We start from the raw sequence: 71,214 nt of genomic DNA, 5'->3' as shown, positions 1-71,214 counted from the left end.
CTCCTTCAGGCGACTATGTAGAGCAAGGGGTATCCTTCTCGGTGGGCAAACCACTGGGGTTGCTGCTGGGTCAAGGTGAATAGTGCATTCACCTGGGAATCGTCTGATTACTTTGAAAACGTCAGCAAACTCCTCCATGACTGTCTGCTTCTCAACTGGTGCTGTCAATGATAGCACTAGCTTGACGAGGTCCATGTCTAAACATGCCTTTAGACCTAGCACTGGCGGTGCTCAAGTGTCAACAATGTAAAAGTTCAACATCATGTCGCTTTCTTTGTACTTGCATTTCATCACGCATGTGCCTTTTACAATGAGCTGCTCACCCCCACAGCCGGTCAGTCTGCGTGAGTTGGGCTGTAGCTCACACTCATCCTTCAAGCTGTGATACTCACTCAGAGGAATTACATTAACCTGAGATCCAGTGTCTAGTTTAAACTTAAGCTCTTTGCCCTGTTTTCCTATCTCAATATCGGCAAAAGCTTGCTCAGTCTCTGAAATCTGTTTTTTCTGTGACACAGAATCAATAAACAGTTCCTCCGCATTTGGCTCTCTATCTGGCATTTGGCTGTCACTCACTGTGTGTACTGCGTTTCCGAAAACAGTCTTGCAAACTTTAGCAAAGTGGTTCCGTTTACCGCATTTACTACATTGCCTTCCTTTGGCAGGGCAGTACTCCTTTTCTCCATGCCAGTTGTTCCCACAATATCCACAGTTTTTGAAGCGTTTTATGTCTGTGTCGCCCATTTTTAGAACTCTCGCTGTTCTTTCTGTTCTGAAACACGCTCTCTAGGCCGTGTTCTTTGGTGTGTATCTATTAACTGCGTGCACTGTCTATTCACTCGAGCTGCTCGTGGCGCCGGTTATGGTTTTCAACTGTGTTTGGGCTATCTCATGCGATCTAGCTATGCCCATAGCTTTGTCCAGCGTTAGCCCGGACCCAACATTCAAAAGTTTTTCTCTCACTTTAGCTGAATGTATTCCACACGATGCGGTCTCTGACCATCTCATCTTTATCTGCATATACACAGTCTTTTACCAACAGTTTTAACTCAGTCACGAACTGTTCAAACGACTCACTAGCTCCTTGTACTTTCTCCTGAAACTTGTACCTAGCGAATATCGTATTTGTCTTGGGCATCACATATGCTTCAAAACGGTCAAAATAACTTTTCAGTACCTTTGCTTCATCCGTGGTGAGAGACCATGTGTTAAAAATTTCTCTCCCCTTTTCTCCAATCCACAGGAGTAGATAGCTGCATCTTTCTTCCTCCCCTGTGCTTTTCAGTGGATCCGAGAACATCAATTCCACATGTTGCTTGAACTTGCACCATTCTCTATATAAGTTCAAGGAGTCCCAATTCATTCGAAGTAAGGGAGCTCCAACGATATCCATTTCAAATCCCTGTTCTGACACCATGTCTTGTTTTGCACACTTTGTACAAAAATTATAAATTGCAGGACAATGGAGTATTAGGCCTAGAAATTCAGTGCCCTTAGCACCGATTTTGCGGCGCTAGAGGGCCTAGCGCTGCAATTGGCGCCGGTTCCTAAATTGCCTGGGGCCCTTCCGCGGCGGTAGACCGGTAGCGCTGCGCCGGCACCGATGACGTCATCGGTGTGCGCAGCGTCCCGGTTGCCGTGGTAACCCGGCCCCAAGCCGAAATTCAGTTGCGGCCGCCTCACCAGTGGCAGCCGCAACTAAGACTCCGGCAAACAAGTGCTGCCGGAGTCTGCGCCGGCGCTTTAAGGAGGCGCGGCGGCCGGCCGCTTTCCCGCCGGCCGCCTGCCCGCAGCTCCCTCCCCGGACTTCTCCCCCCCCCCCCCCGCGGAACAGATGCAAGCCCGGCACTTGTCCGAGGTGCCGGGCTCATTTTTGAGGACATTTGCGCGGGCCGCGGCCGGGTGCAGGCAGCTCCTCCTTAACGGAAGGAGGAGGCCTGCACTTCCCGAGCCTGCCGCACCGCAGCGGGCGCCGCAGCGCCGGAATAGCGCCGCAATGCGGCGCGTTGCGCCAGTTTTCAGGCGCTAAAACCCTTCAGTAGCGCCGGCAGCCGTTTGGGCGCGGCGCTACTGAATTTTTGGCGCACGCAAAGGGACTTAGCGCCGGCGCTAACTTCCGGCGCTAAAGCCCTGGCGCAGCGCAAACTCAATTTCTAGGCCTTACAGTTTAAACTCTTTTAATGAAGCATCAGGTCTGTAAGCTTTCTCACAGCAGTACAGCACCGTGTGGACAAGATGGAGTTGGGACCCCCTGGGTCTTCTAAACAATAGCAGTCCTTACAGATGCCTGCGGGCCAATGATAAATCAATATGCAAATGTTAAAGATGTCAGGCTAACTGTTCCCTGTTTTCTCTCTCCCTCCTTTCTTGAATAGCAGGGTTACATTTGCTACCTTCTAATCCGCTGGGACCATTCCTGAATCTGGGGAATTTTGGAAGATTACAAGCAATGCATCCAATATCTCTGCAGCCACCTCCATTAGAACCCTAGGAAGTAGGCCACCAGGTCCAGGGGATTTGTCAGCTTTTAGTCCCATTAGTTTCTGATGTACTTTTTCTCTATTGATATTAATTACTTTAAGTTCCTCGCTCTCAATAGCCCCTTGATTCCCCACTATTTTTGGTATACTTTTTGTGTCTTCTACTGTGAAGAAAGGTACAAAATATTTGTTTAAAGTCTCTGCCATTTCCTTGTTCCCCAATATAATTTCTCCTGTCTCACCCTCAAAAGGACCAATGCTTACTTTTGCTACACTCTTCCTTTTTACATACTTGTAGAAGCTCTTGCAATCTCTTTTTATATTTCTTGCTAATTTAATCTCATATTCTATTTTCTCCCTTTTTATCAATTTTTTGGTCATCCTTTGCTGGTTTCTGAAACTCTCCCAATTCTCAGGCTTACTAATAATCTTTGCAACATTATAAGCCTCTTCTTTTAATTTAATACTCTCCTAACTTCTTTAGATAGTCACAGATGGCTCACTTTTCCCATGGAGTTTGTATTTCTCAACGGAATGTATCATCCTTGGGAATTTTGGAATATTACTTTAAATGATTGCCACTGCTTATCTACTGTCATACCTTTTAATCTAATTTCCCAATCTACCTTAGCCAACTCGCTGTTCATGCCTACGTAATTGGCTTTGTTTAAGTTTAAGACTCGTGTTGGATTTAAGAATGTCACTTTCAAACTCAAAGTGAAATTCTATCATATTATGATCAGTCTTCCCTGGAGGATCCTTTACTATAAGACTGCTTATTAACCCTGTCTCATTACACAAAACAAGATCTTAAATAACCAGTTCCCTGGTTAGTTCCATGACGTATTTTTATAGGAAACTGTCTCAAATACATTCCATGAACTCATCCTCCACACTACCTTTGCCAATCTGATTTGCCCAATCTATATAATCTTCATGTTTCGGATCCACTCAGGATAACAGATATTCAATGTTCCTTAAACCACAGCTCTCACCACATAATGAGATCCACAGTTAATGCCATGTGCCACCACATGCACGCTCTCAACCTCTCTCTTCAGCAGCACTAGCTCCTTTTACCTGAAAGCTGTCCTGGTCCGCAGTTCCATTTCATCCATCGCCTCATCTGATGCTTTAACAAAAATCTTTTTTTCTTCCTTTCAGATGTCAAGGATCGCAAGCTTCAACTCTTGGACACCAACGCCCCTCCGGAACCTTCTTCCCCATCACTTTCCTCTGAGCCCATCCCTTCTTCCAATCTCACCCCCTGCCGTGTTTTCACTATCCCTCTCTGACCCCAAATGATCAGTCCTCAGTAAAGGCCTGAGCTTCATCCCCTTATGACCCCACCTCAATGAATTTCAAGCTCGGCATGACACTGAGCTCTTTTTCGTCACCTTCATCTCCATGCCCACTTCTTTGACCAGGAGTCCTCCCCCCTTTCTCCCATTTTCAGAATTCTCATTATACCTGGACCCCTCCCTCTGGCCTCTTACCCTCTCTAGATCTTTTCATTGCTAACTGATGGTGTGACATGGGTCATCTCAATTTCTCTGCTCCATAAACTCACTCCAACCTACCTCCCTCTGATCTTGCAGCACTCCGTTCTCTCAGATCCACCCCAACATTGTCATTAAAGCTGCTGATGAGGGTGGCACTGTTGCTGTTTGGTGATCCAACCTCTACCTTGTGGAGGCTGAATGGCAACTCTCTGACATCTCCTTCTACCTCCCCCTGGACCATAACCCCACTACTGAACATCAAGCCATCAGATCCAAGACTGTTACCTCATCTCCTCTGAAAAGCTTCCCTCCACGGCTGCCAACCTCATAGTCCCCCATTCCCACACAGCCTGCTTCTACCTCCTTCCCAAGATCCACAAACCGGACTGCCCTGGTAGACCCATTGTTTCAGCCTGTTCTTGCCCCACAGAACTGATTTCTTCCTATCTTGACTCTATTTTTCTCCTCTTGTCCAGTCTCTTCCCTCCTACATCTACAATTCTTCTGATGCCCAACTCCGCTTTAAAAGGTTCCAGTTTCCTGACCCCAACCATCTTCTTTTCACTATGGACTTCCAATCCCTCTACACCTCCATCCCCCAGCAGGACGGCCTAAGGGCGCTCCGCTTCTTCCTTGAACAGAGGCCCAACCAGTCCGCATCCACCACTACCCTCCTCCTATACTGTATTCACTGCTCATGATGTGGTCTCCTCTACATTAGGGAGACCAGACGCAGACTCGGTGATCGCTTTGTGGAACACCTGCATGACCCCAAGCTTCCAGTCACATGTCACTTTACTTCACCGCTCCACACCCATTCTGACCTCTCTGTCCTTGGCCTCTTACACTGTTCCAATGAAGCTCAACGTAAGCTCGAGGAACTGCACCTCATCGTTCGATTAGGCACTTTACAGCCTTCTGGACTCAACATCGAGTTCAACAATTTCAGACCATAACCTCTGCCCCTATTTTTTCATGTGGCAGCTGTTGATGATTCTGCCATTCATATTTTCACCTATTCTAGAACCATCTTTTCTTTCTTTACTTGTTCCATTACCATCTCCTTTTGTCTTGTATAATCATATCATTTAATCACTCCTGCCTTCCAGCCTATCACAGACTTTCCCTTTTGTTCTTTCCTCCCCTCCCCCATTTCCCTGCTTTACTTGCTTAAAATCTGTTACATCTCTAACTTTTTTGAGTTCTGACGAAAGGTCATCGACCTGAAACTTTAACTCTGTTTCTCTCTCCACTGATGCTGCCTGACCTGCTGAGTATTTCCAGCATTTTTTGTTTTTATTTATAATACATCCCATAATGTTCCTCCGGAGTAAATGCAAACGTTATCTTTGGTTTGGTTAGACGGATGGGTTACACTACAGGATGGCAGCAATTGAATGTGAAATTTCAGAAACTGAGTGAACACACCACATTATAAAAGTGATTACATTCCTCGTCCATTATAAGAGCCTGAGATCATCCTGTAAATCGTGCTCGCTTCGGCAGCACATATACTAAAATTGGAACGATACAGAGAAGATTAGCATGGCCCCTGCGCAAGGATGACACGCAAATTTGTGAAGTGTTCCATATTTTACACTTTTAAAACATTTCACCTTCTGCAAAGCTTTCATATTTACTCCTACTTTCAACACAAGTCATGACACAAACTCAACTTCTTCATTCACCTCCTCCTCTCTAGTTCACTCATTTCAACCTTCTTCAGAGGGCAGGGACAGAGAGAGAGTGGGGCAGAGAGAGAGCATGGGGCAGAGAGAGAGAGTGGGGCAGAGAGAGTGGGGCAGTGACCCAACACAATCGTCACTAAGCAAAAGGAAAAATATCTGTCATATTGGGCAGAAACAACAAAAACCCAAAACAAACTCAATTGCTACTTGGCCCTAAACAGACAATACAACATGGCTGATTACCTGACCATGGTAAAGGATAGCAAACTGAGAAAAACCTTGACAATGTACAGACTTAGTGAACATAGCCTGGCGATCGAAAAAGGTAGACACAGGCAGACCCGGCTACCAAGAGAGGACAGGATATGCTCTCACTGCAGTCAGGGAGTGGTGGAGACAGAGATGCACTTCCTCACAGCTTGTAGAAAATATCAGGGCATAAGGGAGAATTTCTACCCAAAATTCACAAAAATATGCCCGGAATTCAGAAATTTGAATGACGACCAAAAACTCCCATACCTACTAGGGGAAGAGAGAAATTGTGTAACCTTAGCGGCACACTATGTTACAGCTTGCCATAAACAGAGGGACAACCACTAAATATAAGAAAAGAGTATATACAAATTATATGAATGTATATTTATACACTCAGGGATATATCTGTTTATACACTGTATGGATAGATCTGTATTTTTGTGTTCAACCATGAATGTTTTTCGATGCTTTGGCAACATAAGATGTACCTTGTCATGCCAATAAAGCGATTTGAATTGAATTGAAAATTGAGAGAGAGAGAGTGGGGCAGAGAGAGTGGGGCAGTGAGAGAGAGAGAGTGGGGCAGAGAGAGAGGGCAGGGACAAAGAGTGGGGTAGAGAGAGAGCGTGGGGCAGAGAGAGAGTGGGGCAGATAGAGAGAAAGTGGGGCAGAGAGAGTGGGGCAGAGAGAGAGAGATTGGGGCAGAGAGAGGGGCAGAGAGAGATTGGGGCAGAGAGAGAGAGTGGGGCAGGGGGAGGAACTTGGGCAGGGGGAGAAGGTCAGGAAGCCGGGGTGGGAGGGAGTTGGTCAGGAACTTGTCCGGGGGGTGGGGGGAGTAGGTCAGAAACAGTGGTGGGGCGGAAGAGGTCAGAAATTTGGGTGAGGGGAGGTTAGGAACTTAGGCCTGGTGGGGTCAGGGGAAGATCAGGCACTTGGGTGGGGAGACATAGAAACATAGAGGATAGGAGCAGGAGTAGGCCATTCGGCCCCTCGAGCCTGCTCCGCCATTCAATGAGATCATGGCTGATCATCCAAACTCAGTACCCTGTCCCTGCCTTCTCCCCATATCCCTTGATCCCTTTAGCCTTAAGAAATATATCTAACTCCTTCTTGAATATATTTAATGAATTGGCCTCAACTGCCTTCTGTGGTAGAGAATTCCACAGGTTCACCACTCTGGGTGAAGAAATTCCTCCTCATCTCTGTCCTAAATGGCTTACCCCTTATCTTTAGACTGTGGCCCCTAGTTCTGGACTCCCCCGCCATCAGGAACATCCTTCCTGCATCTAGTCTGTCTAGTCCTGTCAGAATTTTATAAGTTTCAATGAGATCCCCTCTCATTCTTCTGAACTCCAGCGAGTATAAGACCAATTGACCCAATCTCCTCATACGTCATTCCTGCCATCCCAGGTATCAGTCTGGTGAATCTTCGCTGCACTCCCTCCATGGCAAGCACATCCTTCCTCAGATAAGGTGACCAAAACTGCACACAATACTCAAGGTGTGGTCTCACCAAGGCCCTGTACAACTGCAGCAAGACATCCTTGCTCCTGTACTCGAATCCTCTCGCTATGAAGGCCAACATTAGAAATAAAAGGGGGGCTTTTGGCAGTTACAAAAGACTAAAGACGGAAGAAGCCCTAGAGGAGTATAAAAAGTGCAGGGGCATACTTAAAAAATAAATTAGGAGGGCGAGGAGGGGCCATGAAATAACACTGGCGAGCAAAATAAAGGAAAATCCTAAGATGTTTTATAAGTATATTAAGGGCAAGAGGATAACCAGGGAAAGGGTAGGGCCCATTAGGGACCAAAGTGGCAATCTGTGTGTAGAGCCAGATGATGTAGGCGGGGTTTTAAATGAATTTTTTGCATCTGTGTTCACTATGGAGAAAGACGATGCAGACATAGAAATCGGGCAAGGGGACTGTGACATACTTGAACATATTAGCATCGAGAGGGAGGAGGTGCTAGCGGTTTTAGCAGGCCAAAAAGTGGATAAATCCCCAGGCCCGGACGAGATGTATCCCAGGCTGCTGTGGGAGGCAAAGGAGGAGATTGCAGGGGCTCTGACACAAATTTTCAGAACCTCTCTGGCCACAGGGGATGTACCAGAGGACTGGAGAACAGCTAACGTAGTACCATTATACAAGAAGGGTAGCAGGGATAAACCAGGGAATTACAGGCCAGTGAGCCTAACATCTGTGGTAGGGAAATTATTGGAAAAAATTCTGAGGGACAAAATTAGTCTCCACTTGGCGAGGCAAGGATTAATCGGGGATAGTCAGCATGGCTTTGTCAAGGGTAAATCATGTCTGACAAATCTGATTGAATTTTTCGAGGGGGTGACTAGGGGGGTGGATGAGGGAAATGCTGTGGATGTGGTTTACATGGACTTCAGTAAAGCCTTTGACAAAGTCCCGCATAGGAGACTGGTCAAGAAGGTAAGAGCCCATGGGATCCAGGGTGCCTTGGCGCGTTGGATCCTAAACTGGCTGAGTGGCAGGAGGCAGAGGGTGATGGTCGAAGGTTGCTTTTGTGACTGGAAGCCTGTGTCCAGTGGGGTACCTCAGGGATCGGTGCTGGGTCCCTTGTTGTTTGTGATCTACATAAATGATTTGGATGAGAATGTAAAAGGTATGATCAGCAAGTTCGCAGATGACATGAAAATTGGTGGGGTGGTCAATTGCGAGGAGGAAAGCCTCAGGCTACAGGACGATATAAACGGGTTGGTCAGATGGGCGGAAAAGTGGCAAATGGAATTTAACCCTGAAAAGTGCGAGGTGATGCATTTTGGACGGACAAATAAGACAAGGGAATACACAATGAGTGGTAGGACCCTAGGAAGTACAGAGGGTCAGAGGGACCTTGGTGTACATGTACATAGATCCCTGAAGGCAGCGGAACAGGTAGCTAAGGTGGTTAAAAAGGCATATGGGATACTTGCCTTCATTAGCCGAGGCATAGAATATAAGAGCAGGGAGGTTATGATGGAGCTGTACAAAACGCTGGTGAGGCCACAGCTGGAGTACTGTGTGCAGTTCTGGTCGCCTCACTATAGGAAGGATGTGATTGCTTTGGAGAGGGTGCAGAGAAGATTCACCAGGATGTTACCTGGGATGGAGCGCCTCAGCTATGAAGAAAGACTAAACAGGCTGGGGTTGTTTTCCTTGGAGCAAAGAAGGCTGAGGGGGGACCTGATTGAGGTATACAAAATGATGAGGGGCATAGATAGGGTAGACAAAGAGGAACTTTTCCCCTTAGTAGGGGGGTCAATAACAAGGGGGCATAGATTCAGGGTAAGGGGCAGGAGATTTAGAGGGGATTTGAGGAGGAACTTTTTCACCCAGAGGGTGGTTGGAATGTGGAACTCAATGCCCAAAAGGGTGGTAGAGGCAGGAACCCTCACAACATTCAAGAAGCATTTGGATGAGCACTTGGAATGCCATTGCATACAAGGCTATGGACCAAATGCTGGAAAATGGGATTAGACTGGACAGGGATGGATGGGCGGCGCAGACACGATGGGCCGAAGGGCCTCTTTCTGTGCTGTAAAACTCTATGACTCTATGAACATACCATTTGCCTTCTTAACCGCCTGCTGCACCTGCATGCTTACCTTCAGCGACTGGTGCACAAGGACACCCAGGTCTCGTTGCACTTCCCCTTCTCTCAATCTATTGCCGTTCAGATAATAATCTGCCTTCCTGTTTTTGCCACCGAAGTGGATAACCTCGCATTTATCCACATTATACTGCAATTGCCATGCATCTGCCCAATCACCCAACCTGTCCAAATCATACTGGACAAGGTCAGGAACTTGGCTGGTAGGAGAAGGAGGTCAGGAACTTGGGCGGGGATTGGGGGGGAATGTGAGGGACTGTGGCTGGGGTGGAGGAGGTAAGGAACTTGGGTGGGGAGGGGTGAGGAGGTCAGGAACTTGGGTGGTGGGGGCAGGAACTTGTTTGGGGGGCTGGTGGGAGGACTTAAGCCGCAAGGGTGAGCCCTGTCTGTTCGAGATGAGCTCTGTTCTGTCTGGAGTAGGCAATCAGAATGGCTCGAATTACACTTTGCAAAGTAACAGATTACGTAGGCAGGGAGGATCTAATTACACATTCCAGAGAAACTGCTGGGTGTGACTTGTACTCCAAGGGGACCAATCAGTGCTTTAGGTGTTGCAAATAAACATGTCCAATAAAGTGGCAGAAGCTGTTAACTGTTTTGGGGAAAGAGGTGAAGAGCTGGTATTGCCACTTTGGCCAACTAGAATGGAACAAGAATACCAGCTTAACTGCATTAGAAGGGGAGAACATAAGAAATAGGAGCAGGAGTAGGCCATCCGGCCCCTCGAGCCTGCTCCGCCATTCAATAAGATCATGGCTGATCTGATCTCGGTCTCAACTCCACTTTCCTGCCCGCTCCCCATAACCCTTGATTCCCCTGTTTTTCAAAAATCTGTCTATCTCCGCCTTGAATATATTCAATGACTCAGCCTCCACAGCTCATTGGGGTAGAGAATTACAAAGATTTACGATCCTCTGAGAGATGAAATTCCTCCTCATCTCTGTTTTAAATGGGCAACCCCTTATTCCGAAACTATGCCCCTAGTTCTAGATTCCCCCACGAGGGGCAACATCCTTCCTGCATTTACCCTGTCAAGCCCCCTCAGAATCTTATATGTTTCAATAAGATCACCTCACATTCTTCTAAACTCCAATGAGTATAGGCCGAACCTGCTCAACTTTTACTCCTAAGACAACCCCTTCAACTGAGTAATCCACCTAGTGAACCTTCTCTGAACTGCCTCCATTGCAAGTATATCCATCCTTAAATAAGGAGACCAAAACTGTACGCAGTGCTCTAGGTGTGGTCTCACCAACGCCCTGTACAGTTGTAGCAACACTTCACTACTTTTATACTACAACAACCTTGCAATAAAGGCCAATATTCCATTTGCCTTCTCAATTACTTGCTGTACTTGCATGCTAACTTTTTGTGTTTCATGTACGAGGACACCCAGATCCCTCTGCACCACTGCATCCTGTAGTCTCTCTCCATTTAAATAATATTTTGCTTTTTTATCCTTCCTACCAAAGTGGATAACCTCGCATTTTCCCACATTATACTCCATCTGCCAAATGTTTTCCCACTCACTTAACCTATCTATCTTTTTCTTCTTCTTAGGTACTCCCTCGGAACCGAGGATTACTTGCTTCCACACTGAAAATGAGTTGGCAGGTGACTGATGAGTCCAATGCGAGACCTACAATCTCTGTCACAGGTGGGGCAGACGGTGGTTGGAGGGGTGGGTAGGTGGGGTGCTTGGGTTGATGTGCGCTCCTTCCGCTTGGCTTCCACTTGCTCCCGGCAAAGAGACTCGAGGTGTTCGGCACCTTCCCGGATGCTTCTCCTCCACTTTGTGCAGTTTTGGGCCAGGGATTCCCAGGTGTTGGTGGTGATGTTGCACTTTTTCAAGGAGGCTTTGAGGGTGTCCTTGAAGCGTTTTCTCTGCCCACCTGGGGTTCTCTTGCCATGTCGGAGCTCTGAGTAGAGCGCTTGTTTTGGGAGTCTGGTATCGGGCATGCGGACGATGTGACCCGTCTATCGGAGCTGATCGAGCATGGTCAAAGCTTTGATGCTGGGGATGTTGGCCTGAGCGAAAACATTGACATTGATGCACCTGTCCAGCTGATGGATTTGCAGGATCTTGCGGAGGCAGCATTGATGGTACCTCTCCAGTGCTTTCAGGTGCCTGCTGTACATGGTCCATGTCTCTGAAGCATACAGGAGGGCAGGTATCATTACTGCTCTGTAGACCATGTGCTTGGTGCTGGGCTTGAGGTCCAGGTCTTCAAACACTCTCTTCCTCAGGCGACCGAAGGTAGCACTGGCACACTGAAGGCGGTGTTGGACTTTGACGTCTGCCCTTGTTGAGAGTAGGCTCCCGAGGTATGGAAAGTGGTCCACATTGTCCAAGGCCTCGTCATGGATTTTGATAATCGGGGAGCAGTACTGTGTGGCGGGGGCAGGTTGGTAGAGGACCTTTGTCTTATGGATGTTTAGTGTAAGGCCCATGCTCTTGTACGCTTCGGTGAAGGTGTTGATGATGGTTTGGATTTTGGCCTCAGAATGTGCGCAGACACAAGTGTTGTCTGCATACTGTAATTTGATGACAGAGGATGGGACGACCTTGGATCTGGACTGGAGGTGACGGAGGTTGAACAGTTTCCCGTTTGTCCTGTAGATTAGCTGCACTCCAGCGGGGAGCTTACTGAGGGTGAGATCGAGCATTGCAGCCAGGAAGATCGAGAAGAGCGTTGGTGCAATGATACAGGCTTGCTTGACCCTGGTCCGTATGTGAATTGGGTCTATGGTGGATCCATTGGTCAGGGCTTGCATGTCATCGTGAAGCAGGCGGAGGATGGTGACAAACTTTTGAGGGCATCCGAATTCGAGGAGGACACTCCATAACCCCTTATGGTTGATGGCGTTGAAGGCCTTTGTGAGGTCAAAGAAGGCCATATACAGCGATTGGTGCTGTTCTCTGCATTTCTCTTGTAGTTGAAGCGCGGTTAAGATCATCTCCATTGTGCCCCTTAATGGGCTGAATGCACATTGCGACTCTGGGAGGAGCTCGTCAGCCACTGGGAGATGGCAATTGAGGAGGATTCTTGCAGTGACTTTCCCTGTGGCAGACAGTAGGGAGACTCCTCTGTAATTACCGGAATGGGACTTGTCACCTTTCTGAGATCACCTGGTATGCTCTCCTCCTTCCAAATAAGAGAAATGAGTTCATGTATTCACACCAATAGTGCTTCTCCGCCATGCTTTTCTGCCTCAGCAGGGATTCCATCTGCTCCTGAGGCCTTGTTGTTCTTCAGTTGTTGGATGGCCTTTTCAACCTCATGCCAGGCTGGGGTTGTGCTGAGGTGGTGGCGGATAGCATGCTGTGGGATGGAGTTGAGGACACTCGCGTTGAAGACAGAGTCTTGGTTAAGCAGATCTTCGAAGTGCTCCTTCCACTGGGCACTGACTGCCTCACTGTCCTTGATGAGTACCTCTCCGTTCTTGGCCCGCAGTGGGGTAGGATTTTGGGTGCTTGGGCCGGATGTGGGCTTGACTGCGCTAAAGAATCCACGCATGTCGTGGTTGTCGGCTAGTTGCTGGATCTCCTGCGCTTTCTCCACCCAACATCTGTTCTTTAGATCGTGAGTTTTTTGTTGGACCTCGGCCTTCAGACATCTGTAGAGCTGCTTTCTTGTTCTTGAGTTCTGTTGCTGTTCTCAGATCAGGAATGCCTTGCGCTTGCGGCTTATTAGCTCCTGGATCTCCTGGTCATTCTCATAAGAACATACATAAGAACATAAGAAATAGGAGCAGGAGTAGGCCAATCAGCCCCTCGAGCCTGCTCCGCCATTCTATAAGATCATGGCTGATCTGATCCTAACCGCCAATCTACTATCACAGAACCATCTCCTGAATCTAACAGAATTAGACACATGAACTAGGAGCAGGATCAGGCTACACGGCCCCTGGGCCCGCTCCGCTACCCACAGGGCCATGACCGATCCGAACCTAGACTCATGTCCAAATTCCTGCCCGCTCCCCATAACCCTTAATTCCCTTTACTTCTAGGAAACTGTCTATTTCTGTTTTAAATTTATGTAATGATGTAGCTTCTACAGCTTTTTGGGGCAGCATATTCCATGGACCTACCACCCTCTGAGTGAAGTAGTTCCTCCTCATCTCAGTTTTGAAAGAGCAGCCCCTTATTCTAAGACTATGCCCCCTAGTTCTAGTTTCACCCATCATCGGGAACATCCTCCCCGCATCCACCCGATCCAACCCCTTCACAATCTTATATGTTTCAATAAGATCGCCTCTCATTCTTCTGAACTCCAATGAGTAGAGTCCCAATCTACTCAACCTCTCCTCATACGTCCATCCCCTCATCCCCGGGATTAACTGAGTGAACCTTCTTTGTACTGACTCGAGAGCAAGTATGTCTTTTCTTAAGTATGGACACCAAAACTGTATGCAGTATTCCAGGTGCGGTCTCACCAATACCTTGTACAACTGAAGCAATACCTCCCTATTTTTATATTCTATTCCCCTAGCAATGAAAGCCAACATTCCATTGGCCTTCTTAATCACTTGCTGCACCTGCATACTAACCTTTTGAGTTTCGTGCACCAGGACCCCCAGATCCCTTTGTACTTCAGTACTTTCCAGTTTCTTGCCATTAAGATAATAACTTGCTCTACGATTTTTCCTGCCAAAGTGCATAACCTCACACTTTCCAGTATTGTATTCCATCTGCCAAATCTCTGCCCACTTACTTAGCCTGTCTATGTCCCCTTGCAGGTTTTTTATGTCCTCCTCACTCACTACTTTCCCCCCCCCCATCTTAGTATCATCTGCAAACTTTGATATGTTACACTCGGTCCCCTCCTCCAAATCGTTAATATAGATTATAAAGAGTTGGGGACCCAGCACTGACCCCTGCGGAACACCACTAGTTACTGATTGCCAGTCTGAGAATGAACCATTTATCCCAACTCTCTGCCTTCTGTTAGATAGCCAATCCTCTATCCATGCCAGGATATTACCCCCAATCCCGTGATTTTTTATCTTAAGCAATAATCTTTTGTGTGGCACCTTGTCAAATGCCTTTTGGAAGTCTAAATACACTACGTCCACTGGTTCCCCTTTATCCACCCTATATGTTACTTCCTCAAAGAACTCCAACAAATTTGTCAAACATGACTTCCCCTTCATAAAACCATGCTGACTTTGTCCTATTAAATTATGATTATCCAAATGTCCTGTTACTGTCTCCTTAATAATGGACTCCAAAATTTTACCTACCACAGATGTTAGGCTAACCGGTCTATAGTTTCCAGTCTTCTGTCTACTGCCCTTTTTAAATAAGGGTGTTACATTAGCAGTTTTCCAGTCTGCCGGGACCTTTGCTGAGTCCAGGGAGTTTTGGAAAATTATAACCAATGCATCCACAATCCCTACCGCCACTTCCCTCAAGACCCTAGGATGTAAGCCATCAGGTCCAGGTGATTTATCCGCCTTGAGTCCCATTATTTTACCGAGTACCACTTCCTTAGTGATTTTGATCGTGTTTAGCTCCTCCCCCCCTATAGCCCCCTGTTTGTCCAGTGTTGGGATATTCTTAGTGTCCTCTACTGTAAAGACTGATACAAAATATTCATTCAGTGTTTTTGCCATCTCCATATTTCCCACCATTAATTTCCCGGTCTCATCCTCTAAGGGACCAACATTTACTTTAGCCACCCTTTTTCTTTTTATATAACTGTAAAAACTCTTACTATCTGTTTTTATATTTTTTGCTAATTTACTTTCATAATCTATCTTCCCTTTCTTAATCAATCTTTTTGTTATTTTTTGCTGTCTTTTAAAGTTTTCCCAATCCTCTATCCTCCCACTAGATTTGGCTACCTTATATGCCCTTGTTTTTAGTCGAATACTATCCTTAATTTCTTTACTTAGCCACGGATGGCTGTCTTTTCTTTTACACCCTTTTCTTCTCAGTGGAATATATATTTTTTGGAAGTTGTAAACTAACTCCTTAAATGTACACCACTGATCATGTATCGTCTTACCCTTTAATCTATTTTCCCAATCCACTCTACTCAATTCCGCTCTCATACCTTCATAGTCTCCTTTATTCAAGCTTAGCACGCTTGTTTGAGAGCCAACCTTCTCACCCTCTAATTGAATATGGAATTCAACCATGTTATGGTCACTCATTCCAAGGGGATCCTTTACTAGGACATTTTTAATTAATCCTGTCTCGTTACACAGGACCAGATCTAAGGTTGCTTGCCTCATGGTCGGTTCAGTTACATACTGCTCAAGAAACCCATCCCTAATACACTCAATGAACTCATCCTCAAGGCAGCCCTGCCCAATTTGATTTGTCCAATTAATATGATAGTTAAAATCCCCCATAATTATAGATGTTCCCTTATTACAAGCCTCAACTATTTCCTGATTGATACTCCGCCCAACAGAGTTGCAACTGTTCGGAGGCCTATAGACTACGCCCACTGGTGTTTTTTTCCCCTTATTATTCCTTACCTCCACCCAAACTGTTTCATTATCCTGATCTTTTGACCCAATATCATTTCTCTGTATTACAGTGATTCCTTCCTTTATTAACATAGCCACCCCACCTCCCCTTCCTTCCTGCCTGTACTTCCTGATCGTTAAATAACCTGGTATGTTTAATTCCCAGGCATTGTCACCCTGCAGCCATGTTTCTGTAATGGCCACAAGATCATACCCATATGTAGTTATTTGTGCCATTAACTCGTCTATTTTGTTACGAATGCTACGTGCATTCAGATAGAGAACTTTCAAATATGTTTTGTGACACTTAGTTCCTGCTTTTGCCCTTTTTATTACTTTACCTTTTACTCCATACCTTCTGCCCCTTCCTGACACGCTCTGGTTTTTAATTTCCCCACTGCTACCTAAGTCTATGACCTTCTCTGTTGTCATTTTTATTATTTGCTCTCTAGGAACCTCCCCCCCACTAGTTAGTTTAAAGCCCTCTCTACATCCCTAGTTATATGATCCACCAGGACTCTAGTCCCAGCACTGGCCAAGTGAAGCCCGTCCCAACGGAACAGCTCCCTCCTGCCCCAGTACTGGTGCCAGTGTCCCAGGAAGCAAAACCCATTTCTCCCACACCAGTCTTTGAGCCACGCATTTAGCTCTCTATTTTTATTTGTCCTAGCCAAATTCGCTCGTGGCTCAGGTAATAATCCAGAGATTATTACCCTTGGTGTTTCCTGGTCGAATGACCGAGCGTCTCTTCACAGGTGCTGATTATGGAGGCCTTGAATGCAGACCAGGCGCTGTGGACACTATGTGTCTCTGAATCACTGGGAGTCGTCAGGTTGGCTGTGAAGCGTAGGCTGAATAGGGCTTTCTTAGCAGGGTCTTTGAGTGCTCCAGCGTTGATTTTCCTGTGGCCTTGCTTCTGTTGCCGCCTCTGTTTTGGGGCTACGTTGATGGAGATGGCAGAACGGATTAGGTGGTGGACTGACCAGCAGTCGTCAGCTCCTGTCATGGCGCAGGTGATGCAGACGCCCTTGCGGTCCCTCGCTTGGACGATGACATATCCCAGCAGATGCCAGTGCTTGGAGCAAGGGTGTTGCCATGAAGACTTGTACTTGTCTCTCTGACGGAACAAGGTGTTGGTTATGACAAGGCTACATTCTAAGCATTTTCTCAGGGGTAGGGTACCGTTGGAGTTGGCTTTCCCTACCCCCTCTCTGCCGATCACACCTCCCCAGAGGTCTGTGTCCTTTCCAACTCTGGCGTTGAAGTCGCCAAGGAGGATCAGCTTGTCGCCTATTGGGACTCGGGACAGGGATTGTTTGAGGCTGGAGTAGAATCCTTCTTTGGTCTCCTCTGTGGCTTCCAGTGTTGGGGCATACACCCTGATGACTGTAGCACACTGGTTCCAGGCTAGGGCGAGCCTTAGAGTCATGGGACGTTCGTTTATTCCACAAGGGGAGTCTCTGAGACGTTCAACTAGCTCATTTTTTATGGCAAAGGTTACCCCATGGAGGCGGCATTCTTCTTCAGGTTTGCCTTTCCAGAAGAAGGTGTAACCACTGCCTGGCTCCTTAAGCTGGCCTTCCCCTGCCCACCGGGTCTCGCTTAGGGCGGTGATGTCTATGTCGAAACGTCTGAGCTCCCAGGCATCGATAGCAGTATGACGTTCCGGTCTGTCATTGTTGGGGTTGTCCAAGAGGGTCCTGACGTTCCAGGTCCCGAACTTCATTTTAAATGGTGGAAGGTGCCTGTGCTTGAATTATTTTAACATGGGGTGGCTGTTACACACCAGCTACCACACGGGCTTGACAGAGCAAGGTCTTGGTCCAATGGCAAGGGGATCCAAGATGATTGGAGACCAGGCTCTGCCTATCTATATCCCTTTGCAGACACTTTGTGTACTCCTCACAACTTGCATTTGCACCTATCTTTGTATTGTCAGCAAAGTTGGCAAGGGAGTTTCTCTGTGAAAGAGTTAGGGGGTTGGATGGGATACAGTGTTACTGTGAACTGAGCCAGAGAGTGTGGACTGACTTTGTAAATTGGTGTTGTGGGGGATCAGATGTGCTTATGTGACTGTTTGAGGGAAATTGTGGGTAAGTGATGGTCTTTTGAAATTCCAAAATGTCACTTTATTTTCCTTTTTTAAATAAAAATATATCAATTGTGAAGTATGAAAGTGCTTAACGTTAACCAGAATGTATCATGAACGTTTAGTCTTTAATGCACAAATCCAAAATTTTCCAGGGAGCATTCTCCTAGAGCCTCTTGAGAAATGGAATAACGATTTTGTACTTTGCTCCAATAGCAGTCAATGTTTCTGTGCATACCTACAGCCAAAGTTACAAAGTCCGTGTAAACCACTTGTTTTCATCTGTCAGGGATGTTCCCGAGTTGTCAACTTTTTGAAGGGCTGTGTTAGTTTTTTTTAATGCTGTTGCTTACATTTTGTTCGCTCTTTTCCATTGGTAGGAATGAATTCTCTGACATTCAGAATTCTTCGCTGATTGTTGCACCCATTTGGACGTTTCCAGAGTGGTGCTGTTCTGTTGATGAATGACATGGGACACTGCATTGTTGCTAATGGCAACGTGGGTGCAGTCAACAGCACCCGTGAGCTACCCTGGAAATGCCACATCCTTCAACAAACCTTGTTCGCCTGTTTTGCTGCATCCTCATGCTGAATGTAGTGTATTAACCATCCTGTCCTGACAGGGAATCTATGATAACAACAGAAAATGCTGGAAAAACTCAGCAGGCCAGGCAACATCAGTGGAGAGAAAATAGAGTCAACGTTTCGGGTGACTACCCTTTATCAAAACTGAAGAAGCACAGGAAATAAAATAGATTAAAAGGCCAGTGGGGGCTGGGAGAGAAAAAAGAGAAGTGAAGAGACATTAAGAGGTATTCAAAATGAGACGAGATGGTAATAGTACTAGTGGAGACAAAAGACAGCTCTAGATTAGGGAATCTGTGACCTCTGGAACCTACTGCCCATAATCCTCTGCACGGAAATCTACTTACCTTCAATATTTATGTTACGAAGTCATAAATTATGGAAGTAAAAATGGTAATTATAGTACAACATTGTTTTGTGCAATATGTTGTGGCACAAAGTTCATTCAAAATTTGACTAGAAAAAAACCCAACTCAGTGTCACCAAAATGTGTTTACCAACATTGAGGCTCCATAAGGCACAAGACCTGATTCTATATTCGTGCTCACTTCGGCAGCACATATACTAAAATTGGAACGATACAGAGAAGATTAGTCATAGCCCCTGCGCAAGGATGACACGCAAATTCGTGAAGCGTTCCATATTTTACACTTTTAAGACATTTCACCTTCTGCAAAACATCCCTATTTACTCCTGCTTTAAACCCAAAATCAACTTCTTCATTCACCTGCTCCTCTAGTTCACTCATTTCAACCTTTTAACTCCACAAATTGGCGAAGCTTCCATATTTTGCACTTTTAAAACATACAATTTTCTGTAACACTTTCATATTTACAAAAAGAAAAATACCACAGTGGCTGGAAATCTGGAACAAAAACAGAAAATGCTGCTAACACTCAGCAGGTGGATGGGTCAGATGGAGAGAACAGACAAGTCGATGTTTCGGGCACCTGGTGGAAGAGAAAAGCAGACTGACACCAAGGCTGTGGACAAATCGCCAGCATGGTGTTCCGCTGAAACATTATTTGCAAATGTATTTACTCCTGGCCATGAAAGAGAGAAATTGATGCACTTAAAGGAGAAATGGATGTTAATGGATGGTAATAAACTGCAAAGTGATTGCGCGGCGTTCTATGACACCTTCTGCGCATGCGCACCTGTTGGTACTGCTTGGATAAGGAATTGGCTTAAGGACAGAAAACAGCGAGTTGTGATAAATGGCTGTTTTTCAGACTGGAGGATGGTAGACGGTGGTGTTCCACAAGGGTCAGTGCTGGGGCCACTGCTTTTTTTGATATATATATAAATGACCTGGACATTGGAGTACTGAGGGACCTGGGAGTTAATGGGCATAGGTCCCTGAAGGTGGCAGGACGTATTGAGAGAGTGGTTAACAAAGCATATGGGGTCTTCGGCTTCATAAATAGAGACATTGAGTACAAAAGTAGAGAAGTTGTGCTGAACTTTTATAATGCGCTGGTTAGACCACAGCTGGAGTATTGCATCCAGTTCTGGTCACCACACTTTAGGAAGGATGTGAAGGCCATTGAGAAGGTGCAGAGATTTACCAGAATGGTTCCAGGGATGGGGGATCTTAGCTACAAGGACAGGTTGGAGAAGTTGGATTTGTTTTCATTAGAGCAAAGGAGATTGAGAGGTGATTTGCTAGAGGTGTACAAGATTATGATGGGTTTGGATAAGGTAGACAGAGAAAGGCTGTTCCCACTAGTTGATGGTACAAGGGCTAGGGGACACAGATTTAAGGTTTTGGGCAAGAGATACAGGGGGGATGTGAGGAAAAACTTTTTTACGCAGCGAGTGGTGAGGACCTGGAACTCTCTGCCGACAGAAGTGATGGAAGCGGAGACACTCAATGTTTTCAAGGGGAGACTGGATAGGCACCTGAGGGAAACAACTTTGCAGGGCTACGGGGATAGAGCGGGGGAATGGGACTGACTGGATTGCTCTACAGAGAGCCAGCACGGACTCGATGGGCCGAATGGCCTCCTTCTGTGCCGTTATGACTCTATGACTATGACTCTATGACTATGATATCGGTCCCAGCTCTTTTCCGGTGCAACCGTCAATCTTGAACAGGCCCTTCCTGCCACAGAACTGGTCCCAATGTCCCAGGAATGTGAAGCTCTCCCTCCTGCACCATGTCTCTAGCCACACTTTAACCTACCATAACTTTGTATTTGTATTCACACTAGCACATGGCATGGGGAATAATCCAGGGATTACCACCTTTGAGGTCCTGCTTTTTAACTTCCGCCCTAGCACTTCAAACCTCTTCCTCCCTTTGTCATTGGTTCTGACATGGACCACAGCCTCTGGCTCTTCCCCTCCCCCCCGCAGAAAGTCCTGCACCCTCTCAGTGATGTCCCTTACCCTGGCACCAGGGAGACAACATACCATACGGAGCATAAGTAACATGATCCTGACAACTTGTATTTATATAGCACCTTTAGCACAGTAAAACGTCCCAATACGCTTCAGAGGTAAGTACTCAAAGAAAATTTGACGTAAGGATATATTAGCATTGGTGACCAAAAGTTTAAAGAGATGCATTTTAAGGAGGGCTTCAATGGAAGAGAGCGAGGTGGAGGTTTAGGAACAGTGTTCCACAGCTTGGGGCCCAGCCAGCTGAAGGCACGGCGCCAATGGAGGAGCGAAGGGAGGGGAGAAGGGCCCGGGGCCGGGTGATGTGTGTGGAAAGGCGGGCACGACCCCTGAATGCTGCCGGTCCTCAGCCACACTCTCCACACGGGGACTGTAAACAGCACCGGATAAACCCCGCCCACCGGGAAACCCAGCACAGCAACAGGCCCCGCCCCGCCCCCTGAGCATCACAGGCCCCGCCCCTGAACATCCCAGGCCCCGCCCCCTGAGCATCCCAGGCCCCGCCCCCAGAGCCCCACGGTTTCAGACTCGCCCACCGGCTTCATTTACATTTGGACCCTGCCGCCCATAATGCTCTGCGCAGAAAACTATATTACCTTCAATTGTGATGTTATTAGAACATAAGTAATTAAAGGAGACGTTCTTAATTTCAGATCAGCTACATCTTGTGTTGTGGGAAAATTCTAATTCAAAATATAACAAAAAATAAAGAACCATCAGCTAAAGGTGTTTAATATGTCCATGCTTTATATAGCAGTCCGCTTCATTTTACATTCGTGCTCGCTTCGGCAGCACATATACTAAAATTGGAACGATACAGAGAAGATTAGCATGGCCCCTGCGCAAGGATGACACGCAAATTCGTGAAGCGTTCCATATTTTACACTTTTAAAACATTTCACCTTCTGCAAAACTTCCATATTTACTCCTGCTTTAGACACAAAATCAACTTCTTCATTCACCTGCTCCTCTAGTTCACTCATTTCAACTTTCTTTTCACTCCACAAATTGGTGAAGCTTCCATATTTTGCACTTTAAAACATACAATTTTCTGTAAAACTTTCATCTTTACAAAACAGAAAAATACCGCAGCTGCTGCCATCGGAAAAAATAGGGGCAGAGATTGCTGTTCCTCAAGGTTGCTTTGAGCTTCGTTGGGACAGTGTAAGAGACCGAGTCAGAGAGGACAGAGTGGGAATGGAGTGGAGAATTAAAGTGACAGGCGAATGGAAACTTGGGATAATGCTTGTGGGCCGGATGGAAGTGTTCCACAAAGCGGTCACCCAATCTGCATTTGGTCTCCTCAATGTATAGGAGACTGCATCGTGAGCAGCGAATACAGCATACTGAATTGCAAGAAGTACAAGTAAATTGCTGTTTCACCTGGAAGGAATGTTTGGGGCCCTGGACGGTGGGAAGGGAAGAGGTAAAAGGGCAGATGTTGCATCTAATTTCTAAGTTAGGTTTGGTGTGCATGTCTGTAAATGCACAAAATATAGGTAATGAGGTTGGTGAGCTGCAGGCGCAACTAGCCGCATGGCAATATGATGTAGTGCCGATACCTGACACCTGGCTCAAAAAAGGGAGGATTGAATGCTGAATATTCCTGGGTACAAGGTATTCAGAAAAGATCGGGAAGGAAAAAAAAAGAGGAGGGGTAGCAGTTTCGATTGAGGAAAATATTACAGTGGTAGAAAGAGAGAATGTCCTTGAGGAATCAAAGACAGAATCTATTTGGTTGGAGTTAAGCAGCAATAGAGGAGCGATTACACTACTTGGTGTATTTTATAGGCTGCCAAATACTGGGAAGGAGACAGAGGAGCAACTTTGCAAAGAAATTACTGAGAGGTGCGACAGCTATAGAGTAGAGATAAATGGAGATTTTAACTACCCCAATGTTGAATGGGGTAGTGATTGTGTTAAGGGCAGAGAAGGGGAGGAATTTCTGAAGTGTGTTCAGGAGAATTTTATTGATCAGTAAGTTTCCTGCCCAAAGAGGAAGGATGCATTGCTGGATCTAGTCCTGAGGAATGAAGTGGGTCAAGTGAAGAATGTCAGAGTTGGCGAGCCTCTTGGGAATAGTGATCATAAGGTTTAGATTAGTTATCATGCGAACGTAAAAGAATGAGTAAAAAGTAAGCAACAACTTGAAAAGAAAACCTAACAGCTCTTGAAAAATCTCACAACTCCAGAACAGCCCTGACACATGAAAGCAAATGGTTTACATGGGCTTTGTAACTTTAGCTGTTGGTATGCACAGAAACATTGACTGGTATTGGAGCAAAGTACAAAATCGATGATCCATTTCTCAAGGGGCTCTGGGAGAATGCTCTCGGAAACTGTAGGATGTTTGCAGTAAAATTGACGATACATTCTGGTTAACTTTAAGCACTTTCATACTTCACATGATAGATTTTTACTCAAAAAAGGAAATTGATGTGACATTTTGGATTTTCAACAGACCATCGTTTTACCCACAATTTACCCCGAAGTCAGTCCACACCCTCTGGTTCAGTTCGCAGACACACTGTATCCCATCCAACCGCCGAACCCTTTCACTGTGAAACTCTCTTCTCCCCTTCTAAAGCAGTTAAGCTGGTATTCTTTTTTTTAATATAAGCTGGTATTCTTGTTCAAATCTAGTTGTCCAAAGTGCCACTCTCAGCTCCTCATCACCTTCCCCAAAGCACAGTTAACAGCTTCTGACACTTTGTTACCATCCATTTCCCCCTTTCATGGCCAGGAGTAAATACATTTGCAAATAATGTTTCAGCGGACACCATGCTGGCGATTTGTCCACAGCCTTGGTGTCAGCCAGCTTTTCTCTTCCACCAGGTTCCCGAAATGTCGACTTGTCTGTTCTCTCCATCTGACCGATCTGACCTGCTGAGTGTTAGCAGCATTTTCTCTTTTTGTTCCAGATTTCCAGCAACTGCGGTATTTTTCTTTTAGCTCGTATGAAAGTGTTACAGAAAATTGTATATTTTAAAAGTGCAAAATATGGAAGCTTCACCAATTTGTCGAGTCAGAAGGTTGAAATGAGTGAACGAGAGGAGGATGAAGAAGTTGACTTTGTGTTATGAGTTGGGTTGAAAGCAGGAGTAAAGAGGGATGTTTTGCAGAAAGTGAAATGTTTTAAAAGTGTAAAATATGGAACACTTCACAAATTTGTGATTCGATGCTTCAGATCGTGTTTGTCTAATCTAATTCAATTTTTTGATGAAGTAACGGGGAGGATTAATGAAGGGAATGCAATGGATGTTGTCTACATGGATTTTCGGAAGGCGTTTGACAAAGTACTACATCGAAGGCTGATTAACAAAATTGAGGCTCATGGAATAGGTGGGTCAGTGGCAGCTTGGATAAGGAATTGGCTTAAGGACAGAAAACAGCGAGTTGTGATAAATGGCTGTTTTTCAGACTGGAGGATGGTAGACGGTGGTGTTCCCCAAGGGTCATTGCTGGGGCCACTGCTTTTTTTGATATATATACAAATGACCTGGATAATGGAGTACAGAGTAGAATTTCTAAACTTACCGATGACACCAAATTTGGGGTTGTGGCAAACAGTGAGGATGATACCAATCGACTGCAACAGGACATAGAAAGGCTAGCAGAATGGGCAGACAAGTGGCAGATGGAATTTAATACAGCAAAGTGTGAGGTGATGCATTTTGGCAGAAGGAACAGGGGGAGGCAATATACACTTAATGGCACAGTTATAAAGAGTGTGCAGGGACAGAGGGACCTGGGAGTTAATGTGCATAGGTCCTTGGCAGTGGCAGGATGTATTGAGTGAGTGGTTAACAAAGCATATGGGATCTTGGGCTTCATAAATAGAGGCACTGAGTACAAAAGTAGAGAAGTTGTGCTGAACCTTTATAAAGCGCTGGTTAGGCCACAGCTGCAGTATTGCATCCAGTTCTGGTCACCACACTTTAGGAAGGATGTGAAGGCCCTTGAGAAGGTGCAGAGGAGGTTTACCAGAATGGTTCCAGGGATGGGGGATCTTAGCTACAAGGACAGGTTGGAGAAGTTGGATTTGTTTTCATTAGAGCAAAGGAGGTTGAGGGGGGATTTGATAGAGGTGTACAAGATTATGATGGGTTTGGATAAGGTAGACAGAGAAAGGCTGTTCCCACTAGTTGATGGTACAAGGGCTAGGGGACACAGATTTAAGGTTTTGGGCAAGAGATACAGGGGGGATGTGAGGAAAAACTTTTTTACGCAGCGAGTGGTGAGGACCTGGAACTCTCTGCCGACAGAAGTGATGGAAGCGGAGACACTCAATGTTTTCAAGGGGAGACTGGATAGGCACCTGAGGGAAACAACTTTGCAGGGCTACGGGGATAGAGCGGGGGAATGGGACTGACTGGATTGCTCTACAGAGAGCCAGCACGGACTCGATGGGCCGAATGGCCTCCTTCTGTGCCGTTATGACTCTATGACTATGACTATGATATCGGTCCCAGCTCTTTTCCGGTGCAACCGTCAATCTTGAACAGGCCCTTCCTGCCACAGAACTGGTCCCAATGTCCCAGGAATGTGAAGCTCTCCCTCCTGCACCATGTCTCTAGCCACACTTTAACCTACCATAACTTTGTATTTGTATTCACACTAGCACATGGCATGGGGAATAATCCAGGGATTACCACCTTTGAGGTCCTGCTTTTTAACTTCCGCCCTAGCACTTCAAACCTCTTCCTCCCTTTGTCATTGGTTCTGACATGGACCACAGCCTCTGGCTCTTCCCCTCCCCCCCGCAGAAAGTCCTGCACCCTCTCAGTGATGTCCCTTACCCTGGCACCAGGGAGACAACATACCATACGGAGCATAAGTAACATGATCCTGACAACTTGTATTTATATAGCACCTTTAGCACAGTAAAACGTCCCAATACGCTTCAGAGGTAAGTACTCAAAGAAAATTTGACGTAAGGATATATTAGCATTGGTGACCAAAAGTTTAAAGAGATGCATTTTAAGGAGGGCTTCAATGGAAGAGAGCGAGGTGGAGGTTTAGGAACAGTGTTCCACAGCTTGGGGCCCAGCCAGCTGAAGGCACGGCGCCAATGGAGGAGCGAAGGGAGGGGAGAAGGGCCCGGGGCCGGGTGATGTGTGTGGAAAGGCGGGCACGACCCCTGAATGCTGCCGGTCCTCAGCCACACTCTCCACACGGGGACTGTAAACAGCACCGGATAAACCCCGCCCACCGGGAAACCCAGCACAGCAACAGGCCCCGCCCCGCCCCCTGAGCATCACAGGCCCCGCCCCTGAACATCCCAGGCCCCGCCCCCTGAGCATCCCAGGCCCCGCCCCCAGAGCCCCACGGTTTCAGACTCGCCCACCGGCTTCATTTACATTTGGACCCTGCCGCCCATAATGCTCTGCGCAGAAAACTATATTACCTTCAATTGTGATGTTATTAGAACATAAGTAATTAAAGGAGACGTTCTTAATTTCAGATCAGCTACATCTTGTGTTGTGGGAAAATTCTAATTCAAAATATAACAAAAAATAAAGAACCATCAGCTAAAGGTGTTTAATATGTCCATGCTTTATATAGCAGTCCGCTTCATTTTACATTCGTGCTCGCTTCGGCAGCACATATACTAAAATTGGAACGATACAGAGAAGATTAGCATGGCCCCTGCGCAAGGATGACACGCAAATTCGTGAAGCGTTCCATATTTTACACTTTTAAAACATTTCACCTTCTGCAAAACTTCCATATTTACTCCTGCTTTAGACACAAAATCAACTTCTTCATTCACCTGCTCCTCTAGTTCACTCATTTCAACTTTCTTTTCACTCCACAAATTGGTGAAGCTTCCATATTTTGCACTTTAAAACATACAATTTTCTGTAAAACTTTCATCTTTACAAAACAGAAAAATACCGCAGCTGCTGCCATCGGAAAAAATAGGGGCAGAGATTGCTGTTCCTCAAGGTTGCTTTGAGCTTCGTTGGGACAGTGTAAGAGACCGAGTCAGAGAGGACAGAGTGGGAATGGAGTGGAGAATTAAAGTGACAGGCGAATGGAAACTTGGGATAATGCTTGTGGGCCGGATGGAAGTGTTCCACAAAGCGGTCACCCAATCTGCATTTGGTCTCCTCAATGTATAGGAGACTGCATCGTGAGCAGCGAATACAGCATACTGAATTGCAAGAAGTACAAGTAAATTGCTGTTTCACCTGGAAGGAATGTTTGGGGCCCTGGACGGTGGGAAGGGAAGAGGTAAAAGGGCAGATGTTGCATCTAATTTCTAAGTTAGGTTTGGTGTGCATGTCTGTAAATGCACAAAATATAGGTAATGAGGTTGGTGAGCTGCAGGCGCAACTAGCCGCATGGCAATATGATGTAGTGCCGATACCTGACACCTGGCTCAAAAAAGGGAGGATTGAATGCTGAATATTCCTGGGTACAAGGTATTCAGAAAAGATCGGGAAGGAAAAAAAAAGAGGAGGGGTAGCAGTTTCGATTGAGGAAAATATTACAGTGGTAGAAAGAGAGAATGTCCTTGAGGAATCAAAGACAGAATCTATTTGGTTGGAGTTAAGCAGCAATAGAGGAGCGATTACACTACTTGGTGTATTTTATAGGCTGCCAAATACTGGGAAGGAGACAGAGGAGCAACTTTGCAAAGAAATTACTGAGAGGTGCGACAGCTATAGAGTAGAGATAAATGGAGATTTTAACTACCCCAATGTTGAATGGGGTAGTGATTGTGTTAAGGGCAGAGAAGGGGAGGAATTTCTGAAGTGTGTTCAGGAGAATTTTATTGATCAGTAAGTTTCCTGCCCAAAGAGGAAGGATGCATTGCTGGATCTAGTCCTGAGGAATGAAGTGGGTCAAGTGAAGAATGTCAGAGTTGGCGAGCCTCTTGGGAATAGTGATCATAAGGTTTAGATTAGTTATCATGCGAACGTAAAAGAATGAGTAAAAAGTAAGCAACAACTTGAAAAGAAAACCTAACAGCTCTTGAAAAATCTCACAACTCCAGAACAGCCCTGACACATGAAAGCAAATGGTTTACATGGGCTTTGTAACTTTAGCTGTTGGTATGCACAGAAACATTGACTGGTATTGGAGCAAAGTACAAAATCGATGATCCATTTCTCAAGGGGCTCTGGGAGAATGCTCTCGGAAACTGTAGGATGTTTGCAGTAAAATTGACGATACATTCTGGTTAACTTTAAGCACTTTCATACTTCACATGATAGATTTTTACTCAAAAAAGGAAATTGATGTGACATTTTGGATTTTCAACAGACCATCGTTTTACCCACAATTTACCCCGAAGTCAGTCCACACCCTCTGGTTCAGTTCGCAGACACACTGTATCCCATCCAACCGCCGAACCCTTTCACTGTGAAACTCTCTTCTCCCCTTCTAAAGCAGTTAAGCTGGTATTCTTTTTTTTAATATAAGCTGGTATTCTTGTTCAAATCTAGTTGTCCAAAGTGCCACTCTCAGCTCCTCATCACCTTCCCCAAAGCACAGTTAACAGCTTCTGACACTTTGTTACCATCCATTTCCCCCTTTCATGGCCAGGAGTAAATACATTTGCAAATAATGTTTCAGCGGACACCATGCTGGCGATTTGTCCACAGCCTTGGTGTCAGCCAGCTTTTCTCTTCCACCAGGTTCCCGAAATGTCGACTTGTCTGTTCTCTCCATCTGACCGATCTGACCTGCTGAGTGTTAGCAGCATTTTCTCTTTTTGTTCCAGATTTCCAGCAACTGCGGTATTTTTCTTTTAGCTCGTATGAAAGTGTTACAGAAAATTGTATATTTTAAAAGTGCAAAATATGGAAGCTTCACCAATTTGTCGAGTCAGAAGGTTGAAATGAGTGAACGAGAGGAGGATGAAGAAGTTGACTTTGTGTTATGAGTTGGGTTGAAAGCAGGAGTAAAGAGGGATGTTTTGCAGAAAGTGAAATGTTTTAAAAGTGTAAAATATGGAACACTTCACAAATTTGTGATTCGATGCTTCAGATCGTGTTTGTCTAATCTAATTCAATTTTTTGATGAAGTAACGGGGAGGATTAATGAAGGGAATGCAATGGATGTTGTCTACATGGATTTTCGGAAGGCGTTTGACAAAGTACTACATCGAAGGCTGATTAACAAAATTGAGGCTCATGGAATAGGTGGGTCAGTGGCAGCTTGGATAAGGAATTGGCTTAAGGACAGAAAACAGCGAGTTGTGATAAATGGCTGTTTTTCAGACTGGAGGATGGTAGACGGTGGTGTTCCCCAAGGGTCATTGCTGGGGCCACTGCTTTTTTTGATATATATACAAATGACCTGGATAATGGAGTACAGAGTAGAATTTCTAAACTTACCGATGACACCAAATTTGGGGTTGTGGCAAACAGTGAGGATGATACCAATCGACTGCAACAGGACATAGAAAGGCTAGCAGAATGGGCAGACAAGTGGCAGATGGAATTTAATACAGCAAAGTGTGAGGTGATGCATTTTGGCAGAAGGAACAGGGGGAGGCAATATACACTTAATGGCACAGTTATAAAGAGTGTGCAGGGACAGAGGGACCTGGGAGTTAATGTGCATAGGTCCTTGGCAGTGGCAGGATGTATTGAGTGAGTGGTTAACAAAGCATATGGGATCTTGGGCTTCATAAATAGAGGCACTGAGTACAAAAGTAGAGAAGTTGTGCTGAACCTTTATAAAGCGCTGGTTAGGCCACAGCTGCAGTATTGCATCCAGTTCTGGTCACCACACTTTAGGAAGGATGTGAAGGCCCTTGAGAAGGTGCAGAGGAGGTTTACCAGAATGGTTCCAGGGATGGGGGATCTTAGCTACAAGGACAGGTTGGAGAAGTTGGATTTGTTTTCATTAGAGCAAAGGAGGTTGAGGGGGGATTTGATAGAGGTGTACAAGATTATGATGGGTTTGGATAAGGTAGACAGAGAAAGGCTGTTCCCACTAGTTGATGGTACAAGGGCTAGGGGACACAGATTTAAGGTTTTGGGCAAGAGATACAGGGGGGATGTGAGGAAAAACTTTTTTACGCAGCGAGTGGTGAGGACCTGGAACTCTCTGCCGACAGAAGTGATGGAAGCGGAGACACTCAATGTTTTCAAGGGGAGACTGGATAGGCACCTGAGGGAAACAACTTTGCAGGGCTACGGGGATAGAGCGGGGGAATGGGACTGACTGGATTGCTCTACAGAGAGCCAGCACGGACTCGATGGGCCGAATGGCCTCCTTCTGTGCCGTTATGACTCTATGACTATGACTATGATATCGGTCCCAGCTCTTTTCCGGTGCAACCGTCAATCTTGAACAGGCCCTTCCTGCCACAGAACTGGTCCCAATGTCCCAGGAATGTGAAGCTCTCCCTCCTGCACCATGTCTCTAGCCACACTTTAACCTACCATAACTTTGTATTTGTATTCACACTAGCACATGGCATGGGGAATAATCCAGGGATTACCACCTTTGAGGTCCTGCTTTTTAACTTCCGCCCTAGCACTTCAAACCTCTTCCTCCCTTTGTCATTGGTTCTGACATGGACCACAGCCTCTGGCTCTTCCCCTCCCCCCCGCAGAAAGTCCTGCACCCTCTCAGTGATGTCCCTTACCCTGGCACCAGGGAGACAACATACCATACGGAGCATAAGTAACATGATCCTGACAACTTGTATTTATATAGCACCTTTAGCACAGTAAAACGTCCCAATACGCTTCAGAGGTAAGTACTCAAAGAAAATTTGACGTAAGGATATATTAGCATTGGTGACCAAAAGTTTAAAGAGATGCATTTTAAGGAGGGCTTCAATGGAAGAGAGCGAGGTGGAGGTTTAGGAACAGTGTTCCACAGCTTGGGGCCCAGCCAGCTGAAGGCACGGCGCCAATGGAGGAGCGAAGGGAGGGGAGAAGGGCCCGGGGCCGGGTGATGTGTGTGGAAAGGCGGGCACGACCCCTGAATGCTGCCGGTCCTCAGCCACACTCTCCACACGGGGACTGTAAACAGCACCGGATAAACCCCGCCCACCGGGAAACCCAGCACAGCAACAGGCCCCGCCCCGCCCCCTGAGCATCACAGGCCCCGCCCCTGAACATCCCAGGCCCCGCCCCCTGAGCATCCCAGGCCCCGCCCCCAGAGCCCCACGGTTTCAGACTCGCCCACCGGCTTCATTTACATTTGGACCCTGCCGCCCATAATGCTCTGCGCAGAAAACTATATTACCTTCAATTGTGATGTTATTAGAACATAAGTAATTAAAGGAGACGTTCTTAATTTCAGATCAGCTACATCTTGTGTTGTGGGAAAATTCTAATTCAAAATATAACAAAAAATAAAGAACCATCAGCTAAAGGTGTTTAATATGTCCATGCTTTATATAGCAGTCCGCTTCATTTTACATTCGTGCTCGCTTCGGCAGCACATATACTAAAATTGGAACGATACAGAGAAGATTAGCATGGCCCCTGCGCAAGGATGACACGCAAATTCGTGAAGCGTTCCATATTTTACACTTTTAAAACATTTCACCTTCTGCAAAACTTCCATATTTACTCCTGCTTTAGACACAAAATCAACTTCTTCATTCACCTGCTCCTCTAGTTCACTCATTTCAACTTTCTTTTCACTCCACAAATTGGTGAAGCTTCCATATTTTGCACTTTAAAACATACAATTTTCTGTAAAACTTTCATCTTTACAAAACAGAAAAATACCGCAGCTGCTGCCATCGGAAAAAATAGGGGCAGAGATTGCTGTTCCTCAAGGTTGCTTTGAGCTTCGTTGGGACAGTGTAAGAGACCGAGTCAGAGAGGACAGAGTGGGAATGGAGTGGAGAATTAAAGTGACAGGCGAATGGAAACTTGGGATAATGCTTGTGGGCCGGATGGAAGTGTTCCACAAAGCGGTCACCCAATCTGCATTTGGTCTCCTCAATGTATAGGAGACTGCATCGTGAGCAGCGAATACAGCATACTGAATTGCAAGAAGTACAAGTAAATTGCTGTTTCACCTGGAAGGAATGTTTGGGGCCCTGGACGGTGGGAAGGGAAGAGGTAAAAGGGCAGATGTTGCATCTAATTTCTAAGTTAGGTTTGGTGTGCATGTCTGTAAATGCACAAAATATAGGTAATGAGGTTGGTGAGCTGCAGGCGCAACTAGCCGCATGGCAATATGATGTAGTGCCGATACCTGACACCTGGCTCAAAAAAGGGAGGATTGAATGCTGAATATTCCTGGGTACAAGGTATTCAGAAAAGATCGGGAAGGAAAAAAAAAGAGGAGGGGTAGCAGTTTCGATTGAGGAAAATATTACAGTGGTAGAAAGAGAGAATGTCCTTGAGGAATCAAAGACAGAATCTATTTGGTTGGAGTTAAGCAGCAATAGAGGAGCGATTACACTACTTGGTGTATTTTATAGGCTGCCAAATACTGGGAAGGAGACAGAGGAGCAACTTTGCAAAGAAATTACTGAGAGGTGCGACAGCTATAGAGTAGAGATAAATGGAGATTTTAACTACCCCAATGTTGAATGGGGTAGTGATTGTGTTAAGGGCAGAGAAGGGGAGGAATTTCTGAAGTGTGTTCAGGAGAATTTTATTGATCAGTAAGTTTCCTGCCCAAAGAGGAAGGATGCATTGCTGGATCTAGTCCTGAGGAATGAAGTGGGTCAAGTGAAGAATGTCAGAGTTGGCGAGCCTCTTGGGAATAGTGATCATAAGGTTTAGATTAGTTATCATGCGAACGTAAAAGAATGAGTAAAAAGTAAGCAACAACTTGAAAAGAAAACCTAACAGCTCTTGAAAAATCTCACAACTCCAGAACAGCCCTGACACATGAAAGCAAATGGTTTACATGGGCTTTGTAACTTTAGCTGTTGGTATGCACAGAAACATTGACTGGTATTGGAGCAAAGTACAAAATCGATGATCCATTTCTCAAGGGGCTCTGGGAGAATGCTCTCGGAAACTGTAGGATGTTTGCAGTAAAATTGACGATACATTCTGGTTAACTTTAAGCACTTTCATACTTCACATGATAGATTTTTACTCAAAAAAGGAAATTGATGTGACATTTTGGATTTTCAACAGACCATCGTTTTACCCACAATTTACCCCGAAGTCAGTCCACACCCTCTGGTTCAGTTCGCAGACACACTGTATCCCATCCAACCGCCGAACCCTTTCACTGTGAAACTCTCTTCTCCCCTTCTAAAGCAGTTAAGCTGGTATTCTTTTTTTTAATATAAGCTGGTATTCTTGTTCAAATCTAGTTGTCCAAAGTGCCACTCTCAGCTCCTCATCACCTTCCCCAAAGCACAGTTAACAGCTTCTGACACTTTGTTACCATCCATTTCCCCCTTTCATGGCCAGGAGTAAATACATTTGCAAATAATGTTTCAGCGGACACCATGCTGGCGATTTGTCCACAGCCTTGGTGTCAGCCAGCTTTTCTCTTCCACCAGGTTCCCGAAATGTCGACTTGTCTGTTCTCTCCATCTGACCGATCTGACCTGCTGAGTGTTAGCAGCATTTTCTCTTTTTGTTCCAGATTTCCAGCAACTGCGGTATTTTTCTTTTAGCTCGTATGAAAGTGTTACAGAAAATTGTATATTTTAAAAGTGCAAAATATGGAAGCTTCACCAATTTGTCGAGTCAGAAGGTTGAAATGAGTGAACGAGAGGAGGATGAAGAAGTTGACTTTGTGTTATGAGTTGGGTTGAAAGCAGGAGTAAAGAGGGATGTTTTGCAGAAAGTGAAATGTTTTAAAAGTGTAAAATATGGAACACTTCACAAATTTGTGATTCGATGCTTCAGATCGTGTTTGTCTAATCTAATTCAATTTTTTGATGAAGTAACGGGGAGGATTAATGAAGGGAATGCAATGGATGTTGTCTACATGGATTTTCGGAAGGCGTTTGACAAAGTACTACATCGAAGGCTGATTAACAAAATTGAGGCTCATGGAATAGGTGGGTCAGTGGCAGCTTGGATAAGGAATTGGCTTAAGGACAGAAAACAGCGAGTTGTGATAAATGGCTGTTTTTCAGACTGGAGGATGGTAGACGGTGGTGTTCCCCAAGGGTCATTGCTGGGGCCACTGCTTTTTTTGATATATATACAAATGACCTGGATAATGGAGTACAGAGTAGAATTTCTAAACTTACCGATGACACCAAATTTGGGGTTGTGGCAAACAGTGAGGATGATACCAATCGACTGCAACAGGACATAGAAAGGCTAGCAGAATGGGCAGACAAGTGGCAGATGGAATTTAATACAGCAAAGTGTGAGGTGATGCATTTTGGCAGAAGGAACAGGGGGAGGCAATATACACTTAATGGCACAGTTATAAAGAGTGTGCAGGGACAGAGGGACCTGGGAGTTAATGTGCATAGGTCCTTGGCAGTGGCAGGATGTATTGAGTGAGTGGTTAACAAAGCATATGGGATCTTGGGCTTCATAAATAGAGGCACTGAGTACAAAAGTAGAGAAGTTGTGCTGAACCTTTATAAAGCGCTGGTTAGGCCACAGCTGCAGTATTGCATCCAGTTCTGGTCACCACACTTTAGGAAGGATGTGAAGGCCCTTGAGAAGGTGCAGAGGAGGTTTACCAGAATGGTTCCAGGGATGGGGGATCTTAGCTACAAGGACAGGTTGGAGAAGTTGGATTTGTTTTCATTAGAGCAAAGGAGGTTGAGGGGGGATTTGATAGAGGTGTACAAGATTATGATGGGTTTGGATAAGGTAGACAGAGAAAGGCTGTTCCCACTAGTTGATGGTACAAGGGCTAGGGGACACAGATTTAAGGTTTTGGGCAAGAGATACAGGGGGGATGTGAGGAAAAACTTTTTTACGCAGCGAGTGGTGAGGACCTGGAACTCTCTGCCGACAGAAGTGATGGAAGCGGAGACACTCAATGTTTTCAAGGGGAGACTGGATAGGCACCTGAGGGAAACAACTTTGCAGGGCTACGGGGATAGAGCGGGGGAATGGGACTGACTGGATTGCTCTACAGAGAGCCAGCACGGACTCGATGGGCCGAATGGCCTCCTTCTGTGCCGTTATGACTCTATGACTATGACTCTATGACTATGATATCGGTCCCAGCTCTTTTCCGGTGCAACCGTCAATCTTGAACAGGCCCTTCCTGCCACAGAACTGGTCCCAATGTCCCAGGAATGTGAAGCTCTCCCTCCTGCACCATGTCTCTAGCCACACTTTAACCTACCATAACTTTGTATTTGTATTCACACTAGCACATGGCATGGGGAATAATCCAGGGATTACCACCTTTGAGGTCCTGCTTTTTAACTTCCGCCCTAGCACTTCAAACCTCTTCCTCCCTTTGTCATTGGTTCTGACATGGACCACAGCCTCTGGCTCTTCCCCTCCCCCCCGCAGAAAGTCCTGCACCCTCTCAGTGATGTCCCTTACCCTGGCACCAGGGAGACAACATACCATACGGAGCATAAGTAACATGATCCTGACAACTTGTATTTATATAGCACCTTTAGCACAGTAAAACGTCCCAATACGCTTCAGAGGTAAGTACTCAAAGAAAATTTGACGTAAGGATATATTAGCATTGGTGACCAAAAGTTTAAAGAGATGCATTTTAAGGAGGGCTTCAATGGAAGAGAGCGAGGTGGAGGTTTAGGAACAGTGTTCCACAGCTTGGGGCCCAGCCAGCTGAAGGCACGGCGCCAATGGAGGAGCGAAGGGAGGGGAGAAGGGCCCGGGGCCGGGTGATGTGTGTGGAAAGGCGGGCACGACCCCTGAATGCTGCCGGTCCTCAGCCACACTCTCCACACGGGGACTGTAAACAGCACCGGATAAACCCCGCCCACCGGGAAACCCAGCACAGCAACAGGCCCCGCCCCGCCCCCTGAGCATCACAGGCCCCGCCCCTGAACATCCCAGGCCCCGCCCCCTGAGCATCCCAGGCCCCGCCCCCAGAGCCCCACGGTTTCAGACTCGCCCACCGGCTTCATTTACATTTGGACCCTGCCGCCCATAATGCTCTGCGCAGAAAACTATATTACCTTCAATTGTGATGTTATTAGAACATAAGTAATTAAAGGAGACGTTCTTAATTTCAGATCAGCTACATCTTGTGTTGTGGGAAAATTCTAATTCAAAATATAACAAAAAATAAAGAACCATCAGCTAAAGGTGTTTAATATGTCCATGCTTTATATAGCAGTCCGCTTTATTTTACATTCGTGCTCGCTTCGGCAGCACATATACTAAAATTGGAACGATACAGAGAAGATTAGCATGGCCCCTGCGCAAGGATGACACGCAAATTCGTGAAGCGTTCCATATTTTACACTTTTAAAACATTTCACCTTCTGCAAAACTTCCATATTTACTCCTGCTTTAGACACAAAATCAACTTCTTCATTCACCTGCTCCTCTAGTTCACTCATTTCAACTTTCTTTTCACTCCACAAATTGGTGAAGCTTCCATATTTTGCACTTTAAAACATACAATTTTCTGTAAAACTTTCATCTTTACAAAACAGAAAAATACCGCAGCTGCTGCCATCGGAAAAAATAGGGGCAGAGATTGCTGTTCCTCAAGGTTGCTTTGAGCTTCGTTGGGACAGTGTAAGAGACCGAGTCAGAGAGGACAGAGTGGGAATGGAGTGGAGAATTAAAGTGACAGGCGAATGGAAACTTGGGATAATGCTTGTGGGCCGGATGGAAGTGTTCCACAAAGCGGTCACCCAATCTGCATTTGGTCTCCTCAATGTATAGGAGACTGCATCGTGAGCAGCGAATACAGCATACTGAATTGCAAGAAGTACAAGTAAATTGCTGTTTCACCTGGAAGGAATGTTTGGGGCCCTGGACGGTGGGAAGGGAAGAGGTAAAAGGGCAGATGTTGCATCTAATTTCTAAGTTAGGTTTGGTGTGCATGTCTGTAAATGCACAAAATATAGGTAATGAGGTTGGTGAGCTGCAGGCGCAACTAGCCGCATGGCAATATGATGTAGTGCCGATACCTGACACCTGGCTCAAAAAAGGGAGGATTGAATGCTGAATATTCCTGGGTACAAGGTATTCAGAAAAGATCGGGAAGGAAAAAAAAAGAGGAGGGGTAGCAGTTTCGATTGAGGAAAATATTACAGTGGTAGAAAGAGAGAATGTCCTTGAGGAATCAAAGACAGAATCTATTTGGTTGGAGTTAAGCAGCAATAGAGGAGCGATTACACTACTTGGTGTATTTTATAGGCTGCCAAATACTGGGAAGGAGACAGAGGAGCAACTTTGCAAAGAAATTACTGAGAGGTGCGACAGCTATAGAGTAGAGATAAATGGAGATTTTAACTACCCCAATGTTGAATGGGGTAGTGATTGTGTTAAGGGCAGAGAAGGGGAGGAATTTCTGAAGTGTGTTCAGGAGAATTTTATTGATCAGTAAGTTTCCTGCCCAAAGAGGAAGGATGCATTGCTGGATCTAGTCCTGAGGAATGAAGTGGGTCAAGTGAAGAATGTCAGAGTTGGCGAGCCTCTTGGGAATAGTGATCATAAGGTTTAGATTAGTTATCATGCGAACGTAAAAGAATGAGTAAAAAGTAAGCAACAACTTGAAAAGAAAACCTAACAGCTCTTGAAAAATCTCACAACTCCAGAACAGCCCTGACACATGAAAGCAAATGGTTTACATGGGCTTTGTAACTTTAGCTGTTGGTATGCACAGAAACATTGACTGGTATTGGAGCAAAGTACAAAATCGATGATCCATTTCTCAAGGGGCTCTGGGAGAATGCTCTCGGAAACTGTAGGATGTTTGCAGTAAAATTGACGATACATTCTGGTTAACTTTAAGCACTTTCATACTTCACATGATAGATTTTTACTCAAAAAAGGAAATTGATGTGACATTTTGGATTTTCAACAGACCATCGTTTTACCCACAATTTACCCCGAAGTCAGTCCACACCCTCTGGTTCAGTTCGCAGACACACTGTATCCCATCCAACCGCCGAACCCTTTCACTGTGAAACTCTCTTCTCCCCTTCTAAAGCAGTTAAGCTGGTATTCTTTTTTTTAATATAAGCTGGTATTCTTGTTCAAATCTAGTTGTCCAAAGTGCCACTCTCAGCTCCTCATCACCTTCCCCAAAGCACAGTTAACAGCTTCTGACACTTTGTTACCATCCATTTCCCCCTTTCATGGCCAGGAGTAAATACATTTGCAAATAATGTTTCAGCGGACACCATGCTGGCGATTTGTCCACAGCCTTGGTGTCAGCCAGCTTTTCTCTTCCACCAGGTTCCCGAAATGTCGACTTGTCTGTTCTCTCCATCTGACCGATCTGACCTGCTGAGTGTTAGCAGCATTTTCTCTTTTTGTTCCAGATTTCCAGCAACTGCGGTATTTTTCTTTTAGCTCGTATGAAAGTGTTACAGAAAATTGTATATTTTAAAAGTGCAAAATATGGAAGCTTCACCAATTTGTCGAGTCAGAAGGTTGAAATGAGTGAACGAGAGGAGGATGAAGAAGTTGACTTTGTGTTATGAGTTGGGTTGAAAGCAGGAGTAAAGAGGGATGTTTTGCAGAAAGTGAAATGTTTTAAAAGTGTAAAATATGGAACACTTCACAAATTTGTGATTCGATGCTTCAGATCGTGTTTGTCTAATCTAATTCAATTTTTTGATGAAGTAACGGGGAGGATTAATGAAGGGAATGCAATGGATGTTGTCTACATGGATTTTCGGAAGGCGTTTGACAAAGTACTACATCGAAGGCTGATTAACAAAATTGAGGCTCATGGAATAGGTGGGTCAGTGGCAGCTTGGATAAGGAATTGGCTTAAGGACAGAAAACAGCGAGTTGTGATAAATGGCTGTTTTTCAGACTGGAGGATGGTAGACGGTGGTGTTCCCCAAGGGTCATTGCTGGGGCCACTGCTTTTTTTGATATATATACAAATGACCTGGATAATGGAGTACAGAGTAGAATTTCTAAACTTACCGATGACACCAAATTTGGGGTTGTGGCAAACAGTGAGGATGATACCAATCGACTGCAACAGGACATAGAAAGGCTAGCAGAATGGGCAGACAAGTGGCAGATGGAATTTAATACAGCAAAGTGTGAGGTGATGCATTTTGGCAGAAGGAACAGGGGGAGGCAATATACACTTAATGGCACAGTTATAAAGAGTGTGCAGGGACAGAGGGACCTGGGAGTTAATGTGCATAGGTCCTTGGCAGTGGCAGGATGTATTGAGTGAGTGGTTAACAAAGCATATGGGATCTTGGGCTTCATAAATAGAGGCACTGAGTACAAAAGTAGAGAAGTTGTGCTGAACCTTTATAAAGCGCTGGTTAGGCCACAGCTGCAGTATTGCATCCAGTTCTGGTCACCACACTTTAGGAAGGATGTGAAGGCCCTTGAGAAGGTGCAGAGGAGGTTTACCAGAATGGTTCCAGGGATGGGGGATCTTAGCTACAAGGACAGGTTGGAGAAGTTGGATTTGTTTTCATTAGAGCAAAGGAGGTTGAGGGGGGATTTGATAGAGGTGTACAAGATTATGATGGGTTTGGATAAGGTAGACAGAGAAAGGCTGTTCCCACTAGTTGATGGTACAAGGGCTAGGGGACACAGATTTAAGGTTTTGGGCAAGAGATACAGGGGGGATGTGAGGAAAAACTTTTTTACGCAGCGAGTGGTGAGGACCTGGAACTCTCTGCCGACAGAAGTGATGGAAGCGGAGACACTCAATGTTTTCAAGGGGAGACTGGATAGGCACCTGAGGGAAACAACTTTGCAGGGCTACGGGGATAGAGCGGGGGAATGGGACTGACTGGATTGCTCTACAGAGAGCCAGCACGGACTCGATGGGCCGAATGGCCTCCTTCTGTGCCGTTATGACTCTATGACTATGACTCTATGACTATGATATCGGTCCCAGCTCTTTTCCGGTGCAACCGTCAATCTTGAACAGGCCCTTCCTGCCACAGAACTGGTCCCAATGTCCCAGGAATGTGAAGCTCTCCCTCCTGCACCATGTCTCTAGCCACACTTTAACCTACCATAACTTTGTATTTGTATTCACACTAGCACATGGCATGGGGAATAATCCAGGGATTACCACCTTTGAGGTCCTGCTTTTTAACTTCCGCCCTAGCACTTCAAACCTCTTCCTCCCTTTGTCATTGGTTCTGACATGGACCACAGCCTCTGGCTCTTCCCCTCCCCCCCGCAGAAAGTCCTGCACCCTCTCAGTGATGTCCCTTACCCTGGCACCAGGGAGACAACATACCATACGGAGCATAAGTAACATGATCCTGACAACTTGTATTTATATAGCACCTTTAGCACAGTAAAACGTCCCAATACGCTTCAGAGGTAAGTACTCAAAGAAAATTTGACGTAAGGATATATTAGCATTGGTGACCAAAAGTTTAAAGAGATGCATTTTAAGGAGGGCTTCAATGGAAGAGAGCGAGGTGGAGGTTTAGGAACAGTGTTCCACAGCTTGGGGCCCAGCCAGCTGAAGGCACGGCGCCAATGGAGGAGCGAAGGGAGGGGAGAAGGGCCCGGGGCCGGGTGATGTGTGTGGAAAGGCGGGCACGACCCCTGAATGCTGCCGGTCCTCAGCCACACTCTCCACACGGGGACTGTAAACAGCACCGGATAAACCCCGCCCACCGGGAAACCCAGCACAGCAACAGGCCCCGCCCCGCCCCCTGAGCATCACAGGCCCCGCCCCTGAACATCCCAGGCCCCGCCCCCTGAGCATCCCAGGCCCCGCCCCCAGAGCCCCACGGTTTCAGACTCGCCCACCGGCTTCATTTACATTTGGACCCTGCCGCCCATAATGCTCTGCGCAGAAAACTATATTACCTTCAATTGTGATGTTATTAGAACATAAGTAATTAAAGGAGACGTTCTTAATTTCAGATCAGCTACATCTTGTGTTGTGGGAAAATTCTAATTCAAAATATAACAAAAAATAAAGAACCATCAGCTAAAGGTGTTTAATATGTCCATGCTTTATATAGCAGTCCGCTTCATTTTACATTCGTGCTCGCTTCGGCAGCACATATACTAAAATTGGAACGATACAGAGAAGATTAGCATGGCCCCTGCGCAAGGATGACACGCAAATTCGTGAAGCGTTCCATATTTTACACTTTTAAAACATTTCACCTTCTGCAAAACTTCCATATTTACTCCTGCTTTAGACACAAAATCAACTTCTTCATTCACCTGCTCCTCTAGTTCACTCATTTCAACTTTCTTTTCACTCCACAAATTGGTGAAGCTTCCATATTTTGCACTTTAAAACATACAATTTTCTGTAAAACTTTCATCTTTACAAAACAGAAAAATACCGCAGCTGCTGCCATCGGAAAAAATAGGGGCAGAGATTGCTGTTCCTCAAGGTTGCTTTGAGCTTCGTTGGGACAGTGTAAGAGACCGAGTCAGAGAGGACAGAGTGGGAATGGAGTGGAGAATTAAAGTGACAGGCGAATGGAAACTTGGGATAATGCTTGTGGGCCGGATGGAAGTGTTCCACAAAGCGGTCACCCAATCTGCATTTGGTCTCCTCAATGTATAGGAGACTGCATCGTGAGCAGCGAATACAGCATACTGAATTGCAAGAAGTACAAGTAAATTGCTGTTTCACCTGGAAGGAATGTTTGGGGCCCTGGACGGTGGGAAGGGAAGAGGTAAAAGGGCAGATGTTGCATCTAATTTCTAAGTTAGGTTTGGTGTGCATGTCTGTAAATGCACAAAATATAGGTAATGAGGTTGGTGAGCTGCAGGCGCAACTAGCCGCATGGCAATATGATGTAGTGCCGATACCTGACACCTGGCTCAAAAAAGGGAGGATTGAATGCTGAATATTCCTGGGTACAAGGTATTCAGAAAAGATCGGGAAGGAAAAAAAAAGAGGAGGGGTAGCAGTTTCGATTGAGGAAAATATTACAGTGGTAGAAAGAGAGAATGTCCTTGAGGAATCAAAGACAGAATCTATTTGGTTGGAGTTAAGCAGCAATAGAGGAGCGATTACACTACTTGGTGTATTTTATAGGCTGCCAAATACTGGGAAGGAGACAGAGGAGCAACTTTGCAAAGAAATTACTGAGAGGTGCGACAGCTATAGAGTAGAGATAAATGGAGATTTTAACTACCCCAATGTTGAATGGGGTAGTGATTGTGTTAAGGGCAGAGAAGGGGAGGAATTTCTGAAGTGTGTTCAGGAGAATTTTATTGATCAGTAAGTTTCCTGCCCAAAGAGGAAGGATGCATTGCTGGATCTAGTCCTGAGGAATGAAGTGGGTCAAGTGAAGAATGTCAGAGTTGGCGAGCCTCTTGGGAATAGTGATCATAAGGTTTAGATTAGTTATCATGCGAACGTAAAAGAATGAGTAAAAAGTAAGCAACAACTTGAAAAGAAAACCTAACAGCTCTTGAAAAATCTCACAACTCCAGAACAGCCCTGACACATGAAAGCAAATGGTTTACATGGGCTTTGTAACTTTAGCTGTTGGTATGCACAGAAACATTGACTGGTATTGGAGCAAAGTACAAAATCGATGATCCATTTCTCAAGGGGCTCTGGGAGAATGCTCTCGGAAACTGTAGGATGTTTGCAGTAAAATTGACGATACATTCTGGTTAACTTTAAGCACTTTCATACTTCACATGATAGATTTTTACTCAAAAAAGGAAATTGATGTGACATTTTGGATTTTCAACAGACCATCGTTTTACCCACAATTTACCCCGAAGTCAGTCCACACCCTCTGGTTCAGTTCGCAGACACACTGTATCCCATCCAACCGCCGAACCCTTTCACTGTGAAACTCTCTTCTCCCCTTCTAAAGCAGTTAAGCTGGTATTCTTTTTTTTAATATAAGCTGGTATTCTTGTTCAAATCTAGTTGTCCAAAGTGCCACTCTCAGCTCCTCATCACCTTCCCCAAAGCACAGTTAACAGCTTCTGACACTTTGTTACCATCCATTTCCCCCTTTCATGGCCAGGAGTAAATACATTTGCAAATAATGTTTCAGCGGACACCATGCTGGCGATTTGTCCACAGCCTTGGTGTCAGCCAGCTTTTCTCTTCCACCAGGTTCCCGAAATGTCGACTTGTCTGTTCTCTCCATCTGACCGATCTGACCTGCTGAGTGTTAGCAGCATTTTCTCTTTTTGTTCCAGATTTCCAGCAACTGCGGTATTTTTCTTTTAGCTCGTATGAAAGTGTTACAGAAAATTGTATATTTTAAAAGTGCAAAATATGGAAGCTTCACCAATTTGTCGAGTCAGAAGGTTGAAATGAGTGAACGAGAGGAGGATGAAGAAGTTGACTTTGTGTTATGAGTTGGGTTGAAAGCAGGAGTAAAGAGGGATGTTTTGCAGAAAGTGAAATGTTTTAAAAGTGTAAAATATGGAACACTTCACAAATTTGTGATTCGATGCTTCAGATCGTGTTTGTCTAATCTAATTCAATTTTTTGATGAAGTAACGGGGAGGATTAATGAAGGGAATGCAATGGATGTTGTCTACATGGATTTTCGGAAGGCGTTTGACAAAGTACTACATCGAAGGCTGATTAACAAAATTGAGGCTCATGGAATAGGTGGGTCAGTGGCAGCTTGGATAAGGAATTGGCTTAAGGACAGAAAACAGCGAGTTGTGATAAATGGCTGTTTTTCAGACTGGAGGATGGTAGACGGTGGTGTTCCCCAAGGGTCATTGCTGGGGCCACTGCTTTTTTTGATATATATACAAATGACCTGGATAATGGAGTACAGAGTAGAATTTCTAAACTTACCGATGACACCAAATTTGGGGTTGTGGCAAACAGTGAGGATGATACCAATCGACTGCAACAGGACATAGAAAGGCTAGCAGAATGGGCAGACAAGTGGCAGATGGAATTTAATACAGCAAAGTGTGAGGTGATGCATTTTGGCAGAAGGAACAGGGGGAGGCAATATACACTTAATGGCACAGTTATAAAGAGTGTGCAGGGACAGAGGGACCTGGGAGTTAATGTGCATAGGTCCTTGGCAGTGGCAGGATGTATTGAGTGAGTGGTTAACAAAGCATATGGGATCTTGGGCTTCATAAATAGAGGCACTGAGTACAAAAGTAGAGAAGTTGTGCTGAACCTTTATAAAGCGCTGGTTAGGCCACAGCTGCAGTATTGCATCCAGTTCTGGTCACCACACTTTAGGAAGGATGTGAAGGCCCTTGAGAAGGTGCAGAGGAGGTTTACCAGAATGGTTCCAGGGATGGGGGATCTTAGCTACAAGGACAGGTTGGAGAAGTTGGATTTGTTTTCATTAGAGCAAAGGAGGTTGAGGGGGGATTTGATAGAGGTGTACAAGATTATGATGGGTTTGGATAAGGTAGACAGAGAAAGGCTGTTCCCACTAGTTGATGGTACAAGGGCTAGGGGACACAGATTTAAGGTTTTGGGCAAGAGATACAGGGGGGATGTGAGGAAAAACTTTTTTACGCAGCGAGTGGTGAGGACCTGGAACTCTCTGCCGACAGAAGTGATGGAAGCGGAGACACTCAATGTTTTCAAGGGGAGACTGGATAGGCACCTGAGGGAAACAACTTTGCAGGGCTACGGGGATAGAGCGGGGGAATGGGACTGACTGGATTGCTCTACAGAGAGCCAGCACGGACTCGATGGGCCGAATGGCCTCCTTCTGTGCCGTTATGACTCTATGACTATGACTATGATATCGGTCCCAGCTCTTTTCCGGTGCAACCGTCAATCTTGAACAGGCCCTTCCTGCCACAGAACTGGTCCCAATGTCCCAGGAATGTGAAGCTCTCCCTCCTGCACCATGTCTCTAGCCACACTTTAACCTACCATAACTTTGTATTTGTATTCACACTAGCACATGGCATGGGGAATAATCCAGGGATTACCACCTTTGAGGTCCTGCTTTTTAACTTCCGCCCTAGCACTTCAAACCTCTTCCTCCCTTTGTCATTGGTTCTGACATGGACCACAGCCTCTGGCTCTTCCCCTCCCCCCCGCAGAAAGTCCTGCACCCTCTCAGTGATGTCCCTTACCCTGGCACCAGGGAGACAACATACCATACGGAGCATAAGTAACATGATCCTGACAACTTGTATTTATATAGCACCTTTAGCACAGTAAAACGTCCCAATACGCTTCAGAGGTAAGTACTCAAAGAAAATTTGACGTAAGGATATATTAGCATTGGTGACCAAAAGTTTAAAGAGATGCATTTTAAGGAGGGCTTCAATGGAAGAGAGCGAGGTGGAGGTTTAGGAACAGTGTTCCACAGCTTGGGGCCCAGCCAGCTGAAGGCACGGCGCCAATGGAGGAGCGAAGGGAGGGGAGAAGGGCCCGGGGCCGGGTGATGTGTGTGGAAAGGCGGGCACGACCCCTGAATGCTGCCGGTCCTCAGCCACACTCTCCACACGGGGACTGTAAACAGCACCGGATAAACCCCGCCCACCGGGAAACCCAGCACAGCAACAGGCCCCGCCCCGCCCCCTGAGCATCACAGGCCCCGCCCCTGAACATCCCAGGCCCCGCCCCCTGAGCATCCCAGGCCCCGCCCCCAGAGCCCCACGGTTTCAGACTCGCCCACCGGCTTCATTTACATTTGGACCCTGCCGCCCATAATGCTCTGCGCAGAAAACTATATTACCTTCAATTGTGATGTTATTAGAACATAAGTAATTAAAGGAGACGTTCTTAATTTCAGATCAGCTACATCTTGTGTTGTGGGAAAATTCTAATTCAAAATATAACAAAAAATAAAGAACCATCAGCTAAAGGTGTTTAATATGTCCATGCTTTATATAGCAGTCCGCTTCATTTTACATTCGTGCTCGCTTCGGCAGCACATATACTAAAATTGGAACGATACAGAGAAGATTAGCATGGCCCCTGCGCAAGGATGACACGCAAATTCGTGAAGCGTTCCATATTTTACACTTTTAAAACATTTCACCTTCTGCAAAACTTCCATATTTACTCCTGCTTTAGACACAAAATCAACTTCTTCATTCACCTGCTCCTCTAGTTCACTCATTTCAACTTTCTTTTCACTCCACAAATTGGTGAAGCTTCCATATTTTGCACTTTAAAACATACAATTTTCTGTAAAACTTTCATCTTTACAAAACAGAAAAATACCGCAGCTGCTGCCATCGGAAAAAATAGGGGCAGAGATTGCTGTTCCTCAAGGTTGCTTTGAGCTTCGTTGGGACAGTGTAAGAGACCGAGTCAGAGAGGACAGAGTGGGAATGGAGTGGAGAATTAAAGTGACAGGCGAATGGAAACTTGGGATAATGCTTGTGGGCCGGATGGAAGTGTTCCACAAAGCGGTCACCCAATCTGCATTTGGTCTCCTCAATGTATAGGAGACTGCATCGTGAGCAGCGAATACAGCATACTGAATTGCAAGAAGTACAAGTAAATTGCTGTTTCACCTGGAAGGAATGTTTGGGGCCCTGGACGGTGGGAAGGGAAGAGGTAAAAGGGCAGATGTTGCATCTAATTTCTAAGTTAGGTTTGGTGTGCATGTCTGTAAATGCACAAAATATAGGTAATGAGGTTGGTGAGCTGCAGGCGCAACTAGCCGCATGGCAATATGATGTAGTGCCGATACCTGACACCTGGCTCAAAAAAGGGAGGATTGAATGCTGAATATTCCTGGGTACAAGGTATTCAGAAAAGATCGGGAAGGAAAAAAAAAGAGGAGGGGTAGCAGTTTCGATTGAGGAAAATATTACAGTGGTAGAAAGAGAGAATGTCCTTGAGGAATCAAAGACAGAATCTATTTGGTTGGAGTTAAGCAGCAATAGAGGAGCGATTACACTACTTGGTGTATTTTATAGGCTGCCAAATACTGGGAAGGAGACAGAGGAGCAACTTTGCAAAGAAATTACTGAGAGGTGCGACAGCTATAGAGTAGAGATAAATGGAGATTTTAACTACCCCAATGTTGAATGGGGTAGTGATTGTGTTAAGGGCAGAGAAGGGGAGGAATTTCTGAAGTGTGTTCAGGAGAATTTTATTGATCAGTAAGTTTCCTGCCCAAAGAGGAAGGATGCATTGCTGGATCTAGTCCTGAGGAATGAAGTGGGTCAAGTGAAGAATGTCAGAGTTGGCGAGCCTCTTGGGAATAGTGATCATAAGGTTTAGATTAGTTATCATGCGAACGTAAAAGAATGAGTAAAAAGTAAGCAACAACTTGAAAAGAAAACCTAACAGCTCTTGAAAAATCTCACAACTCCAGAACAGCCCTGACACATGAAAGCAAATGGTTTACATGGGCTTTGTAACTTTAGCTGTTGGTATGCACAGAAACATTGACTGGTATTGGAGCAAAGTACAAAATCGATGATCCATTTCTCAAGGGGCTCTGGGAGAATGCTCTCGGAAACTGTAGGATGTTTGCAGTAAAATTGACGATACATTCTGGTTAACTTTAAGCACTTTCATACTTCACATGATAGATTTTTACTCAAAAAAGGAAATTGATGTGACATTTTGGATTTTCAACAGACCATCGTTTTACCCACAATTTACCCCGAAGTCAGTCCACACCCTCTGGTTCAGTTCGCAGACACACTGTATCCCATCCAACCGCCGAACCCTTTCACTGTGAAACTCTCTTCTCCCCTTCTAAAGCAGTTAAGCTGGTATTCTTTTTTTTAATATAAGCTGGTATTCTTGTTCGAATCTAGTTGTCCAAAGTGCCACTCTCAGCTCCTCATCACCTTCCCCAAAGCACAGTTAACAGCTTCTGACACTTTGTTACCATCCATTTCCCCCTTTCATGGCCAGGAGTAAATACATTTGCAAATAATGTTTCAGCGGACACCATGCTGGCGATTTGTCCACAGCCTTGGTGTCAGCCAGCTTTTCTCTTCCACCAGGTTCCCGAAATGTCGACTTGTCTGTTCTCTCCATCTGACCGATCTGACCTGCTGAGTGTTAGCAGCATTTTCTCTTTTTGTTCCAGATTTCCAGCAACTGCGGTATTTTTCTTTTAGCTCGTATGAAAGTGTTACAGAAAATTGTATATTTTAAAAGTGCAAAATATGGAAGCTTCACCAATTTGTCGAGTCAGAAGGTTGAAATGAGTGAACGAGAGGAGGATGAAGAAGTTGACTTTGTGTTATGAGTTGGGTTGAAAGCAGGAGTAAAGAGGGATGTTTTGCAGAAAGTGAAATGTTTTAAAAGTGTAAAATATGGAACACTTCACAAATTTGTGATTCGATGCTTCAGATCGTGTTTGTCTAATCTAATTCAATTTTTTGATGAAGTAACGGGGAGGATTAATGAAGGGAATGCAATGGATGTTGTCTACATGGATTTTCGGAAGGCGTTTGACAAAGTACTACATCGAAGGCTGATTAACAAAATTGAGGCTCATGGAATAGGTGGGTCAGTGGCAGCTTGGATAAGGAATTGGCTTAAGGACAGAAAACAGCGAGTTGTGATAAATGGCTGTTTTTCAGACTGGAGGATGGTAGACGGTGGTGTTCCCCAAGGGTCATTGCTGGGGCCACTGCTTTTTTTGATATATATACAAATGACCTGGATAATGGAGTACAGAGTAGAATTTCTAAACTTACCGATGACACCAAATTTGGGGTTGTGGCAAACAGTGAGGATGATACCAATCGACTGCAACAGGACATAGAAAGGCTAGCAGAATGGGCAGACAAGTGGCAGATGGAATTTAATACAGCAAAGTGTGAGGTGATGCATTTTGGCAGAAGGAACAGGGGGAGGCAATATACACTTAATGGCACAGTTATAAAGAGTGTGCAGGGACAGAGGGACCTGGGAGTTAATGTGCATAGGTCCTTGGCAGTGGCAGGATGTATTGAGTGAGTGGTTAACAAAGCATATGGGATCTTGGGCTTCATAAATAGAGGCACTGAGTACAAAAGTAGAGAAGTTGTGCTGAACCTTTATAAAGCGCTGGTTAGGCCACAGCTGCAGTATTGCATCCAGTTCTGGTCACCACACTTTAGGAAGGATGTGAAGGCCCTTGAGAAGGTGCAGAGGAGGTTTACCAGAATGGTTCCAGGGATGGGGGATCTTAGCTACAAGGACAGGTTGGAGAAGTTGGATTTGTTTTCATTAGAGCAAAGGAGGTTGAGGGGGGATTTGATAGAGGTGTACAAGATTATGATGGGTTTGGATAAGGTAGACAGAGAAAGGCTGTTCCCACTAGTTGATGGTACAAGGGCTAGGGGACACAGATTTAAGGTTTTGGGCAAGAGATACAGGGGGGATGTGAGGAAAAACTTTTTTACGCAGCGAGTGGTGAGGACCTGGAACTCTCTGCCGACAGAAGTGATGGAAGCGGAGACACTCAATGTTTTCAAGGGGAGACTGGATAGGCACCTGAGGGAAACAACTTTGCAGGGCTACGGGGATAGAGCGGGGGAATGGGACTGACTGGATTGCTCTACAGAGAGCCAGCACGGACTCGATGGGCCGAATGGCCTCCTTCTGTGCCGTTATGACTCTATGACTATGACTCTATGACTATGATATCGGTCCCAGCTCTTTTCCGGTGCAACCGTCAATCTTGAACAGGCCCTTCCTGCCACAGAACTGGTCCCAATGTCCCAGGAATGTGAAGCTCTCCCTCCTGCACCATGTCTCTAGCCACACTTTAACCTACCATAACTTTGTATTTGTATTCACACTAGCACATGGCATGGGGAATAATCCAGGGATTACCACCTTTGAGGTCCTGCTTTTTAACTTCCGCCCTAGCACTTCAAACCTCTTCCTCCCTTTGTCATTGGTTCTGACATGGACCACAGCCTCTGGCTCTTCCCCTCCCCCCCGCAGAAAGTCCTGCACCCTCTCAGTGATGTCCCTTACCCTGGCACCAGGGAGACAACATACCATACGGAGCATAAGTAACATGATCCTGACAACTTGTATTTATATAGCACCTTTAGCACAGTAAAACGTCCCAATACGCTTCAGAGGTAAGTACTCAAAGAAAATTTGACGTAAGGATATATTAGCATTGGTGACCAAAAGTTTAAAGAGATGCATTTTAAGGAGGGCTTCAATGGAAGAGAGCGAGGTGGAGGTTTAGGAACAGTGTTCCACAGCTTGGGGCCCAGCCAGCTGAAGGCACGGCGCCAATGGAGGAGCGAAGGGAGGGGAGAAGGGCCCGGGGCCGGGTGATGTGTGTGGAAAGGCGGGCACGACCCCTGAATGCTGCCGGTCCTCAGCCACACTCTCCACACGGGGACTGTAAACAGCACCGGATAAACCCCGCCCACCGGGAAACCCAGCACAGCAACAGGCCCCGCCCCGCCCCCTGAGCATCACAGGCCCCGCCCCTGAACATCCCAGGCCCCGCCCCCTGAGCATCCCAGGCCCCGCCCCCAGAGCCCCACGGTTTCAGACTCGCCCACCGGCTTCATTTACATTTGGACCCTGCCGCCCATAATGCTCTGCGCAGAAAACTATATTACCTTCAATTGTGATGTTATTAGAACATAAGTAATTAAAGGAGACGTTCTTAATTTCAGATCAGCTACATCTTGTGTTGTGGGAAAATTCTAATTCAAAATATAACAAAAAATAAAGAACCATCAGCTAAAGGTGTTTAATATGTCCATGCTTTATATAGCAGTCCGCTTCATTTTACATTCGTGCTCGCTTCGGCAGCACATATACTAAAATTGGAACAATACAGAGAAGATTAGCATGGCCCCTGCGCAAGGATGACACGCAAATTCGTGAAGCGTTCCATATTTTACACTTTTAAAACATTTCACCTTCTGCAAAACTTCCATATTTACTCCTGCTTTAGACACAAAATCAACTTCTTCATTCACCTGCTCCTCTAGTTCACTCATTTCAACTTTCTTTTCACTCCACAAATTGGTGAAGCTTCCATATTTTGCACTTTAAAACATACAATTTTCTGTAAAACTTTCATCTTTACAAAACAGAAAAATACCGCAGCTGCTGCCATCGGAAAAAATAGGGGCAGAGATTGCTGTTCCTCAAGGTTGCTTTGAGCTTCGTTGGGACAGTGTAAGAGACCGAGTCAGAGAGGACAGAGTGGGAATGGAGTGGAGAATTAAAGTGACAGGCGAATGGAAACTTGGGATAATGCTTGTGGGCCGGATGGAAGTGTTCCACAAAGCGGTCACCCAATCTGCATTTGGTCTCCTCAATGTATAGGAGACTGCATCGTGAGCAGCGAATACAGCATACTGAATTGCAAGAAGTACAAGTAAATTGCTGTTTCACCTGGAAGGAATGTTTGGGGCCCTGGACGGTGGGAAGGGAAGAGGTAAAAGGGCAGATGTTGCATCTAATTTCTAAGTTAGGTTTGGTGTGCATGTCTGTAAATGCACAAAATATAGGTAATGAGGTTGGTGAGCTGCAGGCGCAACTAGCCGCATGGCAATATGATGTAGTGCCGATACCTGACACCTGGCTCAAAAAAGGGAGGATTGAATGCTGAATATTCCTGGGTACAAGGTATTCAGAAAAGATCGGGAAGGAAAAAAAAAGAGGAGGGGTAGCAGTTTCGATTGAGGAAAATATTACAGTGGTAGAAAGAGAGAATGTCCTTGAGGAATCAAAGACAGAATCTATTTGGTTGGAGTTAAGCAGCAATAGAGGAGCGATTACACTACTTGGTGTATTTTATAGGCTGCCAAATACTGGGAAGGAGACAGAGGAGCAACTTTGCAAAGAAATTACTGAGAGGTGCGACAGCTATAGAGTAGAGATAAATGGAGATTTTAACTACCCCAATGTTGAATGGGGTAGTGATTGTGTTAAGGGCAGAGAAGGGGAGGAATTTCTGAAGTGTGTTCAGGAGAATTTTATTGATCAGTAAGTTTCCTGCCCAAAGAGGAAGGATGCATTGCTGGATCTAGTCCTGAGGAATGAAGTGGGTCAAGTGAAGAATGTCAGAGTTGGCGAGCCTCTTGGGAATAGTGATCATAAGGTTTAGATTAGTTATCATGCGAACGTAAAAGAATGAGTAAAAAGTAAGCAACAACTTGAAAAGAAAACCTAACAGCTCTTGAAAAATCTCACAACTCCAGAACAGCCCTGACACATGAAAGCAAATGGTTTACATGGGCTTTGTAACTTTAGCTGTTGGTATGCACAGAAACATTGACTGGTATTGGAGCAAAGTACAAAATCGATGATCCATTTCTCAAGGGGCTCTGGGAGAATGCTCTCGGAAACTGTAGGATGTTTGCAGTAAAATTGACGATACATTCTGGTTAACTTTAAGCACTTTCATACTTCACATGATAGATTTTTACTCAAAAAAGGAAATTGATGTGACATTTTGGATTTTCAACAGACCATCGTTTTACCCACAATTTACCCCGAAGTCAGTCCACACCCTCTGGTTCAGTTCGCAGACACACTGTATCCCATCCAACCGCCGAACCCTTTCACTGTGAAACTCTCTTCTCCCCTTCTAAAGCAGTTAAGCTGGTATTCTTTTTTTTAATATAAGCTGGTATTCTTGTTCGAATCTAGTTGTCCAAAGTGCCACTCTCAGCTCCTCATCACCTTCCCCAAAGCACAGTTAACAGCTTCTGACACTTTGTTACCATCCATTTCCCCCTTTCATGGCCAGGAGTAAATACATTTGCAAATAATGTTTCAGCGGACACCATGCTGGCGATTTGTCCACAGCCTTGGTGTCAGCCAGCTTTTCTCTTCCACCAGGTTCCCGAAATGTCGACTTGTCTGTTCTCTCCATCTGACCGATCTGACCTGCTGAGTGTTAGCAGCATTTTCTCTTTTTGTTCCAGATTTCCAGCAACTGCGGTATTTTTCTTTTAGCTCGTATGAAAGTGTTACAGAAAATTGTATATTTTAAAAGTGCAAAATATGGAAGCTTCACCAATTTGTCGAGTCAGAAGGTTGAAATGAGTGAACGAGAGGAGGATGAAGAAGTTGACTTTGTGTTATGAGTTGGGTTGAAAGCAGGAGTAAAGAGGGATGTTTTGCAGAAAGTGAAATGTTTTAAAAGTGTAAAATATGGAACACTTCACAAATTTGTGATTCGATGCTTCAGATCGTGTTTGTCTAATCTAATTCAATTTTTTGATGAAGTAACGGGGAGGATTAATGAAGGGAATGCAATGGATGTTGTCTACATGGATTTTCGGAAGGCGTTTGACAAAGTACTACATCGAAGGCTGATTAACAAAATTGAGGCTCATGGAATAGGTGGGTCAGTGGCAGCTTGGATAAGGAATTGGCTTAAGGACAGAAAACAGCGAGTTGTGATAAATGGCTGTTTTTCAGACTGGAGGATGGTAGACGGTGGTGTTCCCCAAGGGTCATTGCTGGGGCCACTGCTTTTTTTGATATATATACAAATGACCTGGATAATGGAGTACAGAGTAGAATTTCTAAACTTACCGATGACACCAAATTTGGGGTTGTGGCAAACAGTGAGGATGATACCAATCGACTGCAACAGGACATAGAAAGGCTAGCAGAATGGGCAGACAAGTGGCAGATGGAATTTAATACAGCAAAGTGTGAGGTGATGCATTTTGGCAGAAGGAACAGGGGGAGGCAATATACACTTAATGGCACAGTTATAAAGAGTGTGCAGGGACAGAGGGACCTGGGAGTTAATGTGCATAGGTCCTTGGCAGTGGCAGGATGTATTGAGTGAGTGGTTAACAAAGCATATGGGATCTTGGGCTTCATAAATAGAGGCACTGAGTACAAAAGTAGAGAAGTTGTGCTGAACCTTTATAAAGCGCTGGTTAGGCCACAGCTGCAGTATTGCATCCAGTTCTGGTCACCACACTTTAGGAAGGATGTGAAGGCCCTTGAGAAGGTGCAGAGGAGGTTTACCAGAATGGTTCCAGGGATGGGGGATCTTAGCTACAAGGACAGGTTGGAGAAGTTGGATTTGTTTTCATTAGAGCAAAGGAGGTTGAGGGGGGATTTGATAGAGGTGTACAAGATTATGATGGGTTTGGATAAGGTAGACAGAGAAAGGCTGTTCCCACTAGTTGATGGTACAAGGGCTAGGGGACACAGATTTAAGGTTTTGGGCAAGAGATACAGGGGGGATGTGAGGAAAAACTTTTTTACGCAGCGAGTGGTGAGGACCTGGAACTCTCTGCCGACAGAAGTGATGGAAGCGGAGACACTCAATGTTTTCAAGGGGAGACTGGATAGGCACCTGAGGGAAACAACTTTGCAGGGCTACGGGGATAGAGCGGGGGAATGGGACTGACTGGATTGCTCTACAGAGAGCCAGCACGGACTCGATGGGCCGAATGGCCTCCTTCTGTGCCGTTATGACTCTATGACTATGACTCTATGACTATGATATCGGTCCCAGCTCTTTTCCGGTGCAACCGTCAATCTTGAACAGGCCCTTCCTGCCACAGAACTGGTCCCAATGTCCCAGGAATGTGAAGCTCTCCCTCCTGCACCATGTCTCTAGCCACACTTTAACCTACCATAACTTTGTATTTGTATTCACACTAGCACATGGCATGGGGAATAATCCAGGGATTACCACCTTTGAGGTCCTGCTTTTTAACTTCCGCCCTAGCACTTCAAACCTCTTCCTCCCTTTGTCATTGGTTCTGACATGGACCACAGCCTCTGGCTCTTCCCCTCCCCCCCGCAGAAAGTCCTGCACCCTCTCAGTGATGTCCCTTACCCTGGCACCAGGGAGACAACATACCATACGGAGCATAAGTAACATGATCCTGACAACTTGTATTTATATAGCACCTTTAGCACAGTAAAACGTCCCAATACGCTTCAGAGGTAAGTACTCAAAGAAAATTTGACGTAAGGATATATTAGCATTGGTGACCAAAAGTTTAAAGAGATGCATTTTAAGGAGGGCTTCAATGGAAGAGAGCGAGGTGGAGGTTTAGGAACAGTGTTCCACAGCTTGGGGCCCAGCCAGCTGAAGGCACGGCGCCAATGGAGGAGCGAAGGGAGGGGAGAAGGGCCCGGGGCCGGGTGATGTGTGTGGAAAGGCGGGCACGACCCCTGAATGCTGCCGGTCCTCAGCCACACTCTCCACACGGGGACTGTAAACAGCACCGGATAAACCCCGCCCACCGGGAAACCCAGCACAGCAACAGGCCCCGCCCCGCCCCCTGAGCATCACAGGCCCCGCCCCTGAACATCCCAGGCCCCGCCCCCTGAGCATCCCAGGCCCCGCCCCCAGAGCCCCACGGTTTCAGACTCGCCCACCGGCTTCATTTACATTTGGACCCTGCCGCCCATAATGCTCTGCGCAGAAAACTATATTACCTTCAATTGTGATGTTATTAGAACATAAGTAATTAAAGGAGACGTTCTTAATTTCAGATCAGCTACATCTTGTGTTGTGGGAAAATTCTAATTCAAAATATAACAAAAAATAAAGAACCATCAGCTAAAGGTGTTTAATATGTCCATGCTTTATATAGCAGTCCGCTTCATTTTACATTCGTGCTCGCTTCGGCAGCACATATACTAAAATTGGAACGATACAGAGAAGATTAGCATGGCCCCTGCGCAAGGATGACACGCAAATTCGTGAAGCGTTCCATATTTTACACTTTTAAAACATTTCACCTTCTGCAAAACTTCCATATTTACTCCTGCTTTAGACACAAAATCAACTTCTTCATTCACCTGCTCCTCTAGTTCACTCATTTCAACTTTCTTTTCACTCCACAAATTGGTGAAGCTTCCATATTTTGCACTTTAAAACATACAATTTTCTGTAAAACTTTCATCTTTACAAAACAGAAAAATACCGCAGCTGCTGCCATCGGAAAAAATAGGGGCAGAGATTGCTGTTCCTCAAGGTTGCTTTGAGCTTCGTTGGGACAGTGTAAGAGACCGAGTCAGAGAGGACAGAGTGGGAATGGAGTGGAGAATTAAAGTGACAGGCGAATGGAAACTTGGGATAATGCTTGTGGGCCGGATGGAAGTGTTCCACAAAGCGGTCACCCAATCTGCATTTGGTCTCCTCAATGTATAGGAGACTGCATCGTGAGCAGCGAATACAGCATACTGAATTGCAAGAAGTACAAGTAAATTGCTGTTTCACCTGGAAGGAATGTTTGGGGCCCTGGACGGTGGGAAGGGAAGAGGTAAAAGGGCAGATGTTGCATCTAATTTCTAAGTTAGGTTTGGTGTGCATGTCTGTAAATGCACAAAATATAGGTAATGAGGTTGGTGAGCTGCAGGCGCAACTAGCCGCATGGCAATATGATGTAGTGCCGATACCTGACACCTGGCTCAAAAAAGGGAGGATTGAATGCTGAATATTCCTGGGTACAAGGTATTCAGAAAAGATCGGGAAGGAAAAAAAAAGAGGAGGGGTAGCAGTTTCGATTGAGGAAAATATTACAGTGGTAGAAAGAGAGAATGTCCTTGAGGAATCAAAGACAGAATCTATTTGGTTGGAGTTAAGCAGCAATAGAGGAGCGATTACACTACTTGGTGTATTTTATAGGCTGCCAAATACTGGGAAGGAGACAGAGGAGCAACTTTGCAAAGAAATTACTGAGAGGTGCGACAGCTATAGAGTAGAGATAAATGGAGATTTTAACTACCCCAATGTTGAATGGGGTAGTGATTGTGTTAAGGGCAGAGAAGGGGAGGAATTTCTGAAGTGTGTTCAGGAGAATTTTATTGATCAGTAAGTTTCCTGCCCAAAGAGGAAGGATGCATTGCTGGATCTAGTCCTGAGGAATGAAGTGGGTCAAGTGAAGAATGTCAGAGTTGGCGAGCCTCTTGGGAATAGTGATCATAAGGTTTAGATTAGTTATCATGCGAACGTAAAAGAATGAGTAAAAAGTAAGCAACAACTTGAAAAGAAAACCTAACAGCTCTTGAAAAATCTCACAACTCCAGAACAGCCCTGACACATGAAAGCAAATGGTTTACATGGGCTTTGTAACTTTAGCTGTTGGTATGCACAGAAACATTGACTGGTATTGGAGCAAAGTACAAAATCGATGATCCATTTCTCAAGGGGCTCTGGGAGAATGCTCTCGGAAACTGTAGGATGTTTGCAGTAAAATTGACGATACATTCTGGTTAACTTTAAGCACTTTCATACTTCACATGATAGATTTTTACTCAAAAAAGGAAATTGATGTGACATTTTGGATTTTCAACAGACCATCGTTTTACCCACAATTTACCCCGAAGTCAGTCCACACCCTCTGGTTCAGTTCGCAGACACACTGTATCCCATCCAACCGCCGAACCCTTTCACTGTGAAACTCTCTTCTCCCCTTCTAAAGCAGTTAAGCTGGTATTCTTTTTTTTAATATAAGCTGGTATTCTTGTTCAAATCTAGTTGTCCAAAGTGCCACTCTCAGCTCCTCATCACCTTCCCCAAAGCACAGTTAACAGCTTCTGACACTTTGTTACCATCCATTTCCCCCTTTCATGGCCAGGAGTAAATACATTTGCAAATAATGTTTCAGCGGACACCATGCTGGCGATTTGTCCACAGCCTTGGTGTCAGCCAGCTTTTCTCTTCCACCAGGTTCCCGAAATGTCGACTTGTCTGTTCTCTCCATCTGACCGATCTGACCTGCTGAGTGTTAGCAGCATTTTCTCTTTTTGTTCCAGATTTCCAGCAACTGCGGTATTTTTCTTTTAGCTCGTATGAAAGTGTTACAGAAAATTGTATATTTTAAAAGTGCAAAATATGGAAGCTTCACCAATTTGTCGAGTCAGAAGGTTGAAATGAGTGAACGAGAGGAGGATGAAGAAGTTGACTTTGTGTTATGAGTTGGGTTGAAAGCAGGAGTAAAGAGGGATGTTTTGCAGAAAGTGAAATGTTTTAAAAGTGTAAAATATGGAACACTTCACAAATTTGTGATTCGATGCTTCAGATCGTGTTTGTCTAATCTAATTCAATTTTTTGATGAAGTAACGGGGAGGATTAATGAAGGGAATGCAATGGATGTTGTCTACATGGATTTTCGGAAGGCGTTTGACAAAGTACTACATCGAAGGCTGATTAACAAAATTGAGGCTCATGGAATAGGTGGGTCAGTGGCAGCTTGGATAAGGAATTGGCTTAAGGACAGAAAACAGCGAGTTGTGATAAATGGCTGTTTTTCAGACTGGAGGATGGTAGACGGTGGTGTTCCCCAAGGGTCATTGCTGGGGCCACTGCTTTTTTTGATATATATACAAATGACCTGGATAATGGAGTACAGAGTAGAATTTCTAAACTTACCGATGACACCAAATTTGGGGTTGTGGCAAACAGTGAGGATGATACCAATCGACTGCAACAGGACATAGAAAGGCTAGCAGAATGGGCAGACAAGTGGCAGATGGAATTTAATACAGCAAAGTGTGAGGTGATGCATTTTGGCAGAAGGAACAGGGGGAGGCAATATACACTTAATGGCACAGTTATAAAGAGTGTGCAGGGACAGAGGGACCTGGGAGTTAATGTGCATAGGTCCTTGGCAGTGGCAGGATGTATTGAGTGAGTGGTTAACAAAGCATATGGGATCTTGGGCTTCATAAATAGAGGCACTGAGTACAAAAGTAGAGAAGTTGTGCTGAACCTTTATAAAGCGCTGGTTAGGCCACAGCTGCAGTATTGCATCCAGTTCTGGTCACCACACTTTAGGAAGGATGTGAAGGCCCTTGAGAAGGTGCAGAGGAGGTTTACCAGAATGGTTCCAGGGATGGGGGATCTTAGCTACAAGGACAGGTTGGAGAAGTTGGATTTGTTTTCATTAGAGCAAAGGAGGTTGAGGGGGGATTTGATAGAGGTGTACAAGATTATGATGGGTTTGGATAAGGTAGACAGAGAAAGGCTGTTCCCACTAGTTGATGGTACAAGGGCTAGGGGACACAGATTTAAGGTTTTGGGCAAGAGATACAGGGGGGATGTGAGGAAAAACTTTTTTACGCAGCGAGTGGTGAGGACCTGGAACTCTCTGCCGACAGAAGTGATGGAAGCGGAGACACTCAATGTTTTCAAGGGGAGACTGGATAGGCACCTGAGGGAAACAACTTTGCAGGGCTACGGGGATAGAGCGGGGGAATGGGACTGACTGGATTGCTCTACAGAGAGCCAGCACGGACTCGATGGGCCGAATGGCCTCCTTCTGTGCCGTTATGACTCTATGACTATGACTCTATGACTATGATATCGGTCCCAGCTCTTTTCCGGTGCAACCGTCAATCTTGAACAGGCCCTTCCTGCCACAGAACTGGTCCCAATGTCCCAGGAATGTGAAGCTCTCCCTCCTGCACCATGTCTCTAGCCACACTTTAACCTACCATAACTTTGTATTTGTATTCACACTAGCACATGGCATGGGGAATAATCCAGGGATTACCACCTTTGAGGTCCTGCTTTTTAACTTCCGCCCTAGCACTTCAAACCTCTTCCTCCCTTTGTCATTGGTTCTGACATGGACCACAGCCTCTGGCTCTTCCCCTCCCCCCCGCAGAAAGTCCTGCACCCTCTCAGTGATGTCCCTTACCCTGGCACCAGGGAGACAACATACCATACGGAGCATAAGTAACATGATCCTGACAACTTGTATTTATATAGCACCTTTAGCACAGTAAAACGTCCCAATACGCTTCAGAGGTAAGTACTCAAAGAAAATTTGACGTAAGGATATATTAGCATTGGTGACCAAAAGTTTAAAGAGATGCATTTTAAGGAGGGCTTCAATGGAAGAGAGCGAGGTGGAGGTTTAGGAACAGTGTTCCACAGCTTGGGGCCCAGCCAGCTGAAGGCACGGCGCCAATGGAGGAGCGAAGGGAGGGGAGAAGGGCCCGGGGCCGGGTGATGTGTGTGGAAAGGCGGGCACGACCCCTGAATGCTGCCGGTCCTCAGCCACACTCTCCACACGGGGACTGTAAACAGCACCGGATAAACCCCGCCCACCGGGAAACCCAGCACAGCAACAGGCCCCGCCCCGCCCCCTGAGCATCACAGGCCCCGCCCCTGAACATCCCAGGCCCCGCCCCCTGAGCATCCCAGGCCCCGCCCCCAGAGCCCCACGGTTTCAGACTCGCCCACCGGCTTCATTTACATTTGGACCCTGCCGCCCATAATGCTCTGCGCAGAAAACTATATTACCTTCAATTGTGATGTTATTAGAACATAAGTAATTAAAGGAGACGTTCTTAATTTCAGATCAGCTACATCTTGTGTTGTGGGAAAATTCTAATTCAAAATATAACAAAAAATAAAGAACCATCAGCTAAAGGTGTTTAATATGTCCATGCTTTATATAGCAGTCCGCTTCATTTTACATTCGTGCTCGCTTCGGCAGCACATATACTAAAATTGGAACGATACAGAGAAGATTAGCATGGCCCCTGCGCAAGGATGACACGCAAATTCGTGAAGCGTTCCATATTTTACACTTTTAAAACATTTCACCTTCTGCAAAACTTCCATATTTACTCCTGCTTTAGACACAAAATCAACTTCTTCATTCACCTGCTCCTCTAGTTCACTCATTTCAACTTTCTTTTCACTCCACAAATTGGTGAAGCTTCCATATTTTGCACTTTAAAACATACAATTTTCTGTAAAACTTTCATCTTTACAAAACAGAAAAATACCGCAGCTGCTGCCATCGGAAAAAATAGGGGCAGAGATTGCTGTTCCTCAAGGTTGCTTTGAGCTTCGTTGGGACAGTGTAAGAGACCGAGTCAGAGAGGACAGAGTGGGAATGGAGTGGAGAATTAAAGTGACAGGCGAATGGAAACTTGGGATAATGCTTGTGGGCCGGATGGAAGTGTTCCACAAAGCGGTCACCCAATCTGCATTTGGTCTCCTCAATGTATAGGAGACTGCATCGTGAGCAGCGAATACAGCATACTGAATTGCAAGAAGTACAAGTAAATTGCTGTTTCGCCTGGAAGGAATGTTTGGGGCCCTGGACGGTGGGAAGGGAAGAGGTAAAAGGGCAGATGTTGCATCTAATTTCTAAGTTAGGTTTGGTGTGCATGTCTGTAAATGCACAAAATATAGGTAATGAGGTTGGTGAGCTGCAGGCGCAACTAGCCGCATGGCAATATGATGTAGTGCCGATACCTGACACCTGGCTCAAAAAAGGGAGGATTGAATGCTGAATATTCCTGGGTACAAGGTATTCAGAAAAGATCGGGAAGGAAAAAAAAAGAGGAGGGGTAGCAGTTTCGATTGAGGAAAATATTACAGTGGTAGAAAGAGAGAATGTCCTTGAGGAATCAAAGACAGAATCTATTTGGTTGGAGTTAAGCAGCAATAGAGGAGCGATTACACTACTTGGTGTATTTTATAGGCTGCCAAATACTGGGAAGGAGACAGAGGAGCAACTTTGCAAAGAAATTACTGAGAGGTGCGACAGCTATAGAGTAGAGATAAATGGAGATTTTAACTACCCCAATGTTGAATGGGGTAGTGATTGTGTTAAGGGCAGAGAAGGGGAGGAATTTCTGAAGTGTGTTCAGGAGAATTTTATTGATCAGTAAGTTTCCTGCCCAAAGAGGAAGGATGCATTGCTGGATCTAGTCCTGAGGAATGAAGTGGGTCAAGTGAAGAATGTCAGAGTTGGCGAGCCTCTTGGGAATAGTGATCATAAGGTTTAGATTAGTTATCATGCGAACGTAAAAGAATGAGTAAAAAGTAAGCAACAACTTGAAAAGAAAACCTAACAGCTCTTGAAAAATCTCACAACTCCAGAACAGCCCTGACACATGAAAGCAAATGGTTTACATGGGCTTTGTAACTTTAGCTGTTGGTATGCACAGAAACATTGACTGGTATTGGAGCAAAGTACAAAATCGATGATCCATTTCTCAAGGGGCTCTGGGAGAATGCTCTCGGAAACTGTAGGATGTTTGCAGTAAAATTGACGATACATTCTGGTTAACTTTAAGCACTTTCATACTTCACATGATAGATTTTTACTCAAAAAAGGAAATTGATGTGACATTTTGGATTTTCAACAGACCATCGTTTTACCCACAATTTACCCCGAAGTCAGTCCACACCCTCTGGTTCAGTTCGCAGACACACTGTATCCCATCCAACCGCCGAACCCTTTCACTGTGAAACTCTCTTCTCCCCTTCTAAAGCAGTTAAGCTGGTATTCTTTTTTTTAATATAAGCTGGTATTCTTGTTCGAATCTAGTTGTCCAAAGTGCCACTCTCAGCTCCTCATCACCTTCCCCAAAGCACAGTTAACAGCTTCTGACACTTTGTTACCATCCATTTCCCCCTTTCATGGCCAGGAGTAAATACATTTGCAAATAATGTTTCAGCGGACACCATGCTGGCGATTTGTCCACAGCCTTGGTGTCAGCCAGCTTTTCTCTTCCACCAGGTTCCCGAAATGTCGACTTGTCTGTTCTCTCCATCTGACCGATCTGACCTGCTGAGTGTTAGCAGCATTTTCTCTTTTTGTTCCAGATTTCCAGCAACTGCGGTATTTTTCTTTTAGCTCGTATGAAAGTGTTACAGAAAATTGTATATTTTAAAAGTGCAAAATATGGAAGCTTCACCAATTTGTCGAGTCAGAAGGTTGAAATGAGTGAACGAGAGGAGGATGAAGAAGTTGACTTTGTGTTATGAGTTGGGTTGAAAGCAGGAGTAAAGAGGGATGTTTTGCAGAAAGTGAAATGTTTTAAAAGTGTAAAATATGGAACACTTCACAAATTTGTGATTCGATGCTTCAGATCGTGTTTGTCTAATCTAATTCAATTTTTTGATGAAGTAACGGGGAGGATTAATGAAGGGAATGCAATGGATGTTGTCTACATGGATTTTCGGAAGGCGTTTGACAAAGTACTACATCGAAGGCTGATTAACAAAATTGAGGCTCATGGAATAGGTGGGTCAGTGGCAGCTTGGATAAGGAATTGGCTTAAGGACAGAAAACAGCGAGTTGTGATAAATGGCTGTTTTTCAGACTGGAGGATGGTAGACGGTGGTGTTCCCCAAGGGTCATTGCTGGGGCCACTGCTTTTTTTGATATATATACAAATGACCTGGATAATGGAGTACAGAGTAGAATTTCTAAACTTACCGATGACACCAAATTTGGGGTTGTGGCAAACAGTGAGGATGATACCAATCGACTGCAACAGGACATAGAAAGGCTAGCAGAATGGGCAGACAAGTGGCAGATGGAATTTAATACAGCAAAGTGTGAGGTGATGCATTTTGGCAGAAGGAACAGGGGGAGGCAATATACACTTAATGGCACAGTTATAAAGAGTGTGCAGGGACAGAGGGACCTGGGAGTTAATGTGCATAGGTCCTTGGCAGTGGCAGGATGTATTGAGTGAGTGGTTAACAAAGCATATGGGATCTTGGGCTTCATAAATAGAGGCACTGAGTACAAAAGTAGAGAAGTTGTGCTGAACCTTTATAAAGCGCTGGTTAGGCCACAGCTGCAGTATTGCATCCAGTTCTGGTCACCACACTTTAGGAAGGATGTGAAGGCCCTTGAGAAGGTGCAGAGGAGGTTTACCAGAATGGTTCCAGGGATGGGGGATCTTAGCTACAAGGACAGGTTGGAGAAGTTGGATTTGTTTTCATTAGAGCAAAGGAGGTTGAGGGGGGATTTGATAGAGGTGTACAAGATTATGATGGGTTTGGATAAGGTAGACAGAGAAAGGCTGTTCCCACTAGTTGATGGTACAAGGGCTAGGGGACACAGATTTAAGGTTTTGGGCAAGAGATACAGGGGGGATGTGAGGAAAAACTTTTTTACGCAGCGAGTGGTGAGGACCTGGAACTCTCTGCCGACAGAAGTGATGGAAGCGGAGACACTCAATGTTTTCAAGGGGAGACTGGATAGGCACCTGAGGGAAACAACTTTGCAGGGCTACGGGGATAGAGCGGGGGAATGGGACTGACTGGATTGCTCTACAGAGAGCCAGCACGGACTCGATGGGCCGAATGGCCTCCTTCTGTGCCGTTATGACTCTATGACTATGACTCTATGACTATGATATCGGTCCCAGCTCTTTTCCGGTGCAACCGTCAATCTTGAACAGGCCCTTCCTGCCACAGAACTGGTCCCAATGTCCCAGGAATGTGAAGCTCTCCCTCCTGCACCATGTCTCTAGCCACACTTTAACCTACCATAACTTTGTATTTGTATTCACACTAGCACATGGCATGGGGAATAATCCAGGGATTACCACCTTTGAGGTCCTGCTTTTTAACTTCCGCCCTAGCACTTCAAACCTCTTCCTCCCTTTGTCATTGGTTCTGACATGGACCACAGCCTCTGGCTCTTCCCCTCCCCCCCCGCAGAAAGTCCTGCACCCTCTCAGTGATGTCCCTTACCCTGGCACCAGGGAGACAACATACCATACGGAGCATAAGTAACATGATCCTGACAACTTGTATTTATATAGCACCTTTAGCACAGTAAAACGTCCCAATACGCTTCAGAGGTAAGTACTCAAAGAAAATTTGACGTAAGGATATATTAGCATTGGTGACCAAAAGTTTAAAGAGATGCATTTTAAGGAGGGCTTCAATGGAAGAGAGCGAGGTGGAGGTTTAGGAACAGTGTTCCACAGCTTGGGGCCCAGCCAGCTGAAGGCACGGCGCCAATGGAGGAGCGAAGGGAGGGGAGAAGGGCCCGGGGCCGGGTGATGTGTGTGGAAAGGCGGGCACGACCCCTGAATGCTGCCGGTCCTCAGCCACACTCTCCACACGGGGACTGTAAACAGCACCGGATAAACCCCGCCCACCGGGAAACCCAGCACAGCAACAGGCCCCGCCCCGCCCCCTGAGCATCACAGGCCCCGCCCCTGAACATCCCAGGCCCCGCCCCCTGAGCATCCCAGGCCCCGCCCCCAGAGCCCCACGGTTTCAGACTCGCCCACCGGCTTCATTTACATTTGGACCCTGCCGCCCATAATGCTCTGCGCAGAAAACTATATTACCTTCAATTGTGATGTTATTAGAACATAAGTAATTAAAGGAGACGTTCTTAATTTCAGATCAGCTACATCTTGTGTTGTGGGAAAATTCTAATTCAAAATATAACAAAAAATAAAGAACCATCAGCTAAAGGTGTTTAATATGTCCATGCTTTATATAGCAGTCCGCTTCATTTTACATTCGTGCTCGCTTCGGCAGCACATATACTAAAATTGGAACGATACAGAGAAGATTAGCATGGCCCCTGCGCAAGGATGACACGCAAATTCGTGAAGCGTTCCATATTTTACACTTTTAAAACATTTCACCTTCTGCAAAACTTCCATATTTACTCCTGCTTTAGACACAAAATCAACTTCTTCATTCACCTGCTCCTCTAGTTCACTCATTTCAACTTTCTTTTCACTCCACAAATTGGTGAAGCTTCCATATTTTGCACTTTAAAACATACAATTTTCTGTAAAACTTTCATCTTTACAAAACAGAAAAATACCGCAGCTGCTGCCATCGGAAAAAATAGGGGCAGAGATTGCTGTTCCTCAAGGTTGCTTTGAGCTTCGTTGGGACAGTGTAAGAGACCGAGTCAGAGAGGACAGAGTGGGAATGGAGTGGAGAATTAAAGTGACAGGCGAATGGAAACTTGGGATAATGCTTGTGGGCCGGATGGAAGTGTTCCACAAAGCGGTCACCCAATCTGCATTTGGTCTCCTCAATGTATAGGAGACTGCATCGTGAGCAGCGAATACAGCATACTGAATTGCAAGAAGTACAAGTAAATTGCTGTTTCACCTGGAAGGAATGTTTGGGGCCCTGGACGGTGGGAAGGGAAGAGGTAAAAGGGCAGATGTTGCATCTAATTTCTAAGTTAGGTTTGGTGTGCATGTCTGTAAATGCACAAAATATAGGTAATGAGGTTGGTGAGCTGCAGGCGCAACTAGCCGCATGGCAATATGATGTAGTGCCGATACCTGACACCTGGCTCAAAAAAGGGAGGATTGAATGCTGAATATTCCTGGGTACAAGGTATTCAGAAAAGATCGGGAAGGAAAAAAAAAGAGGAGGGGTAGCAGTTTCGATTGAGGAAAATATTACAGTGGTAGAAAGAGAGAATGTCCTTGAGGAATCAAAGACAGAATCTATTTGGTTGGAGTTAAGCAGCAATAGAGGAGCGATTACACTACTTGGTGTATTTTATAGGCTGCCAAATACTGGGAAGGAGACAGAGGAGCAACTTTGCAAAGAAATTACTGAGAGGTGCGACAGCTATAGAGTAGAGATAAATGGAGATTTTAACTACCCCAATGTTGAATGGGGTAGTGATTGTGTTAAGGGCAGAGAAGGGGAGGAATTTCTGAAGTGTGTTCAGGAGAATTTTATTGATCAGTAAGTTTCCTGCCCAAAGAGGAAGGATGCATTGCTGGATCTAGTCCTGAGGAATGAAGTGGGTCAAGTGAAGAATGTCAGAGTTGGCGAGCCTCTTGGGAATAGTGATCATAAGGTTTAGATTAGTTATCATGCGAACGTAAAAGAATGAGTAAAAAGTAAGCAACAACTTGAAAAGAAAACCTAACAGCTCTTGAAAAATCTCACAACTCCAGAACAGCCCTGACACATGAAAGCAAATGGTTTACATGGGCTTTGTAACTTTAGCTGTTGGTATGCACAGAAACATTGACTGGTATTGGAGCAAAGTACAAAATCGATGATCCATTTCTCAAGGGGCTCTGGGAGAATGCTCTCGGAAACTGTAGGATGTTTGCAGTAAAATTGACGATACATTCTGGTTAACTTTAAGCACTTTCATACTTCACATGATAGATTTTTACTCAAAAAAGGAAATTGATGTGACATTTTGGATTTTCAACAGACCATCGTTTTACCCACAATTTACCCCGAAGTCAGTCCACACCCTCTGGTTCAGTTCGCAGACACACTGTATCCCATCCAACCGCCGAACCCTTTCACTGTGAAACTCTCTTCTCCCCTTCTAAAGCAGTTAAGCTGGTATTCTTTTTTTTAATATAAGCTGGTATTCTTGTTCGAATCTAGTTGTCCAAAGTGCCACTCTCAGCTCCTCATCACCTTCCCCAAAGCACAGTTAACAGCTTCTGACACTTTGTTACCATCCATTTCCCCCTTTCATGGCCAGGAGTAAATACATTTGCAAATAATGTTTCAGCGGACACCATGCTGGCGATTTGTCCACAGCCTTGGTGTCAGCCAGCTTTTCTCTTCCACCAGGTTCCCGAAATGTCGACTTGTCTGTTCTCTCCATCTGACCGATCTGACCTGCTGAGTGTTAGCAGCATTTTCTCTTTTTGTTCCAGATTTCCAGCAACTGCGGTATTTTTCTTTTAGCTCGTATGAAAGTGTTACAGAAAATTGTATATTTTAAAAGTGCAAAATATGGAAGCTTCACCAATTTGTCGAGTCAGAAGGTTGAAATGAGTGAACGAGAGGAGGATGAAGAAGTTGACTTTGTGTTATGAGTTGGGTTGAAAGCAGGAGTAAAGAGGGATGTTTTGCAGAAAGTGAAATGTTTTAAAAGTGTAAAATATGGAACACTTCACAAATTTGTGATTCGATGCTTCAGATCGTGTTTGTCTAATCTAATTCAATTTTTTGATGAAGTAACGGGGAGGATTAATGAAGGGAATGCAATGGATGTTGTCTACATGGATTTTCGGAAGGCGTTTGACAAAGTACTACATCGAAGGCTGATTAACAAAATTGAGGCTCATGGAATAGGTGGGTCAGTGGCAGCTTGGATAAGGAATTGGCTTAAGGACAGAAAACAGCGAGTTGTGATAAATGGCTGTTTTTCAGACTGGAGGATGGTAGACGGTGGTGTTCCCCAAGGGTCATTGCTGGGGCCACTGCTTTTTTTGATATATATACAAATGACTTGGATAATGGAGTACAGAGTAGAATTTCTAAACTTACCGATGACACCAAATTTGGGGTTGTGGCAAACAGTGAGGATGATACCAATCGACTGCAACAGGACATAGAAAGGCTAGCAGAATGGGCAGACAAGTGGCAGATGGAATTTAATACAGCAAAGTGTGAGGTGATGCATTTTGGCAGAAGGAACAGGGGGAGGCAATATACACTTAATGGCACAGTTATAAAGAGTGTGCAGGGACAGAGGGACCTGGGAGTTAATGTGCATAGGTCCTTGGCAGTGGCAGGATGTATTGAGTGAGTGGTTAACAAAGCATATGGGATCTTGGGCTTCATAAATAGAGGCACTGAGTACAAAAGTAGAGAAGTTGTGCTGAACCTTTATAAAGCGCTGGTTAGGCCACAGCTGCAGTATTGCATCCAGTTCTGGTCACCACACTTTAGGAAGGATGTGAAGGCCCTTGAGAAGGTGCAGAGGAGGTTTACCAGAATGGTTCCAGGGATGGGGGATCTTAGCTACAAGGACAGGTTGGAGAAGTTGGATTTGTTTTCATTAGAGCAAAGGAGGTTGAGGGGGGATTTGATAGAGGTGTACAAGATTATGATGGGTTTGGATAAGGTAGACAGAGAAAGGCTGTTCCCACTAGTTGATGGTACAAGGGCTAGGGGACACAGATTTAAGGTTTTGGGCAAGAGATACAGGGGGGATGTGAGGAAAAACTTTTTTACGCAGCGAGTGGTGAGGACCTGGAACTCTCTGCCGACAGAAGTGATGGAAGCGGAGACACTCAATGTTTTCAAGGGGAGACTGGATAGGCACCTGAGGGAAACAACTTTGCAGGGCTACGGGGATAGAGCGGGGGAATGGGACTGACTGGATTGCTCTACAGAGAGCCAGCACGGACTCGATGGGCCGAATGGCCTCCTTCTGTGCCGTTATGACTCTATGACTATGACTCTATGACTATGATATCGGTCCCAGCTCTTTTCCGGTGCAACCGTCAATCTTGAACAGGCCCTTCCTGCCACAGAACTGGTCCCAATGTCCCAGGAATGTGAAGCTCTCCCTCCTGCACCATGTCTCTAGCCACACTTTAACCTACCATAACTTTGTATTTGTATTCACACTAGCACATGGCATGGGGAATAATCCAGGGATTACCACCTTTGAGGTCCTGCTTTTTAACTTCCGCCCTAGCACTTCAAACCTCTTCCTCCCTTTGTCATTGGTTCTGACATGGACCACAGCCTCTGGCTCTTCCCCTCCCCCCCCGCAGAAAGTCCTGCACCCTCTCAGTGATGTCCCTTACCCTGGCACCAGGGAGACAACATACCATACGGAGCATAAGTAACATGATCCTGACAACTTGTATTTATATAGCACCTTTAGCACAGTAAAACGTCCCAATACGCTTCAGAGGTAAGTACTCAAAGAAAATTTGACGTAAGGATATATTAGCATTGGTGACCAAAAGTTTAAAGAGATGCATTTTAAGGAGGGCTTCAATGGAAGAGAGCGAGGTGGAGGTTTAGGAACAGTGTTCCACAGCTTGGGGCCCAGCCAGCTGAAGGCACGGCGCCAATGGAGGAGCGAAGGGAGGGGAGAAGGGCCCGGGGCCGGGTGATGTGTGTGGAAAGGCGGGCACGACCCCTGAATGCTGCCGGTCCTCAGCCACACTCTCCACACGGGGACTGTAAACAGCACCGGATAAACCCCGCCCACCGGGAAACCCAGCACAGCAACAGGCCCCGCCCCGCCCCCTGAGCATCACAGGCCCCGCCCCTGAACATCCCAGGCCCCGCCCCCTGAGCATCCCAGGCCCCGCCCCCAGAGCCCCACGGTTTCAGACTCGCCCACCGGCTTCATTTACATTTGGACCCTGCCGCCCATAATGCTCTGCGCAGAAAACTATATTACCTTCAATTGTGATGTTATTAGAACATAAGTAATTAAAGGAGCCGTTCTTAATTTCAGATCAGCTACATCTTGTGTTGTGGGAAAATTCTAATTCAAAATATAACAAAAAATAAAGAACCATCAGCTAAAGGTGTTTAATATGTCCATGCTTTATATAGCAGTCCGCTTCATTTTACATTCGTGCTCGCTTCGGCAGCACATATACTAAAATTGGAACGATACAGAGAAGATTAGCATGGCCCCTGCGCAAGGATGACACGCAAATTCGTGAAGCGTTCCATATTTTACACTTTTAAAACATTTCACCTTCTGCAAAACTTCCATATTTACTCCTGCTTTAGACACAAAATCAACTTCTTCATTCACCTGCTCCTCTAGTTCACTCATTTCAACTTTCTTTTCACTCCACAAATTGGTGAAGCTTCCATATTTTGCACTTTAAAACATACAATTTTCTGTAAAACTTTCATCTTTACAAAACAGAAAAATACCGCAGCTGCTGCCATCGGAAAAAATAGGGGCAGAGATTGCTGTTCCTCAAGGTTGCTTTGAGCTTCGTTGGGACAGTGTAAGAGACCGAGTCAGAGAGGACAGAGTGGGAATGGAGTGGAGAATTAAAGTGACAGGCGAATGGAAACTTGGGATAATGCTTGTGGGCCGGATGGAAGTGTTCCACAAAGCGGTCACCCAATCTGCATTTGGTCTCCTCAATGTATAGGAGACTGCATCGTGAGCAGCGAATACAGCATACTGAATTGCAAGAAGTACAAGTAAATTGCTGTTTCACCTGGAAGGAATGTTTGGGGCCCTGGACGGTGGGAAGGGAAGAGGTAAAAGGGCAGATGTTGCATCTAATTTCTAAGTTAGGTTTGGTGTGCATGTCTGTAAATGCACAAAATATAGGTAATGAGGTTGGTGAGCTGCAGGCGCAACTAGCCGCATGGCAATATGATGTAGTGCCGATACCTGACACCTGGCTCAAAAAAGGGAGGATTGAATGCTGAATATTCCTGGGTACAAGGTATTCAGAAAAGATCGGGAAGGAAAAAAAAAGAGGAGGGGTAGCAGTTTCGATTGAGGAAAATATTACAGTGGTAGAAAGAGAGAATGTCCTTGAGGAATCAAAGACAGAATCTATTTGGTTGGAGTTAAGCAGCAATAGAGGAGCGATTACACTACTTGGTGTATTTTATAGGCTGCCAAATACTGGGAAGGAGACAGAGGAGCAACTTTGCAAAGAAATTACTGAGAGGTGCGACAGCTATAGAGTAGAGATAAATGGAGATTTTAACTACCCCAATGTTGAATGGGGTAGTGATTGTGTTAAGGGCAGAGAAGGGGAGGAAT

The 71,214-nt window shown here is 45.4% G+C and overlaps 13 non-coding genes across 13 annotated transcripts; all 13 read left to right on the top strand.

Moving 5' to 3' along the window:
• The first annotated feature begins 5,472 nt into the window (after positions 1-5,472).
• On the top strand, positions 5,473-5,579 carry LOC147104474 (U6 spliceosomal RNA). Its single transcript, XR_015072541.1, has one exon. It is a non-coding gene; the product is annotated as a U6 spliceosomal RNA (small nuclear RNA).
• A 13,661-nt stretch (positions 5,580-19,240) lies between these two features.
• LOC147104473 (U6 spliceosomal RNA) lies at positions 19,241-19,348 on the top strand. The gene has a single exon (XR_015072609.1). It is a non-coding gene; the product is annotated as a U6 spliceosomal RNA (small nuclear RNA).
• A 2,531-nt stretch (positions 19,349-21,879) lies between these two features.
• On the top strand, positions 21,880-21,986 carry LOC147104472 (U6 spliceosomal RNA). The gene has a single exon (XR_015072506.1). It is a non-coding gene; the product is annotated as a U6 spliceosomal RNA (small nuclear RNA).
• A 4,704-nt stretch (positions 21,987-26,690) lies between these two features.
• On the top strand, positions 26,691-26,797 carry LOC147104471 (U6 spliceosomal RNA). Its single transcript, XR_015072495.1, has one exon. It is a non-coding gene; the product is annotated as a U6 spliceosomal RNA (small nuclear RNA).
• A 4,704-nt stretch (positions 26,798-31,501) lies between these two features.
• Positions 31,502-31,608, top strand: LOC147104470 (U6 spliceosomal RNA). Its single transcript, XR_015072483.1, has one exon. It is a non-coding gene; the product is annotated as a U6 spliceosomal RNA (small nuclear RNA).
• A 4,712-nt stretch (positions 31,609-36,320) lies between these two features.
• Positions 36,321-36,427, top strand: LOC147104469 (U6 spliceosomal RNA). Its single transcript, XR_015072472.1, has one exon. It is a non-coding gene; the product is annotated as a U6 spliceosomal RNA (small nuclear RNA).
• A 4,712-nt stretch (positions 36,428-41,139) lies between these two features.
• Positions 41,140-41,246, top strand: LOC147104468 (U6 spliceosomal RNA). The gene has a single exon (XR_015072461.1). It is a non-coding gene; the product is annotated as a U6 spliceosomal RNA (small nuclear RNA).
• Positions 41,247-45,950: 4,704 nt separating this feature from the next.
• Positions 45,951-46,057, top strand: LOC147104467 (U6 spliceosomal RNA). Its single transcript, XR_015072450.1, has one exon. It is a non-coding gene; the product is annotated as a U6 spliceosomal RNA (small nuclear RNA).
• A 4,712-nt stretch (positions 46,058-50,769) lies between these two features.
• On the top strand, positions 50,770-50,876 carry LOC147104466 (U6 spliceosomal RNA). Its single transcript, XR_015072565.1, has one exon. It is a non-coding gene; the product is annotated as a U6 spliceosomal RNA (small nuclear RNA).
• Positions 50,877-55,588: 4,712 nt separating this feature from the next.
• LOC147104465 (U6 spliceosomal RNA) lies at positions 55,589-55,695 on the top strand. Its single transcript, XR_015072439.1, has one exon. It is a non-coding gene; the product is annotated as a U6 spliceosomal RNA (small nuclear RNA).
• Positions 55,696-60,407: 4,712 nt separating this feature from the next.
• On the top strand, positions 60,408-60,514 carry LOC147104464 (U6 spliceosomal RNA). The gene has a single exon (XR_015072428.1). It is a non-coding gene; the product is annotated as a U6 spliceosomal RNA (small nuclear RNA).
• A 4,713-nt stretch (positions 60,515-65,227) lies between these two features.
• Positions 65,228-65,334, top strand: LOC147104463 (U6 spliceosomal RNA). The gene has a single exon (XR_015072414.1). It is a non-coding gene; the product is annotated as a U6 spliceosomal RNA (small nuclear RNA).
• Positions 65,335-70,047: 4,713 nt separating this feature from the next.
• On the top strand, positions 70,048-70,154 carry LOC147104462 (U6 spliceosomal RNA). Its single transcript, XR_015072856.1, has one exon. It is a non-coding gene; the product is annotated as a U6 spliceosomal RNA (small nuclear RNA).
• The last annotated feature ends 1,060 nt before the right edge of the window (positions 70,155-71,214 follow it).

This window comes from Somniosus microcephalus, chromosome 19, assembly GCF_052327205.1.
Source record: "Somniosus microcephalus isolate GS21.2 chromosome 19, FLI_Smic_1.0, whole genome shotgun sequence".
In the NCBI taxonomy this organism is placed as follows: domain Eukaryota; kingdom Metazoa; phylum Chordata; class Chondrichthyes; order Squaliformes; family Somniosidae; genus Somniosus; species Somniosus microcephalus.
The sequence above is the reverse complement of the archived record's forward strand: the minus strand, read 5'-3'. Positions and strand labels throughout refer to the sequence as shown.